At 41.9% G+C, this 71,965-nt stretch overlaps 2 protein-coding genes across 2 annotated transcripts; one reads left to right on the forward strand and one right to left on the reverse strand.

The window, feature by feature from the left end:
• Positions 1-684: 684 nt before the first annotated feature.
• Positions 685-30,708, reverse strand: LOC136019377 (ubiquitin carboxyl-terminal hydrolase 12-like). Its single transcript, XM_065689527.1, has 9 exons — positions 30,600-30,708; positions 18,474-18,554; positions 14,148-14,361; positions 12,975-13,201; positions 11,676-11,752; positions 10,691-10,774; positions 9,841-10,038; positions 8,000-8,078; positions 685-3,008 (listed from the first exon to the last, which is right to left on the reverse strand). Exons 1-9 carry the CDS (start codon positions 30,645-30,647, stop codon positions 2,907-2,909), a joined length of 1,110 nt encoding a protein of 369 aa, XP_065545599.1. The 5' UTR covers positions 30,648-30,708; the 3' UTR covers positions 685-2,906.
• Positions 30,709-36,139: 5,431 nt separating this feature from the next.
• LOC136019453 (ras-like protein family member 11A-like) lies at positions 36,140-47,491 on the forward strand. The gene is made up of 4 exons (XM_065689653.1): positions 36,140-36,932; positions 38,325-38,381; positions 40,686-40,768; positions 44,959-47,491. Exons 1-4 carry the CDS (start codon positions 36,788-36,790, stop codon positions 45,424-45,426), a joined length of 753 nt encoding a protein of 250 aa, XP_065545725.1. The 5' UTR covers positions 36,140-36,787; the 3' UTR covers positions 45,427-47,491.
• Positions 47,492-71,965: the final 24,474 nt, after the last annotated feature.

Raw genomic sequence — 71,965 nt, forward strand, 5'->3', positions numbered from 1 at the left:
CAAATTCACATTCACTGGAGTTAAAATTAGCTCCGTTTATTTATCTGTCGCTAATGTGTGACCCAGCAGGACAAAGACCAGACAGCATTCGGGATTTAAAATGTGTTTTTAAATGCTGTCATTTCCCAATCTCATTGGCTTCTCTTGCATTCTGACCTAGTCCCATGAATTCCTCCTCACAGGGGCAAGCTTTTCGTCAAATTTTCCCAATATAAAAGTGAACTCCAGTGAACCACAGCGAAACAGAGACCTGGCCTGCCATGAACTTGAAAAGCTCCAAGCATATGGTGCTATTTTTGCTTTTAAATGTCTCTGTTCCAGATCAGTCAGATAATATTTGCAACAGTCTTAGAGTGCGATGGCAAGGGGTGAAAGAGGGAGAAGGAAAAAGGAAATCCCAGTGAAGGACAATGGCAGAGCTACAGGGGATGAGGAGGTGAAAGAATTCCAGCAGTGGGATGTGCCTGGGGTGACCTCTCCTCAGTTTACCAGCACATCAATTATCTACAACACTGAATTAGTAATTTCTCTTGGTTTAAACTAGTTACACACAGGTTATGAGCACGCAAATATAACAGGGTCCACATCTCCCAGCCAGCATGGAGGGAGCTGAGAGCCAGCAGCTAACCGAGTACTTTCATTTCTGCCTCGGATGGAAATGCAAGGAAAAGCCTTTGGGCCATGTGCATTTGATCATACATGATCTTTATTGGAGACAGGTGGGGTCATTTATTATACAGAAGTAACATCACACCATTCTCTTCCAATTTAATTCCTTTTAAGTCTCCTTATAAATCTGTAGCAAAAGTGCACTTTGTTTTTAATCTATAGTATATATCTTTCAATATTCTCTCTCAGTCAGGTATTTTATCTGTAAAAATGTATCACCAGATATACAAAATACATGTCTAGTGTCCTACATTAAGGTCTGTATTTACCTTTTAGATTATTTCACTCAGTGCTCTCTTTTAGTTTCATTTTTTGCAAGACTTGGTGATGAGTCTTCTGGGAGTGGCATCGGGAGAGGACTCACAGCTTGTGAAGGGAGAAGACTCTTGGCCAGGAACAATTTTCACACAATAGGAACAAGATGACAAGAACATTCGCTGTTGGTGAACACATCTCTGACAATGACAGTACTCTGTATAATAAAAAACAATTAAAAAACCCAACATCCATATTTTAACTTCTGGAAGAGATGTGCCGGGAGAATGGAACCTGTACCCAGTTGGAATACAACAGTAATGGTTAATTTGCACTTTGAAGGCAGGAGTTACTTACTAACATTCTGGTCATGGGAAGAAGAAACAAGAAACACAGAACCACCACAAGAACCTGTTTGTGAAATGCTGGTTTCCTGAGGAGTGTTTTGGTAAAATATTTTCTATCCTGTACAAGCCACAGAATTGCATAAGTTTTATGTCCTCAAGAACAAGCAGCATTGGTACACACCATGAACGGCTGTGCTGGGAACAACCACACAGTGGACAGCTCTTATCACCTAACAAGACGGCGAAAGGAAAATACTCATGTCCACTGGTAGTTTAGAGCCAGCTGCAACAAGCTTTGGCACAGCAACAGCACTTGTCAAACAAAGTTATAGAAGATTTTCTGAGATTCGTTACAAACTTCCTCAGCCTTTTCTTTCTAGTTATCCTTGAGATTATAATATATACACACGTAACGGATAGTTACTTTTCATTTCAGTCTTCAAAAGACTGACAATTTCCCCTGTTAAGCAAGGCCTAGAGAGGTAAAACAATCAGAAGCATTTTTAGGAGAGTGTTGGGATTCCCAGATCAACACAAACATTAACAACAGACGATGAGAACACTTAGCAAGGGAAGCTCTGGGTTGGTTGGTTGGTTGGTTTTCGTTCTTACATGTTCATTACCTTGAAGACTAAGAACAACTGGATTAGTGACATAAATAATGCTTCCCTTGGTTAACCCTTCACAATTAGTGCTGTTTCTGTGTATTAGCATAGATTCAAAATGCTAGTTGCATCAGTTTACTGTGTACTGAAATGTTGAACAGATCCTGTTTCAGAATGAGGGCACTTCTGGTTTATGCAATAGCTTCAAGAAATGCTTTAACTTCAAGCTTTCTACAGCAACTGGTTGCCAGGCTTGCTCTTCAAAAGGTAACTGCTTTTCTGCTCCCCTTAAATCTGCAGCAACGTGGCTCTGAGTCAAAACCTCTGCTTCAAAAGAAAAATGCACAATATGGATAAAGTTCTATACCTTCTGAAGAAGAAGCAGAACAGTAAAAACAATACAAGAAGCAGCAGCGCTGTTAGTGTTATCTAAACCCAACATAATGCATAATGGGACAGTTTACAAGGCTGCGGAGTGAGTTTTTTGTCTGCTTTTTTATAAAAATTACAGACTTGACATTTCCAATACATCTTAGCTTTGTACTGCTTCTCAAGTCTGAGTCACCAAAAATATCCAGCAACCAGCTGCTGCTCATATCCTAAAATATGCCTTCAGCTGACACTGAATATTGAAATCATTCTGCTAAAATACAGAAAAACGACGATGGTAGAAACCAAGGTATAGCCTCAGGCCAACGTTAAATGGTAAAAATCCTATAATGCTACTTTTAAATCTCTTTTTCAGTTCATGAACAAATAAGCAGCCAGGTTTCAAGTAGAGGTAACACAGATTTTGGAAGATAGCACGTAAAAAAAAGCCCAGAAAGAAAACTGGAACAAAAGCTCTTCTTGTTACGGCAGTCAGCACTAATCCTCCATGAAATGGCAGGGAGAAACCTTTAGTCACCCCGCTGGATCTGTTCTGGTCCTACAGCAACAACGAGGAACTGCTTCTGCTGTCACAAATATGTTCCATTTGGACATATCTTGATCCCTTTTTTCTTTTCTTTGTATACAGGTATCTTTTGTCTTAGTCTCTTGACTGGTAGAAGAGAATATAGCCGGATTCTGAGTTTTTGGAAATGTCTGATGTTAACCCATAGAATTCTTCAATGGCCTGGGCATCAATTTTCTGGAAATCAATGAGAGTTAGAATTAGCCTCAGTCAAAAGATCACCCGCAGAACCCCCTTCCCAGACAAAGCCTTATTTCCAGTTCTTGGAGGTGATGCTGGAAAGCCACACACTACTAATACAGCGACATTTCAGTATCATTGAATACAACCAAGATATCTTTTCCATTTAATACCTTATTCACTATTGAAAAAAAGGAAATCAAGATGAAATAATAAACCTCTCTGAAGTGGTGCACTCTTAAGCTGGACTATAAAAAAAGGGATCCATGAAAACGTATCCTTAAAAGAGTGAATGACATTTTCGTATCTGCTTTCTCATCTGGACTGGCATTATCCTTCCTGACTCTAGGTTTGTAGTGTAAATGAAAAATGCAGTCACTGATCATCAAAGATTTTTGTACAGCTGGAAGTATTTAAGGACCATCTTGAGCAGATTCAATATTCACCTAAAGTAACTCCAGATTTTAAAGTTCTTGTGACCCTCTTACGTAGAGAGGTCCTGAAAGTGCCATTGGTAATTATACCACAATATCTGTGGATCTCATCTGATTGTGCTGATCTGGTCTTACGAGAGCTGTCCTTCCTCAGGATCTGCTGGTACAATGCCTCCTGGATATTACTACAGAGTTTGTGTTTTAAGAGAAATAAATTATTTGCCATATGAATAGAACTAAACGGTGTGTTTATATTTAAAGTTGTACACTATGTGCAAAAAAAGCACTTTTTCACTTTACACTCCTACCAGCAAGGCCTGTAGGGCATTTGAAAGGGCTTTTGATGATGCAAGGTCTACAGTCTTGATACCACTCCTGAGAAGAACTGGCTTCACATTACTAAATTTGATTTTGCAGTCGGAGGAGAGCAAGCATAGAGACCAAACCACTGAAATAATATACTCCCAATGACCTGTGTTGCTCAGCACTCCACTGTGTTTTAGCATTTCAAAATACCTTTAGGATTCTAGATCCACAGAAATGAGGGGCTGAAGTAGCCCGAATTTGTTGTGAAGGACCAAAAGAAGACAAGCCCAAAGTTTTCCTTTATTCCCCAAGGCATAAAGTTGAGGAAGCAAAGAAATGCTCAGAGAACAAGAAGCTCTGGGCTGAACACCTGCTTTGATCATGAGAGGGAACAGCAGAGACCAACTTGTGCTTCCACCTTAAAAGCAAGGGCACACGCTATGACTCCACCAAGAAGCCTCCTCAGCTACAGAGTCTATTTGGCAGTGAGCTAAATCATTGCTCACCAGACTTCAGCATCACCAGCAAACACAAAAGCCCTGGTTTCTCTACACAGCACTGCCAAATGTGCAAGTTTAGGCCATCCTTTCCCCAGCCTTTCTGAAGCACAAGAAAAAGAGATAAGAAGTTTCCAGAAGGTGCATCTAACTACAGGACAGAGCTGCAGAAATTGTCCCTTGAATAGTTTTGTTTAACACTTTCTGCTAAAATAAAACAGGGAGGGGGGGAAAGCCCCAAACAGATGTTTTGTCTTTCTGTCTTCTCCATTCAAGGACTTCAGAGAAGCTGAGGGCTTTTGCATTTTCACGCACTTTATTAACATAACGTCTACTACAAACTTAGACACACATTTTAACAGAAAAATAGCAAAAGAACATTTTTCAGCCATTGTAATATATTTAGCAGACAACTCAAACATGTTTTATTCTAAGTGCCAACTAACTTGCCATGCAATCAAGCCTATTTCTAGGACTCATTTTGAATGCAACTCAAACATTTGATGTAGATTAATTCATCACAGATATTTTTAGCTTTATCACAGCAAAACTGACTTCCTCCTTTATTTTGCTATCCACAAAAAAACACAGTGGAACTGAAAGAATGTGCATATGCACTTTATTCTTCCCATCCTTAACTGGCCACATACATTGTGGACAGCAAATTTTTAACCAGTTGTAGCTTTAAAGTAACAACCAGTTGATGGCTACTTTAAGGATTCTCTAGCCTTACCTGGCATGAAGACTATTCTTCCTGTTAACTGAGTTTAAATATCCTTTGCTCATCTTCAGACAACTATTCTGGTTCCTCAAATCAAATCCTTCTTTCCCATATGATTCGCAGCATTTGACTGGATGCTGCAGATTTCTGACCAAGTATTTAAGCAGATATATACAATCAATCTCCCTCTTTCCCCAACGTGGAGAGCTCCCTGGATGGACATTTTTCCCTGTTTCAGATAAACATTGTCACTGTGATGTATCACTTAGCTGGCTCTAATGACAACATGTCAAATTAGCCAGAGATCATTTACTCGGGTTTCTCAATTAATTTTCTTGGCACAAGATCCCATTTGGACTGATTTGCCTCCTGGATTTGATGCAGCTCCTTTCCACATATGCTGTAGTATGTTTGATTACCATCTATCTTCAATTTAATTGAAAGTTGGCTTTCCAACCAAATCCAAATAGATAAATAAACATGACTTCACTGCTTCTGACATTTACTGGGTAATAAGGATAAACTACTTCCTACTGACAGTTTAGAGCTATTAATTCACATCACTTGCCAAAAATGCACAAAGCTTTTTAACAGTATGTAAGGGGAAAAAGCTTTCTCCTGGGTTCTCTTTCTGTTGTAATATCTTTATATAGGTACAAGGGCTTTGGACTCATCTTCTGAAGTCTGCTAAGTGATACCTGGCTTGCTATGGAGCCAGTTCACACCTAGAATGTTAAAGTGTCCAAGGATTTAAAAAAAGGTAAAAAACAACCTTTCAGGTTTTGAAGAGCCTCTGAAGAGTAGAAGGCTCCTATGCTTGGCCCCAAACCCAGAAACGTATGCAGAATTCACATTTTAGGGGCTTTGGGAGGGTTTTACCACTCCATTTTTGAGGACAACCTCTGTAATGTCACACATAGCAATATATTTCCCCTAGTGTCACCTTATGACTATCACAAGCAGTGATAGTCATAGTGAAAGCAGTACTTAGTCAAGTTCAGAATAGCTATTTCAAATACCTAGGCAGCAGATGAAGTGACAAAAGTAGTTGTGGCTTGTTTTCCAGTGCACTGCCTGCAGCACTAGTAAGGAACTAACCCTCAGGAGTTGATGACTAAGTGGGATGAGAGAACAAATGAGTAAAACTGCAGCTACTTCATCCAGCAGCCTGTAGCATCAAAAGAGGAAGCGCAGTCTCTACTATCTTGTTCTCCTTGATCACTGAATCACCAGAAATTCAGGTGAGTTCTAGAAGGTGGAGGAAAGAGTGGTATTTCTTTAAGAGGAGGAAGTCAGAGGTAAGCTTCATGTTCATCACACTTAGGAGGCTCTAGCAGCTATAACACATAGTCAGCGAAAAGATCCTGTGGGAAAACCCCAGGAGGAATCCTTGAGCAGGTCAAGGAGCAGCTGGTTCATCAGAAAAGGACAATGATCTCAAACGAATCGTGCAAAACTCATATGCAATTTTTCATGCCCTCCTCTGGTAGGAAAAACAAAGCCTAAATTCCAGAAAACAAACTTATGCAAACACCAGCCAGGGAGAGAGACTCTTCCGGCAGGAAAAGGAATCTTAAGCTTCTGGATCCCACAGCCAGGGCAGAGGTAGTGCTACAGGACAGAACTATGCTGCTGATCATGATCAAGACAGTGAAACCATGGAAAGCACAAACAGAAGTTTCAGATCAAAGAGCTTTATTTTTACAGCATTTTAGATAAATTCTGTAAAAGATGAACTCAAAGAAAGCCATGATTAAAGTCAGAAAAGCAACTTAAAGGAAAAAAGAAGGCATTCCTCCAGGAGAGAGGAACTACATACTTGTGACAGCTCCTTGAATTTATGGTCCCATAACAGGCAGTGCATACTTAAATGCTATGTTTTTGCACATCTCTAAGTGACAGCAGTGTTTGCAGATAAAAAGAAACCCTGTTTTGACCTAAATACTAAGATACAACATAGAAGTGACTGATAGAAAGCAAATACAGAACAATGAGATGGTTATTTCATATCTCCTTTTAAAATGTAAAGTTTATCTCCTGGCTGGAAAAAGGCAGTCAATATTTGAATTTCAAAATATTGAGGTGAATGCTGCTTCCAAAATTAGCTGACACAATTACAGACTTTGTTCATGACAGGCACAGAGGAAAATAACCCTTAAAATATAGTAATGGGAGAAAGGCAACTGTTCATAGTCATACAAGCTGTTCGAATTATCAGGAAGTCACCTCTGATTCTCAAAGCTAAGAATGAAAAAGACAAAAAGGAGAACATACTACATCTTTATTTCAATACAAGCATGGATTTTGCTGTGCCGATTTAGATCAGGCCTTAACTTTCCCCATGAGTTCCGAGAGGCAAACAGCACATTTCCATCTCTACAAAAAGCAGTTCTACTGTGGTTTTTGTTCTACTGTTTGATATTTGCTTAATAATTACGTGAAAGACACAGATCTAGAAATAGTTTGGGTATTGGTCTTTATAGTTATGTTAGTAGAAAAGTTGAGGAAAAATCTGCTTGAGCAGACTGTTAAAACATTATTGCTAACAGTCCAAACATCTTGGTATGCTCTCAGGACCCTACTAGAGTCTCCTGCATCTTTTCCTAACAGTTTTTCTACTCTTCAATTTCTTGGGGAAAACTGCCTACAAAAAAAGATCAGAAGCTCCTAGATGAAGTAATGAAATGCAACTACCACAAAGCAAGTTAGTGGCAAAAAGGAGTCCCAAAGGTGGGTTGAAGTTACAGCATTTTTAATCTTGAATAAGACAATTTCAGCCTGACAAGGTGCATACCACCCTGTGCCTGAGGTGTCAATGCAACCCTTGTGCTTGGTTGCCCTTCTCCATACTAGTTCTACAACAAAGATGCACAAGAATGCCCGAATTTGCTTTTGAAATGTCCAGAATTACTCTGTGCACAGGTTTCACTGAAATACTTTCATAGGTGCAAAAGCTGATCCCAGACATAAAACCAGAGCTGGACACTGATGATGCCTACACTTGTTTTCACCATGTTACAGCGTACCTACCTCTACAATGTCATCATCAAACAGCAACCAAAAGCCATGGCTCTTCACAATGGTGATATAATGTCCACGGTTTGGACCACTGCCAGAGAAAAGGATTGAAGACTTATTACTCTTGTGCCTACAAAGGCAGGACCGCATGACTCCAGCTATTACTGGCAGTTAGGTTTCCCAGCTCCTTGTGTTGTCTAACATTACTCATAACATCATGTAGGTTCTTACACTTCGCCGAATTGCTTGAAATAAAATTTCTGTCTTGCCAAATGCAATATAGCCAAACTACACAATTTGTAAGTATTTCATGTAGTCATTCGTATATTAAAAAAGCAATGTTAAAGCCAGTTTTTCAGTCACTGCTTTGTTACATTCACCACTGCTGAGTACTCTGACCACTAGAAAAATCTGAGCTACCAATCTACTAACCTCAAATTCTGAGAGAACAGCCCAGGGACACAATGGAAATAAATAACTGAATGCATATAAATTCCCCACCTTCCAGCTTTACTTTTTACTTAGGTTCTACATAAGGCTTTAAAATAACCTATATTCATATCAGCCTCAGGCAGAAGAAAGTCCTTCTCTAGTCCTTCTAGAATTGTGTGTAACGTTACCTGTCACAGAATGAAACTCCTCTGTTTAGAGCAACTAAATGAAAAGTAAAACTATAAAGACAAAATATTTAAAAACAAGTTCTGAGAAGTCAAATATTTAGAAAATATAGTTTCTCTTAAGTCTTTGGTAAGTTCCTAGTAAGAACTGAAGCCCAAGGAGCCACAGGGCTCCTAAAAGATGGGTTTAAGAAGAAAAGGCAAAGCCATTTAATACATCTGAATTATTAATCACCACTGTTAAAATGTGCAAGTGTAGTTACAGGTACTGCAAATTAAGAATCTACAGAAGAAAATGAGCAAGCTGCTCTAGCGGAAGGTGTCCCTGCCCATGGCAGGGGTTGGAATTGGAGGAGCTTTAAGATCCCTTCCAACCCACACCGTTCTATGAAATTGCATAGGATGAAATCTAAAAATGATAAAAATACATAAAACCCAGCACAACTGTACCACAACAGAAATCACCCAGACTTTTATGTAGTTTATTTACACTAAAACCTGTGCAATATTAGCACCTTGATTCTATTGTCTTGCTCCTCACAAGCACAATTCAAAACATTTGGGTGCTGTAATAATTTATTACTTCAAAGCTCCCACTTCCAGAGGGCAGCTGTCTGTTTTTGCTTTCCATGACTGCTTTTTTTCCTAAAAGCGCTTAAAAATATTCTCCTCTTTGCTTTTAAAAAACAGAATTAAAGCCACAACAACAAAAGTAATAAAGAGAATATGGGTATTTTAAAACCTCCGCAGTACACAGCTTATGCCACATGGTGGCACCAGCTTCTAAAAAACCTTCAATGGTTTCCCAAGTAGCACCATGAGAACTGGAACTTCATTATTTTAGTACGTGTTTTTCCAAGATTTGTTTTTATTTCATTCAGCTTTCCTGGAAAGTAGGGCTGGGAATAGGGTGGTGTTTTTTTTTCTTGTTGTCTTTGGTTTTTTAAAGCCTGCTCTTACTTTGCTGCAGCTAAAAGGAACAACTTGTCTGAATTGCCATCATATCTGAAAGCTGATGAAAGAGCAAAGCTTAAACGGGGTACTCAGAAAGAAAAATTTAAAGCAGTAAAAAGAAAAAGACTGAAACACTGTTGGACAACTAGCTCTGATGCTGCTCAGCATGCTCCTATATTGTCAGGCACCACACTGATAATACAAAGTGGCATACAGTTAACAGACTCTTTTGAAATTCCAAGGAAATACATTTAAGGGCCAGAAAGCACAAAACCAACGTACCTGCCACAGTGAACAACTACAGCCACGAGGTCATACATTCTGTCAGGATTCGTAGCATCTCCTGAAGTGTTGAAGAGCCGGAGCTCCAAAGGGAAGACTACCCGGTAGGAGAGTTTGGTGTATCGATGCAGCTGGTCCATGTACTTGAACCTTTTTAAGTGCAGAGCTAGAATCATGGGCAACTTTTTCACTCTCATTCTGAACCACAAAAATATGTTAGACAACGAACAAAGTGTTAGCAGATCACCTAAAAAAAAGCTTTGTTCAAAATCAGTTTCAATATGAAAAAGCTTCTTAGAAGGCTTCTAAAATGTTGATGAAGATTTTCAAAATGCTGCTTTTCTCATGTATATTCCAGTGAGAAAATGCAGTATTTATTCTGAATGATTAACTACACAACTGGTATCTAAATGCAGGACAACTGTCTATGTTGAAAACATCAGGTTTTCATCACATGAGTGGGAAGAAACAGATAAATCTGTTGTGCTGCTCTGGCTGTGACCAAGTAGGAGTGAAAAGTAACATTTTTGTATGTAGTATTCATAGTGAAAGCAGATGGGCTGGTTTTCAGTGGCTTTAAGCTGATTAATGCTAACTGCGGAAAACGCGAATGTCTGGAAGCACCAGATATAAGCTCTTCTGGGAGGAATACAAAATTAATCTCTTCATTTCTCTCTGATGAGGTTGCCATAAAGTTATTTGGTGTCCCAGCTTTTCCTTACTCCTTTCCCTAACAAACACAGACCTAAACAGTCTTAATGTTTCATTTCACTGAATTCACAAGGTGTATTTTCCCAACAGCTGCCCATTTTGAAGAGCATTTACGTTAGCCTGAATATTTGAACCTTACCTCTTCTGTGCTTCCTGTTTACTGCGGCACTGCTCACAATAGTATTTATATTCACTGCAGAGAGTTTCAGTATTACTAAATCCTCTGTGGAAATGAAAGAAAAGTCAGATAAGCAGGGAGTCACTCAGACAATCCAGTTCTAAGTCACTGCTAATAATGCTGAAAATAACCAAAGTACACACAGAATATTAAATTCATCTTATTCATATCGCTCATACCCCCCAAACACATTTTAGGTGTAGCTGTCCCAGTCTTGGGATGTACTATCAGTGTTCAGCTGGAAAAATTACACCCTCAAGTACCAACTGCATACTTTCTGGGCAGGAATCAAACAATGCACATAAACAGCAATAATGTGATTGTGTGTTGTTTCCAAAGGTAGCCACTCCATGTTTTCCAGACATTAAATATTAAGACCTATAGCCATTAGCCACTGACTAGCCAAACCTGGATTATCTTTCAGCTCCTAGCAATTATACATTCATTATCAGCTATTAAAAAGCCAGATGCTTCATGCAACTTGCAGTATCCAAGCAGCTGATAAGCCTTGAAGCTAGCAGTTAAATACATAGGGCAAATTTCTATCAGGAAAAAAAAAAACCATAAATCTAACCACAAACATGAGGACCAGGCAACTGAAATGCAGTAACAATGTTAAAATAAACAGCAATTTATTATGAAACCAAACACACCATGTTTCGTTTTGATAAAACCTGACTATATGTAACTAAAATCCTCATAAAAGAAAGTGAAATCAATCTTGCATACCACTAAGAAATCACCATACTCATTAGCTACTAAAAACCACTGAGGAACCAGCAGCTTTGGAAACTCAGGATAAAAGTAAAATGAACATGGTTTAACATATGAACATGGTTTAGCGTACGTCAAAGCCTAGAGCTGTCACAGAACAGGTCAGCTACACCAGCTCTTTCCTTCTGACCATGGGTAGGTATTTTTTCCATTCCCAAATACTTTCATTTACCTTAGACAGTGTGTAATTGATGTATTTTGTTCCACATCAACCGACAGATCCAGAAAGTCCTCATCTTTGCTACTAACCTTGAAAAAAAAAGAAAATGAAGAGATATTTCATAACGGTTTAGAACTGGCAGATTTCTTTTAACCAGTTGTGGAATGGTGCAATGTCCTCGTTGCAGGCAGAGAGCTTCATGGTAAGAAGTAAATACACACACACAGAGGCCCTTTCTTGAGGTGAACTAAAACTGAAGAAATAAGCTGTGTTGTTACAATCCAGAGAGGAATATTAAGTGAAAAAAAGAAAAATCAAGAATAAAACCAAAACACAGGAAAAAAAAGCCACAAAAAACCCAAGCCCCAGACCCCTTCTTGCAAAACATCTCTCCCCCTTGAGACTCCAAGACACATCTGCTTACTTCACTGGCAAAACCAAGTTTTTAACCACTCAGAGCTGGAGAAGCTTTAAGTGTATCCCACTCTGCTCTGCAGACTGATAGAGCTTCCTGCTGCATTTCAGAGTTTAACAGTAAATAGGAAGTGGAAAATCAGGCAGATGGGGTTTCAATTAAATGAGTTAGCAGTCAGGAAAAGCAGCTTTCCATTTGTGGAACAGTCACATTTTGTTTCAAAATTCTTGAGACAATCTTAATATCATTTTTAGAGCTTTTACTCACCACATAGCCCTAACTTAGACTTTAAATGCCAAGAACAGTCATTTCAGTTGTAATCACTTCTCTCTTTTTTCTCTCCCCATCTGGGTTTTCATTTTTTTTTTTTTAGAAATATTAAATCAGAGAACATGACTAACTACAATTTCCTGATCTGAAGGTGGTGTGGTTCTTCTAATTCTAGATGCTGCAGCACTTCATCTGCTCTCAAATAAGAGTGGTGATGGACCAGCACCAAGAAACACAGATTTCCAGTTTAAGAAATTCAGTTTAACCCAGAATTAAATAAATAGTGAGCAGCTCTGATGTAGAAACACAACATAAACTATCAATCACTGACACAGGAAATAACATGAAGACAAAAAGGCAGCTTATATCAGTCAGGGGCAGACTGCCTTGATGGAAACAGGGAGGAGGAACAGAAAAAACACTACGCTTTTTCTGAGAAACATACCTTAATGAGTATTGGTTTGAACATAGAGGTGATACAGTCATAAAATAGGCTATGCTCCATATTTTAATAGAGAGAGTGCAATCTCATCTATCCTAATAAATGAAAAAGTGTGCTTAGTATTAGGGAAAATGATCCAGAGCCTGTCAAAAATCTAAGAGGTTTGGGTTTGTTTTAAACGTACAGCCTCACAGTTAAGACATCTGGTTTCATTGGTTAGTGTTCCTTGGAAGATTTCATGGACCCACGTCAGATCAGTCTTGTCTCCTTCTTCACTCTCAATGCTGCCATTCTGCAGTTTGCCATTCTGCTTCTCCTGCTTTTTCTCTTCTTGCAGTAAGTCAGCAATAGTGTTAAGTAGGTAGTTTAGGAATTCATGTGCATCCTGCTGCATATAATTATCAAATAATTCTGGAAAGAAAGAGATCAAAAAGAATGAAAATACACAGATACTTCATAATATCAAGTTACTGTGCTTTTAGCAATCAGTGCCTGCCTCTTCCCCTTCTCTACTGCATCATACAACTGTGGGTTACACACTCAAGAGTCTTTGAAGACTTGCACTTTGTTCTTCTCGCAACAGACATTAGGTTACCCCCACCTATTCCTCAGCTGGCAAGAAATAGGCAGATGAAAAATAACATAGAGGAAACTGAGTTTGGGCATTTCTTGGAACTGAAGCAAACCACAAGTGGTTTGAGGGGGTTGTTGAGGTTTTTTTCCTTTGGGGAGGGAGAGAACTAAAGACATTCAGATGTGTTGCCATGGGCTATTAGTTCATTAAGTCCAGTATCAAGGGGCAAAAATCCCCTACTCTGAGTTTACTATCTTTCAAGTTCAAGCAGGGATGATAAATCAACCCACAGAACTCCTCCTCACAAAGCAGCCCTGGGAAATAACCACTAGTTCTCATCATTGGGAATTTATCCCACCACAAATGTAAGAGAGCAAGCTAACAGTGGCTGAGTCTCTTTGGAGAGTTCAACTCTGCCGAACTCCACAACATCTGTGTAACCCATGACAATTTCTAGCAATGGCTGAAGCGTGCTGACTTGCAGCAGACCTGCACAGAGCACCATACCAATGGGGAGTAACTGGAGCACAGAGACTTGTGTACATGCTCTGTACTTGGTCTGTTCTAGTAGAGAAACAAAGATACCCAGATAATCCTCTTTGACACAGCACAGTTCTGATACAATCTCTGTTCCTATGCTACAGAGGTGGTGAAAAATCATACCGCAAACAGGAGTTCAAAAATCTTCCAGAAATCTGTTAAAACCTGACAATTTGGACTCATTAAGAAGGAAACTGGTTTTATATGCTAAAATCTACATAAAAACTTCATTTATTCATTTACCATTTTCTTTCCTCAATCGGGAAATAAATTTCTTGGGTGGGATGACTCCCACCTTCTTCTTTTGCGTAGCAATACTGTTGAAGAGATCAGAGAGGCACGTCAGGAGGCTTTCCTTCTTTCGAGGCTGCACTTTGTATGCCAAAACTTTTTCCCGAAATGGACGACAGAAATAAAGTGCCTGTAAGACTGAGTTGCAGTAGCAGGTATTGCCGAACTGGTTGAAACAGAACAGAAAGGAAAACAAACGTTCTCAGATTAGGTTTGTTAAAAAGTAGTAACAGAAAGAGGTTGCTCTTTAAGAAGGTCACATACTGAAAATGGAAAAGTTGTCTGTCACAGTTCATTTACTGGTGAAATACTAGGAGGCATGGTGTAAAAGACTCATCCTTGTATTATCCCAGCTGGTAACAGCAAGAAAAGGAAGAGAAGACACAGTCACAGTGATACTGGGTACACAAAAAAAGCAGGAAACCAATAACAAAGTAAATTCCAATTGAGGGCTCATCACAAAAATCAGAACTTCTGGAGACACAGAATGCTGCTGATGCTGCCTGGGGAAATGCGGCCGATACTGCTGTGAGGGGTGCCAATGGTACAGCAGAACAGAGGGACAAGAGAGAAAGAAGAGACAGCATCAGTCAGCTTCAGTGTGTCTCAACTGTATTACAGCTATCAGAGGTCAGTGCATGACCTCCTATGTTAGATTTGCCTGTGTCAGATACACAAAGTACTTTATAGAGATAGTTAGCAAGGTACATGTTAAATATTTCCTGTTTATAAGGAAATATGATGGGGAGTACATGATGCAGGCAAATTCAAAGAGCAGCTGGTTTACATCTGCCATATCTGAAGGTAGTGTCATTTCAGAGAAAGGAGGACAGTGATAACTTCCAGAGGCAGTGTTCCACATTGCTCAACAAGAAACACTCAGAGCACGGAGATACATCACCCACAAGAAATATGCCACGGGTTTTCCAGTTGTTTCGTTGCAATTTATTGGGCAATTATATTGTACAATGCTGCTGCTTTAAACATTTGAAACAGATTCTGGGTTTGTCAGTCTCCAGATATTCTGGTGATGAGATTCTGCATCTCAATAGCACTGAGAGCTAAATACTCTGAATAAACAAATTGATCTTAGAAACCTGACTGCAGAACATAGTCTATGTTTTTAAGTGGTGCTCAGAGAATATCACCGCTACTGCCGACCAAAATTTGGGGTGATCACTGTAGCAGACTGATTTCAAGTTAATAATTAGAATATTAACAGTTTAATTCATACAGCTAAAAAGGTCACAGCATTACAGTTACATTAACATTAATTTACACCGTATGCAGACAACATGGAACAAGACTTAAAACTGACATGAGGAAAACAAGTATGCAAGCTGAACACATACGTGAATCAGGATAGAACCTAACTCATATGCTTGTTAGAGACCTAGGAAACAAACTAAACCTCAACTACACAAATTAACTAAAACTAAATGCTAACTAAACTTGCACACAAAACAAAATAGGCAGGAGAGCTACCACAAGTCAGATCAACTGTTGTTTTCAATGAGGTATCTAATGAAATTGTCTGTAATAATCCCAGGAAACTAAGAGAAAAGAAACTAGAAATTAGCCACCTTAATAATAATAGAAAAGAAGGTCACTGTACATCTTAAGCCAAAAAAGTTTACAAAGCAAGTAGTTAATGAGATTTCAGGACTGTATTAATGGAGAAATCATGTCAAAAAGCATGAAGTCAACTGGTTATACATGTCATGCTGTGATACCCAAACAAAGAGATATTATTAAAACCAAACTGAACAGAAGACCCAAAGGAGATAAAGATTCTAGCCAAACAGCTTTGAAAATTCCTGACAGTAAGATGCAAGATGCTTTGCAGTAAAGTGATAAGGTGAAAATTCACTTCATGGCATGCCTTAGGTTTTACAAACATCCTTCTTTCAATTCTCTTTATTTGCTACTACCCTTACATAAAGTAATGTGGAAGACCTTTTATTCCTGAAATCAGTATCTTGCATGTTAACATTTTAGCTATTGCACTGCACGCCAAATACTCTACAAAAAGACCGTGATGCATTTTATTTCAACAATTCTGACCTTTTTCTCATGCTATATCAAAATCCTTCCAACTTTGAGCAATTTAGGGCGTTGGGAAATTTCTGAATCTCTTGGTTATTGATCTACACTTCTCACTATTAGAGTTCTCCACAAACAAACTGTGTTACATAGTGTCATGTTTTTAAACTGCAATCAGTTTGCAATTAGAAGTACAAAGCAGTCAGCTCTTTCCAATCATGACTTTTAACTTCTCTAGAAATTCTGCCTGGAAAAAAAAAACAGGGTTCTAATAACCCCCAAAACCAGCTTGGCAAGGCACTTCTCATAGGCTGATAAGAATTTCCAAATCTGAAGCTATTTGCACAGATCAAATACACAAATAATGTACAAAGTCCTTAAACACAAATGAAATACAGGTACAAACATGAAGGTTTTAAAGTCTTTTTCTCCTGGTTTCTCTGGTATAAATGTTTTAATTAGATGCCAAAACACAGTGGGCTTTTGCTTCAAAGAGACTGTATTTAGAGTCAACATTATCTGACTCTGTGAGAATTTGTAAAATTGCACTCTGTCAATGTAAAAATAAAGTCTGAAAAGCTCATTTTAAGATAGAAGCCTCCTGAAATGAAAACTGAGATGAAACTTGGGAATGAAACCATTGTTCCTTCCCTCTTGTGCTTCAGTTCAAAATCACACATACCTATTTTAACAGGCTGTCACAGAAGGAACAACCAGACCCTTCTACCAGATTGCAGTGGCTATAGCAGTAGTCTGACTGTGGGAAAAACTGGTTCAGCTCACTGATCCAAAGACAAAATAACTGTTAAAGAAGAGAGCCTATGCTGTCCATGGGTTCAACACCTGATTCTATTTGCAGTGCAACCACACGTACTAGTATTGATGCTGAAACCATGACACTGCCCTTTTAAAAGTTGTATTGATTATGAAAGAACTCGAGGTAACTTAGGACAAACCTCTGCAGAACAACAATGTGAAAACAGTCATCCTGAAGAAATCAGTTGCAAGGAATAAGGCACAACAGTATTAGTCATATTTTCTTCTTCAAACCAGAGAATGGATGTGGTTATAATAATTTTGGTTATTTTTAGAATGCTATTTCTCCTCTTCACACTATTCATCACTCTGCTATTTCTGTTACAGTTGGAGATGCCTTCCATTTTTTCTCATTATGGTGCAAACCTCAGCAGCTTTGGAATGGCCATTAACACCATACTTAAAGAACATAACTCAATGTGTTTAGATAGCCTGGTGTTTGAGAACACAAAGTGCTAGAAACCCACACAGAAGTCAATTAAATGAGTTGGTAATGAGCTGCAATATGTAACACATTAGTAGCTATGTTAACCTTATTTGGTGTCAAAAGATAGGTCATCTGTCAGCTCTCAATGAAGTGTACCTGGATGACCAGCAAACAGAAGTATACTTCTTTGTTTCTAGTGAGTTTCCCTGTATTTTCACACCATAATCATGATGCCACAGAACCACTGTCACTGTCCTATTAACTGACTTCCTATATTAATTGGTAAAAGATGTCACAGCACCAGCTGCTTTTTCCTCCAGAAGCACTGACAACATCAACGCTCCATTCTCTCCAGAGTTAATGTGGGTAGACAACTGTTATTGCCCAACAGATCCCAGACAAGTCAGATCTATGCAAACTGACAGATACAAAAACTGTATCTTTTTAGAAGCTTTGTTACACAAGGCTGTCCAAACATACGAACAGGAGTATTACTACATGTAAGAAAATTATTGACCAAGTCCATGTCCTTCATTTCCTGGCTATGTCCTCACATACAGAAACTTCCACTAATCCCAGGAATAACATGTCTTTAGGGAAGTAACACATTTTCATTTTACAGCCTCAAGGCTCCCATACACTGCAGCATCAGTGTAAAATTAAATCTCGCTTCTCTTGAAGAGCCTATGAACAATCTACACACTTTTTTAATGTCTTCTCCAGCTAAATATTAAAATCCTGTAACTGGAAATGTACCTGAGTAGGAAGGTTTCTCTCAAAGACTTTAAATACAGCAAAAATAAGCATATTTATTGTACGATTAAATTGATATCTGGGTTAATAACAAGGCACAGCACCATACTGCAGGGTGTGGTGCTCATGCAGTCCCACTTTAAGTTAGAAATACTCATAAAGTTCTAATAGAGAATCTTCTTCAATTCAAAATTAGGATGTGAATTTAAAAACATGTCAACTATGGAAAATTCACTTACATTGACCAAGCCAAAATAATGCTCATTCACAGGGAACTGTTCAGGACCAATCTCTTTCTCCAAAGCAGAGGCATTGGCGCCCTAAAAAGAAACAGAACATTAATGTCAAAAAAAAAAAAAAATCCAACAGAATTCATATTATCCCTATAAAACCAAGGAAACTGAGAAAATAAGTTACCTCCATTGAGAATCAGCATCTCGTGTTTCTTATGTTCTTCAACATGAAAGCAATATGATGCTTTATTATAAAAGATAACATAGTTCTACTTCAAAGCTCAACTTCAGCTGGAATTAGAGCTGTCTGATCCAACAGATGGGGGGTTGCATTTGAATTTATTTGACATTTGACAAGAAATTTGTCCTCACTGAAGACTCCAGGTTAGTCACAGTGACCTAAAAACACCCACTGAAATTTAGCCAAGAATGCATTGTAAAAATAAAAGAGACTAACACACAGAAAGAACTTCTAAACCTAGAGGACAGAAACCATGGGCTATAAAACCCATGAAAGAAAAGATGTCTTTTTGTCCTACGGACTGCACAAAAGCTTTCATGTGGCTGTTTATTACTTGCATCTCATATAAAGAATTCTTGAATAAATCTTGCCTTCACTGACACTTAACATTAGAAATACTGTAATTTTTCTAACTTCATTTCTGGAAAGGTCTATGGACAAGTGAAACATGATTACAAACCCCAGAAGAATAGAAATAATTTTGTCAGACATTCCTCAAACTCAGATCACCTACAAGTGCTTTGGCTTTGCTACCCTTAATTTAAAGAGTACGTATTAAGCTTAGAGTATATTTTGATACATCCTTGAATCTCCAGCAATACGAGGAATGCACTATTTTAGATACAACTAAAACATAGCACTACATATTGCTACGGTCTTACCTGTCACATGAAACAAGAACTAAAGCATAGCAACATTCTAGTTTCGATTTTAACTTTGTCCACTCCAAATTCAAAGCAGTTTATGCATCTCTTTCCATTCGTTGCCTTCTTTAAATCTACCAATACCCTATGGCTGAGCTCCCACTTGGGATCTGGTATCTTCCCTCATACCACTCCATCTTGTCCTCTAAATTTATCTTCCAACAGTCCATAGCTGCATCTGTGCTGTTATCTATGGAGTTACCATCATTCAAGATGGAATCCAAGCACTTTGCATTCTTCACTTCTGTTTTAAACATCCAAGTCACTCCACCTATAACCTCCTGCAAACAATAAGCAGAAATCCTTCTGCAGAGGTAAGCCCTCTTAAAACACCTCAGAAAAGCACTAAACAAAAATCACAGCCCAGAAAAATTCATCTGTTTCCCTGAAGCTCATAACGTTTTTTAATTGCTGAGCAAATATTTTAATCATTTCCCTTAGCATTCTGCTATTGAGATAAACCACAGACAAGCAGAGACTACAGACAGTTCATTTGGACTGTCTTTAAGAAAGAAATAACTAAAAATGTTCTAAAAAACAGGAAAGCCAGCAAGAAACAGTTCAGTTTATCAGAAGGAATGGAAACTCTGTAGTTGGATCTCCCACACTGGATTTACAGTGCATTGCATATATCAAAACAAGACAGAAAATGAGGATGGTTCAAAATTGGGTACTATAAAAAACACAAAAACATTCACTAGGTGCTGACAGATTTACAAGCAAGACTCTCTGCAAGCAGCAATTACAGAGATATTTTTCGAGGCAGCAGTGCCAGCTCAAGCAGCTCCTCTCATTCGTTTTCCTACAGCTATTCCCTGCTTCCAAGTACCTCTTTTTCTCCCTACTGTCTGCCTACAAAAAAACCCAAAGCAAATCTAGACATAGGTATAGACCTATGAGGAACAACGGCTGATACAGGTCTCTTCACTTACATTGCTCTGAGCTACACTGACTTCGGCTAACACCACAGCAAGCAACTACAACGTAAATGCGTTGGTAAAAGCCACAGGTTTTGAAAAGCTTTTGGTCTTGAAATCAGAGCCGAGTGCTAAATGAGGTTCCTTTGCTCTGACATTCCGCACGCTTTGAGATTAAGGAAGGGATACATGTAAAATCTGCAGGCTTATGAAGCTCAGATTAAATTTCTCTGGACTCTTCTCACCTCCTCCCTGATATCTAACACTGTATTACAGAAACACCAGAGAAACAGACAACTAAGGAAGGCACCACAACTTACAGAACTAGTGAAACTAGACAACCCTAATGCTCCATTCTGCAAGGCAACATACGGAATAAATACCTGAACAAAGAAATAAAGGCATAAGAGTTTTCATTTTTAATCAAACTACGCTACAAAGAAATTAATAATCTCCCACAAACCAGTGCTGTAACTCAGCTAAACCACCAGCCTGTACTCCTCATGTATCTAACCATTAAGATCACAGCCTACATCAGTCTTTCCAGGGCTTCCTTGCATCTACTGCCCAGACTTCGTAAATTTGGGAACTTAACTGCAGGGGCAGATAAAAATATGAAGGCTTCTTTTATAAATTAAATGCTAAAGTTCAAGTCAACCTGCCCCAGAAGCTGCATTAACCTGACATTTACTCGCAATGGTTCTGAAGTTTCTTGTCAGAGAACATTTGAAATTAGCATCCCAAAATCATAAAAACCAAAACAAGACTCAAAGTGATTGCGGGAGGAATCAAAACTCACAAGCTACTCAAACAGTTGTGAAGATGCAAACTTGCAAATTAAATAACACATAACATACTGAAGAAGCTCTGGAATATGCGCATGCCTGGCATACCACGATAAAGTAACTACACTGCAAACAGTATAGAGTGATTTATCATGGACTGAACGTCCAGGAGAACCACACTACACCAGGCAACAAGGACGGAAGGGAAAAAAAAGGGTGACAGCACAAACTGGTCGTGTTTCAGGATGGAAATACATGATGAGCTTGTGAGTAAGGCTGCAGAACTGGAGTCAAATTCAGCTATTCACAATCCACAATCTTTGCAACTAAATTTGCAAATAAGAAGGAAATGTTCTCAAGAAACTGCCTTGCTGCTCTGGCTCAGGAAGAGATGGTAAAACCTTCTGTCTGCAGCAATGTGAGCAGGAACAAACCACCAATTTATACAGGCAACACAACTACCCATGGAGGAAACATCCCCCTGCTTTAACTACAGTGGTAATACTGGTTTACTTATATAATTAGACTTGGAGAGAGGAGAATTTATCACTTCCCCAGTGGTGGGGGAGGTAACAACTCAAGTTTCAGCAACTGGTAATGAGGATTTCTAATCTTGTAGAAATTACTGGGACTTAAAACGTTGTTGTGGAGGTTGGCTGCACTTCCCAAGAGCTTCCCTGTTCTGCTCACACCCCCGCCAGCAGAATGGATGCTGAATCCAGGGCCAGCATGCTCAGCTCGGTGGGTTTCTGCAGCTCTGGCACTAGCAGTCAGATAGACAAATGGAAAGCTGCATGGCCTACGTGAGTTGCCACCAAAAAGACCCCAAAAGACAACAGTATTTCCTGATAGCTGCAGTGATTTTCTTTATGCATATAACTAATTAAAAAGGGACCTATTCAGGAACACTTGTGCTCACTGATTCCCATCAAAACTGACAAAGAAAACCATATTCAAACAAAAGCACAGGGAATTGTTAATACTCAAACTTAAGGTTGGGCCAGATGGTCACTGAGGTCCCTTTCCAAATCCTATGAAGTTTTCCTCCATTTTGCACACCAACTCGGTGAGGTACCAACATTACACACAGGGAAGTTAAGGTAAATACTGTTTTTACTCAATCCTAACACCAACAAAACATCTCTAAGACAAGTTTTGTTGAGTTTGGTAAAGCAAAAAGGGATGCTAAAATAAAAAGGAATGCAAAAAGACCAAACTCCTTCCTGGGGAGTAGGAAGGGCCATTTCAAACTCCTTCCGGGGGTAGCTGCCTAGCCAAGTCATCACAGATGAAGTGATCCCACAGTACAGCTGAAGTTTTAACTGAGGAACCCATGAAAACCAGGGTTGAGATATATCAAGTCTTCCAACTTGTAAGCTAGAAGTCTTTTTTGCTCAATAGAAAAGTCCTAAAGATTTATTTCCATTTTGATACACTATGCAAGTGAAAAAAACAGCAGTAGACTTCTGTTTCTTAGCCAGATTACACTGCTAATTCATTGTATCACCAGAATGAGATAAAGAAATATGCTTCAGCATTATGGTCTCTTACAAATTCTACAGTTTGTGACTATTTCTGCAAAGATTATGAGTATTTTCCTGGTCTAAATTTAATTGATTTCAGAAACTGGAAACGTATCAACAGCTTCCAGGGTTCAAATACTTCTATGCCCTTGAAAGCATCTGAATTTGTGATTATTCTCACAGAAAAATAGCTTATAGATTGTGTTCACTTATCCGACAAGAGTCATAAGAAGAAATTACTGTTGGAAGATGAAGTTATCACTTCTCACTGTACATAAGTAGCTTTACAGATGAAATTCTATTAAAGCTTAAAGCTAAAGAGCTCTTCTGAAGCTGTCGATAAACAGAAGAAGAGCTAGGAGTTATTAATGACAACTACATAGCTCAGAGCACGAACTACAGTCAGCTAATGAGAGCAATCCACATGTCTGGCATCCACATGGATCTTGCTTCAACTTACAACTTTTCCCTTTTTAGTACTATGAATTTTACCAAGTCCCAGTGAAATCCTGATCCTCTGCAAAACTTGGCTGAGAATAAGTGGGATATTATTACAGACTAACTAACTTTATCGATTTTTTTACCCTGAACTAACACTTTCACACTTTGGAGGAATTCACACTTCCATTTATAAGGATCTACTTTTTGCTGTTACAAAGGTAACTTTGCAGACATTGGAATGGTTTTAAAAGCAATGTCATACTATCTTGATAAGCATGTGAGCAGACCTTATGAGCATGGAGCTGCTACAGCTTCAGTAAGAAAAGGACCAAAATTAGCACGACACTGGGTCAGTATTCTTGCTGTTATTGGGAGCTCCTGTCAAAAAGAATCAGGTCAATGCTGTACTGCTGCCTGAGCAAAAAGGGAGCAGAGAGGCACTGAAGCTGTAAAATGAGGGAAAAAAACCCCCCACAAGGTGGATGATAGGGAAAGGGTTACAGGTGGGAAGATCCCACTGTCCTGTCTGCAACAGCCTTGAAATCTGGTGAGGGGAAGCCAAGTCGTTCATGGCATTTACCACAGGGAAGCTGCAAGTCTCTCAAGGATTAGAGAGCACATGAGGAGGTCACAGGCAGCTGTCCCACAGCATTTGCAGGGTGCTAGTCTCATCTGCTTTCACTGATGGTGGAGTATCTCACATTAGCACAGTCACTACCTGTTAGCAACTGGGTGTACTTTCTAAGCTGTAGAGGTGGATGTGTGACAGTTATGGGACAAGCTGAAGACAAAAAGTAGTACAGTAAGAAAGCAAGAAGAAACTATGATGAAAGAAGAGGGATAGTAAGTGAAGATACAAAAAAATATTACCATTAAAATAGTCATTAAAGAAGGCTACAACACAAGCAGCATTTCTGATGTGCTCTCATCACATAGTGTTTTTGAAATTACACAGGAGCATCCATGCAACGGTAGATTGTCAGTGGATTTCTAACCATTCATGCCTAGCTCAACATCATGAGACAAAACACTAGAGATTGGTTTGATTTCTTAGGACATGGAAATTCAGACACACCTAGGCAGACAGTGCACTCCTCAGACAAATGCTACGGAGTTTTTTCAATGCCAAGAGGATGAAGCAGTTGCTTGAAGTACAAGAGGAGGAAATAACTAGAACTACGAAGCTCCCCTCAGCTTTTCAAAATACACAACCCACAAGCTTGCACTTTCTTTTTTTAATACTAATGTTCCTGACAAAATCTACAAGAAGTCTGAGTAAGTCCTTGCTGTGCTTATTTTGGGATGCTCCAAGATGCGAGATGCTCTATTTACAGTTCATTTGTAGACAGCAGATTTTCAGAAGAGAATGCTTAAAATCTGGATGTGTATTACTGCTCTAGGAAAAATCCTATCTGTTCATTTATAATGTTTAAGCTGTGGTTTCCTATGCTTATATCTATATACTTCAGCTGCTTTAGCCCAAACTAAAATACACGCAAGACTAATCTCATCAGCAGATTACTCTTAACAAGCTAGAGAGAATCAGTTAACGTAAAACACTCTCCATACAATCCACAGAAATCTGAAGATACAGTAATTTCTCCTTGAAGAAAGGCTGCGTTTTTTTAGCTCAGTGCAAAATATTAATTTCCCCATTACATGCTTTTTACACAAGTCTTTTATCCTTCTGCCATTGCAATTAATACCATTCAGTTCAAACGCAGTAATTAAAGCATTGCAACTTAGGATCTCTCTCAACTTCCATTACAGCTGCAAGCTCAGAAGCTGCAGAGCATGTTGAGAGAACAGCCTGTTGAAATCAAAATCCCTTATGATATACTAGCTTGGGCTCAACACTAACTCAGCCTTTGGATTGGAACCAGCTTCTTCTCACTGAGCACACACATGTACCTGCCTGCAAAAGACATTTCCCTTAAAGAAAGGCAAAAAAGGGAAAGATATCTAGGAGATATATCAGCGCCCAGAACATATCTGGTATATGAAGTCTCTAATTATTCACTCAACTCTTTCTTTTTAACAAGTTAGAGAAGGATAAGATCTAGCATTCAAAAAAGAGCTGGGAAGCAGCTTTCAAGTGGCACAGAAAGGCCCCAGAGGACACCACCATACAGCCTTCAAGATGAGAAGAGCTGGTTAAACATACTGCATAACTGAAAACTGGTATTTAAAGAGTGAGCAAACAAACTAAACCAAAAACACCCAAGATGGGGGAAAAAAGAACAAGCTGGCCAAGCCAGACCTACTTAAAACCTTTCAGGAAAGAGATCTGAATGAGATGATACATTTCATAAAGCCTGCCTGCACTTACTTTGCTGTATTAGCAGTGATAATAGTTCCAGCCTCAGGACTGTGAAAATCATGATGTGCAGGAGCGCAGAAAGGAGCAGAGCTGGGGTTGTACTTCTGGAAGTTTACAGAACATACCGTCATGGTTTCCTAAACACAGGATAAGATGTTGCTTCCCCGCCTTTGAAAATGCCTTGTTGTGTAGCACTGAAGTGAGATACAGATTGCTGGCAGCTCAGCTACCACTCACTCTGATTTAGGGTATGAAATGATCCTTTTCACGCACCCAGGAAGGCTGCCATTCCAGGCATAACAAATTATGGTAAATTGAACTTTGGATTCTAGCACTTCGCATGCTTATGTAGGCAAAACAAACTGATAATCTTGAAAGGAACAGGTATAACAGTGTCACAGGCTTCTCAAGACTCCACACTTCCAAATCAGAACTTTCTTTATCTGCACAGTCATTCCGTGCACACAGGAAAGGCTGGTGTTGCCTGCTCTGCAACAGGGAGTAAAGCTTCCAGAGCACTCCAGCTCCTGCCAGTATCAGGGAGACCACAGTGAAAGTAGGAAATGCAGTATTTCACAATCAGTTTACTACCATGAAGTGTGTAAAATCTGAAGCCTTAATTAGAGTGGTTTTAAATAAATTAATACAGAATGCTTTGTAAACTGTTTCACTAAATGTTTATTCAGTCAGGAGCTGGTCTTGCAAGGTCCACAGGATCTGTGCCTCACAAAGGCAACGCAGGTCATACACTTGTGAAATTCTGGAATTTTATGCCCTATAAAATTAGATAGTAAAACTAGGCTCCAGTAAAGAGCGCAGACGCAAAAGATGCTGGATTAAAGGAAGTACAGGCACTACCTGCTCCTGTAAGCAACCTATTTCCCACTTCTTAGCCACTGTCTCAGTGATCACCAACATGATCACAGCTGGTTCATCCACTTGAGAAGAGCTCCACGAGATTTCTCCTGACCTTGGGTTTCTCTCAGGTGACCTAGTAACACACATAAGAGTGGAGGTCTTCCTAGTATAGCTCTCAGGTTATTTTATACAGGTTATCCTGTAAAACATCCAAAATACCCATGATTTTATCCTGAACTTCACACATCAAGTAGTGGAGGAACAATACTGTAAAAAGTGAGGAAGTGGATGCTGTAAAATCCTAAGCACCATTCAAAGGAAACCTGTGCAACCTCCACATGCAGCGGCAGTTAAGTGCAGGCTGGCTGCACTGCCCAGGCTTACATCTCTAAATCGCTACAAGTCCAAAATCAGGAGAACACATCAGTAACTACCCATCACACACAAGTACTAAACTAGAGCACGAACAGCACGTGGAAGAACCTTGCATGAAGTAACCTACTCAACTGTTTGCAAAGGGTTAGGCATATTTTTCCCCCTAAAACAAAGCAGGTTATGCTCCAGCTGGGTTTTAAGTGCAAAGGTGAATATTTGTTTCCCTCAGCTTTACAAAACAACCAAGAAGCAGAGCTGGAAACAGAAGTCTGCTTAGCTAGCTCTACCTTTATCTACCTTTCCACTTCCTCAGTGATATCTTCCCAGCTATAAGTGTTACTTCTCAAAAAAAAAAAAACCAACCTAAAACAAAGTTCTACAAACACAGGTGAAGCAGCAGTAAACCAAACACCATACCTCTCTGACAGGAAAGCTCTGTTTGGACTCAATAGTGTAAGTTATTCAAGTGGCAAATGGAAATGTATTACTTACAAATGATTCAGTCATCTCTAGCACTGAAGTTAGTAATTATATCCAGGCTGTTCTGATTCAGAGAGGTAGAGTAAGACTGCCACCAATTTGTATCCTGGATTTGAGCTCTTTGGGCATGTCTTACTGGTTTAGCAAACAATGAGACATGAATCTAGGGGAAGTGTCCCTAATTAGCCTACCAAGGAACACCAATGTTTCTGCTAGCAGCTTACTACAGACATTTCACAAAATAAGCTGTCAGAGAGGAAACAGATCCATGCTTCACACCCTGCTCCATTCTAGTGCTCTGCTTTGCTTCTGCAACCACAAAAAGAAGTTTTTGTTAAAGCGACAAAAAACCTGACTCCTGACTCAAAACCCAGTTCTACAACCGACTGCCTCAGCAGGCACATCCTGCATTAGATGATACAGTCAGACCATGGAAATTCTGCCCTCCTCGCTCCCTCTCCTCAGTCAAGACAGGATTTGCACCTGTCTGTGACCATGCGTATTCCACAGAACTACAAAGATATCACTTCCAAATATTTCTGGAACAGAAGCTATGCATTTTTCATCAAGGGGAACAAAGTGCCTCAAGAGTGGTTTCTGTTTCAGTCCCCCAGTTAATTCTGCAGTTGCTTGCAAAAAGAAAACAAGAAAATCCTAGAGTCCACAATACAGGTAAGACCTGCGAAACACAATTAAGTCAAAGGACAGAGCAGAGAACCAGAGCTCTGGTTGGCAGCTCTTGGCTATGGATGTGTCCTGCCATATGGTGCAAGCAGCCTTACCAAGCAATGACTCACATGCAAGTGTACAAGCATTTTCCTGTGAGTTTCCACCCTTTGCAAGGCTGTAGTTGCCACATGAACGTTACACAATCGCTGAAAAGGGGATGGTGCTCACACCAAGGAAACAAAAGGATCATGAGGCACAGAGAACTGATCCACCCTACAAAACCCTGGAAGTTACTTCAAGGAGGGGGATATCATTGAAATTATTATTCCATGAGTATCTACTAATGAGTCCAGGCAGTGAATTTCATTTTTAAAGAGATACTACAGAAGAGTGGAATGTCAGAAACAGAGAAACACCCCCCGATGGTGCTGCTGTTTGACTGAAGGGTTTGAGGATGTCAAACCTGTGCTTCCATTTCCAGCCTGAAGCATAGATGATGACTTGAATTGCTGGTAAAAACTGTGTATTTTACTAAAAAAAAATAAAATAAAATTAAAGTGCTCTACAATCGCTACATATTAACATAATCCTGAAGAAAGTAGTTTCCCAGAGGGAATTTTTTAACGTAATTTAATGCTTTCATAAAGAAGGTTTAGGTTTTTCATGGTTGCATTATGACAAAGCAAACAGTACTTTGATTTACTGGGTATTAACTGAAGTAGATGCAAATAACTGATTCAGTTTTACACTGTAACACCCAGACCTTAATTCTCCACAGTCAGCTGGAGAAAAAAATGGTAATTTTAGCTCAGCTATACACACACCTAAAACACTGATGCTGAAAAACTCCACAGCATTTGATTAAATGGCTATAGAAGAAATTTAGAGGCAAGTTGCCTAAAAGTTAGTGCTAGCAGGACTCTATTTTCTGCAGAGAAGTGAAGCAGTAAGTTCTCCACTTGAAACAAAGAGTCAGGAGAGCCTGCTCCCCGAAAGCTGCAGCACTGTGGAAAGACTCCTCTTGAAAAGAACACTGTACTACAGAAGGGACATGAGTAGGGTGCAAGTGTCTGATTAGCTTTCATCTATCACACCAACCAAAACTAAGGTAAACACAGGACCAAAACTGAATCCAAGATTGAGTATGTACAGCTAAGGCTCTAAAATCATATCACAAGCAGCAGGATGGCTGCACTCAGGTTTGGCTATATGCTCAGAGGAAAATGCATTGCCTTACGTTTGCCCTGTTAATCTGAGGCTCAGTCAGCTGATCTCAGGAACGCTTCCAAAACATCATATGTGATGGAGTCAATGACTTGCCTCTGGGGTGCAGAACTCCGCAACAAAGTCATGATTCAGCCACCTTCTCATGACATAAATTTCACCTGTGCTTGTGATAGGCAACGAAAAAATACAGATTATGTTGGAAAAGAGAAAATCTACGGAGATTCATGAAGTGTGGAGTTTGGGAAGTCTTCTGCAACACCAAGAGCTCAAAGACCGGGTGCCTACTGCCACACATTAAAAGATAAAACAAAATTAACCTCTCTTGTTAAGAGTATTACTGTGAAACTCCAAACACGCAGCTTTGTACAGCACCACGGTGGTTCACTTCAGCCGGACCTCAAGTTAATCAAACCCAGCCCCGAATGTGGGACAGAAACAGAAAACCCCTGTGCTCTTTACACACAATGAAGCCAGTTTCAGCATGCTGGTACACAAGGGCTCCTCTGACACTGCAGCCTGCTCTTTGCCTGTTTCAGATGAGATCTGAAACTGAAGTTTGAGCACTGGGAGCAACTGAGATGTGGGACTGTGAAAACCAACTACCAAAACTGAATTTTATCCTGAATTGGCGTTGGATTTCAGCAATTCAAACCCCTGTTACAGCCCGCACTGACTGAACTCCTTACAGTAAGAATCCCCGTGAAATGTTTGGATGGCACATTGTTAACAAGATGCCGTATTTTACTATGAGTCAGTGTTTCAGTGCCAGACAAACCACTCACCAGCCTCTACACAGCAACATACCTTCATTACAGATTCTGCATAATCATGCAATTATCAGTCTCCCTCTCACTACATTTCCACTGCCAACATGGATAATACCCTGTTATACGCATCCACACAAGATGATTGCAGAGCTTTTATAGACTAGTATAACCCCCTCTAAACAGAGCCTGGTTATCACAACTAACCACTGTGAGCTGAGCCAGGAAAAGAGAGACCGTTCGACAACTCCCTCAGCCCCTCTCGCTCTGGAGGAAGGCACCCACCTGCCCCAGACACGCTCCTGCATGAGGCGGGCAGCTCACACACCACGAGCGGGCACTTCTTCCCGCAGAGCCCCACGTACCCCCAGTCGCCCTTCCCCACCCGGGACTGGGCCCTCCTGACTCCCAGCCCCTTCTGACCCCGAACGCCCTCTGACTCCGCACCTCTCAGCCCGAGCAGGCGCTCCCTGCTCCAGCTACCACCCAGCACCTCCCTCCCGCTGCCCGGCACAGTCCCGCCGAGGCCGTCCCGCTCCCGGCTGCGGCCCGGCCGCGCCTTCCCGGAGAGGAGGCGGGGTGCGGGTAGCGGGGCGCCCCGCCAGCTCCCGCAGCCCCCGGTCCGCGGCCGGGCAGCGACGCCGCCCGTAAACCCGCTTTGGAACCACTTTTACAGGCTCCTCCTGCGCCCGGCCGTGCCGGGCCCTTCCCAGCGCCTCAGCGGGGGGCCGGGACAGCTGCGTCCGGCGGCGGAGCCCCTCGCCCGCTGCCCCCGGCGCTCCCCCGGGCCCGGCGCGGTGGCGGCGGCCGTGCGGCCGCGGGGCTCACCATGGTACAGATGGAGGCGAGTCTCCGGACCGTCATCAGTATTTCCATCCGCCCGACGCCGCCGGCGCCATGTTGGGACGCGGCCGCCCAACTGACAGCGGCAGGTGGCGCAACCTCCAAATGGGGCCGGGCGCCGCCGGTGCGGCCCGCAAATGGCGCGGCGTGCGCGCTGCGCCGCGCTACGAAGGTTCCGCGGGCATTTCGTTCCCCCAGCGCGGTGCTGCGCCTTCCCGGCGCGTCTCTCCTCAGCCCCGGACAGTCGGACCCTGCGAAGGGCCCTCGCCCCGGAGGCCTACGTGGCGTTGTGCTGTCAGGCCTCCCGCAGGGTTACTGCTGCTTTCCGGGACCCTGGTCCATGCTGCTGTGGGGATGGTGGGGCCAGGTGTACTCTGACTCGTGCTTCAATTCCCTTGGCCCATGCAGGTGGGATAGGTGAATCTGGAGGAAGGCATCACCCTCACGGGCATGGAGCTGGGGGACATCACTAAACTATCCAGCAGCCAAACTATGGCCACCCCGGAGCACTGAAACACCTCCAAGTGAATGCTGGAGCTCTGCGTGTCCTGAGAGTCTTCTCAGTGGTTGTGAGCACCCACAAAAGGGTTATGATGACACCGAGGGCGATGATGGAGTGGGATAGTGGTTTGGCACCAAGTAATCCTTTGTTTTTCTGCACCACGCATCCCTGTTTCAGCAGAATCACAAAAAAGGCTCTTTCAGAGCACAGCGCTACAAATGACAAGAGCATCTATTGTAAACACAGAGGAAAAGGGGTGAGAAATGTTGCTGAGTTGCCATATAGCACTTCACACAGTGCATACCAAAACCAAAAGCATAGGAAAATACCCCTTTGGAAGGGAGGGATGGGTAGAAATGTGTCGTCAGGATGATCAGAGCTACTGAATAGTGTCAAACCTGGAAGGAGGGTTTTCATGTTAATTATAAATGGAACAGTGCTGATGGAGGTGGCTGGACACCCTCGACTCATGCTGTGCACACAGTCAGCAGCAGCGGGACTGTTTCCACATGCTGCCCCTTACTCCAGCCCTGACCTTGTGGGAATATCTGTCGGGAAGGGATGATAGTTCAGTTTCCAAAGCACAAACTCTCTTTATGAGGCCAAGATGTTTCCATTCTATTTGAGTTGCTCGCCTGCAGCGATGTTCTCTTACACACATTGTACTTTCCACGTCATCTACTACAGACTCCCGAGGGAGAGGATTCAGCAACCTCAAAAAGAAATCCTTACAGGGTTTCCATGAAGAGCAATGTGACAAAATTAGGGACAGGAAATCCAGAAATAGAGGAATTTGTGCCGTGTTTAACCAAACTGAACTATGTATTTAGACAGTTGTCTCCCTTACATCCCAAAATAGGATCAAATATGATTTATCATAGCTGTCGCAATAGCATCTGGGGACACTTCCTTTCCCTTTGGCCTCAGGAGCAGAACAACTTTGTGCTGGGTACAATTATGGTGCTAAAACAGCAGTCTTGCCCCCAGGCAATATCTTCTGAGGCTGCTGCTGAAGCATTTTTCACACATTATCCCCATGGTCAAGCTCCACACAAGGTGAAATCCCAAGCCCACAGAGAAAGGCTGGCTCCATGAGCACATCCCATTCCAGTCTGTTCCTTTATCTCCTGGGAAAAAAATGCTTTTTATTTGCCTTTCCCACCTATTTAGTTACTGGGAGCAAAAGGGTGGTTAAACCACTACTTTTATTTACAAGGAGAACTGGCCTTTGGGCCCCAAGTTTGCAATGAGGAACAAAGATGGTCAGACAAAGCCTCAAAGATCAGTCTGGTGGTGCTGGGGAGATGATCAGGAGCAGGGATGTGTACATGAGCCATCGAGTATGGGTTTAATCACAGCATCTGCCAAAGCAACCGGCGTTTCCCCAGCACCACATTTAGTGTTTCTGCTCAGAAAGGAGCCGTAGTGCTCCAGCCATGGCACCACAACCTCACTTTGCTCTACAGAAACACCTGAGAGATACTCAAGGCAAATGTCACTGGTACAAATAGGCTTTTAGAGGAAAGATCACTTTTACCAGTGAGAAGTGGGAGTTTTGCCATCACTCTTTCCCCTAGGCAGAAGGGAATCACCATTTCCCAACACACTGGTGTCTTATCAAGGTTGCTCATCTGTTACTCCTTGTGTAAAGTGGATGAGGAAAAATTACATCCAGTTTTAAAGGCAATTTGACGTCCTTATATGAAAACCACTATGGTAATGGCAAATATTTTTATTTTTAGAAAGCTCCATCTCTGAAGATGTGCAGGGCAGCCAACAACAACAAAAATAGCAAATCTTATCCAAGCCATAGCCAAAAGCAACACAGGCCAGTAAAGAAATCTGTGCAAAATTTGGTGTGGAAATAGCATCATCTCTGTGCAACACGCAAAGGGGCAGATCTGTGCATGGAGCAACCCAAGGAGTGGGCAGTGAAATGTCCAGAATCTGCCAAATGTTTTCAAAGTTGCTCAGAGTTTTGCAAACACGGTCCCTCTAATTTAAGCTATTGTTTCTCCAAGAGAATTTGAATTTTAAACATGGGTTTCTTAGCTAAATATAAGTCCATTGTGCACAAACAATGAAAATCTCATCTCAAAACAGCTCTTTCTCTACATGCCAAGGGTTATACAATCTCAAATAGGGTGAATCCTTCTGAGTGGTTTCACTCAGTGCAAAGCCTGTTTTGACAACAAAGAGAATAAAATAAGGAAAACCTCTGGCTTTGATTCTGTATCTTCCTATAACTCTTTCAGGATCAGAGACTAAAAGTTATGATTTGGTATGGAAGAGCTTGAGAATAGATTTAAGATTTTGGAGAATATGCTGCTTTTTTTTAGTGTCACTAAACCCCATTCTTCCTGGACAGAGACTGCTGCTCACAGTAGGAACAAGCTAACCCTGGGTTAGGGCATAAGGAATTTAGATTGAACCATATTAGTAAAAGAACTAGAAATGGATTGGTCTGCATCCAGGGTGAGGTCTAAAACTGCTTTCCCATTTGTTTTAAGCAACCAGAAGCCATCACAGCTGCCAAAAGAAGCAGTTCAACATTTCCTCCACCATTGGTCTTTCATTCCTGCCCCCACACATCTCCCTTCTTGTGTCAGCACCAGCATCCACCCATACAGGCACATGGTCAACAGCTTCTCCAGCCTCTCCTCATGCAGCAGCTGCTCCACAGCCATGATCTGTTCTGGTGCCCTACCATGCACCTTCACAGCATCCACCATGGTTCTGAGATGCAGAGAGCTGGAGGCCATGCTACGAGAGTTCATTTAAGCAGCAAAATCCTAGCCTACATCACCTCCATTCACCTCCCAAGGATACCAAACAGTTTGTTGGCTCTTTTTGCCACTGTTTCGCACAGCGTGAACTGCCAGTGATGACTCTAAGAACTCTTGCTCACCTGCTGACTTTATGTGCACTCACTTTTGTGAGATCCTTCTGGAGTTCCTTGGCACTGGCACAATATCTGGTTACCCAAAAGGACTTTAACTTCTGTTTCTGTTGATTTTGTTGCTTCTCTTTTGGAGCCAGCCAGCAGATCTGTATTCCTCTAGGAATCATAGAATCATAGGATGGTTTGGGTTGAAGGGACCATAAAGCTCATCCAGTTCCAACCCCCTGCCACAGGCAGGGACACCTTCCACTAGACCAGGTTGCTCCAAGCCTCTGTGTCCAACCTGGCCTTGAACACTGCCAGGGATGGGGCAGCCACAGCTTCTCTGGGCACCCTGTGCCAGCGCCTCAGCACCCTCACAGGGAAGAACTCCCTCCTGATGTCTAATCCAAACCTACTGTCTATGTCTTTGCTTATATAGAATATTCTCCATGATCTTGTTTAACTTATCTGGCTTTTTTCCCTGGGCTGAAACTCTTCTGGCCACCTAGAAGCTGATGGATATTTTCCTGTTTGTTTTTACGGGACGACTATTGTGATGAATGCTTTTATATTAATAACATATGCTTTTAATAGCAAGTGGTAACACAGGTTCCAACATCCTACACTGAGGTGGACAGTTACTGCTGCTAGCTAATCCCAAAATTTATGATGTGTCCAGCTCACAAAGTGCCCTGTTAACTGACCGCAAGTTCTTGAGCATTTTCCCATTCCTCCTCTCATTTTGCCTGTTCTTACAAAACTCATGTGAGATTAAAGCATCCTGGTAATGACATTTCCTGGAAAAGGCTTTTCAGTGTTTGGGCATTTGACAAAATTGGGCAGCAAATTCACACTGGAAGATCTGAAAACCATTCACATAGAAGCCATGTCCCAAAAGACACATGATCTGGTGGCTCCCCCCCCCCCGCCCAGTACTATGAGCTGCGGTGCCCTCCAGACATTTTGTTTCACCTCTTCATCAGCTGATTATCATGGTGGTCAAAGGAATAACACTTCTTGCTTACACAGCAACTCCGCACAAGTACTGCTTCAGAAGTAGTTTTTGGAGGGGAAACAGAGCCTTAGAAAAATGACATGTCCATAAATCTTCTGACTTTGTGCTTATTTCACTGGGCTGCTGTGCACCAAAGCTGGATTTTTCTAAAGCCAGTTCACACTCAACACATCCTCTGTAATGCTGGCGTGGAAATTGAGTCTATTTGAGGACCTGGCCCCCGGTGCTTTTGGAAGGGGCAGTGATCCAGAGACCTGACCTGATTTCCCCTCCTCTTGTGCTAGCTCAGAACCGTACCCCTGGCCACTAAAACCTGCTGGGGAGAACTCGTGTGGATGCTGTGATTGAAAGCAGTGGTGTGAAAGCAGCTGGGCAGAAAAGACCCTTTTGATGGCTTCAGCCTCTATGCAATGAGCCATGCCTATCTTCTGCCTAGCAGAAGCATCCAGAAGACAGGAAAATATGCATCCTCAGGTCTTTATGTTTTGTGGGTGGATTAGCTTGTGGTGCCACTTCCCATTAACACCAGGGCTCCCACACAGCGCGACAGAGTCCACGTCTCAGAAGTTGCTGCCTGCTCCACACTTACCTCTTGCCACTGCTGCCTAAAGTTGCTCCTGCCCCTCACAAGCCTCTTTAGAGACATTTGTCAGATGAATGCTGCAACTACATTTTCTGTAGTTGAATTTACATCTGGTTTATATTATCTGCAGTTTTGCTTTATCTGGGTCATTCCCTCCCCACTGCTCTTCCCTTTTTCTTCCCTTCCCATTATCCTTGAGAACTGAGAGCTGATTGTAGCTAGTGTATGGTTACACACTGTCATCCCAACAGACCTTGCAGCCGCCAGCTGTCTTCAAACAACGAGGAGTTTTCCTATAGAAGTCATTCTTTCTTCATTCCCTCTGTCTGGCTCACCCCTCTGAAGGATATTGAGTCCTTCCCAAGCCTGTCGCTAGCTCTAAATTCACTTTTCCATGTTTGGAGAAACTGCAATGTCCCAACCCAATGCTAACCCACATTCCAGCAGGCCATTAAGACCAACGATGTGTATAAACCAGCAGATCAAATGTATCCTGGAGGATACATATGTGAGCTGGTATTCTGGGATAACCTACAGCTGCCTGAAAACTCTGTGTGTGTGTTGGGGGAGGAAATGTGTTTGTTTTCCTGGAGTGTCCCATCAGCTTCAGCACTCTGAAGGGGCCCAACTGCAGGACACAATAGGAAAGGGAGAACAACAGAGCATGGAGTTGGAGCCAATTGAAAATGCAAAGATAGTAGACAGGCAGAACGGGATTATTCAGAGTGGAATTAGAGCAGGGCAGGAGGGTGCCTGTATCCCGCTGAAAACACCACCGTGGTGACTGTGAAACACAAGAATCTCGTGTTAGCAAAGAGCCAAGGGACAGCACAGCAAACAAGCAGTGCCGAGAGACAAAGCAGGGAGCAGGGAGGTGGTGGATGGAGGCACACGCTGGTGCCCGGCTGGAGGAATGTCATGGCTTCACTTGTGATTGGCTGGGGAATGGAGGAGTCAGTTTTCACGGGGGCTGATCAAAAAGTTCCCTTTTGCTTTCCCAAGTTGCTGTCTGAGCGGAGGCATCGGGAAGAGAAGCCCAGTGGCGCTAACATTCCTCAGGAGCACTGCTGATGTGAAATGAGAAGGCTTCTCCGTCCAAGGATATACAGCCAAGAACAGACGCCGGGAAGCTCTTTTCCTTCTTTCTTCCCCCAAGTCCTGCAGGAGTCGAGCAGCTCTCCTTCCTGGCATGCGTCTCATCTCTCAGGATACTATGTCACAGTATTCTACTAACTTTCTCTTGCTCCCCATACCCGAGTATCCCGTGTTAGACTGCGTGCCCAACAAAATCATCAAGCTCGTGGTGCTGGGTGGCAGTAGCGTTGGCAAGACAGGTAAGTCCACAGGTGTAGCACTGTGCTTCTCTTGCTGCTGTACTTACAAGCTCATTTGCAGCTCAGATAGACCCAAGGCTGTGAATTAACTGTTGCAGCTTGAACACTGTAAGTGATTTGGGTTTTTTCTGCACTGAATGATAATGGGTGAAGCAGATGTGCTGTAGGTCTGTGCGAGCAGCCAACATGAGGTGGCAGTTAGGAGGAGAGAGCACTGTTGGGAGCTCTGTGCTTACAAATGATTCCTACCTGATCCTGTGCAAATTATTTAGCCATGTCTAAATTTATACACCCCCAAAAAGCGGTCTTTATTCTCCTGTTGTAAATGTTTTATGCTCTGCAGACAAATAACAGCATACAAGATGTGTCTCCCTTATTATTCTCCAGAGGAGAGGAGAAGAAAAGAGGGTAATGTGAGAATTATTGCTTTGGATATATGGTTCCTGATTTCAGATGTTATTAAGGCTAATTCTGTTTTACTACATCTGAGGTTCCTCAGGACTCAGTAAAATGTTCGGTTGCTTTGGATTTGAAGCCACATTTTGATCTCATGTTTAAGTAGTGTGTTGAAGAGAGCTGTGAAGTCAATTTGATTTAAGGGTACTAAAGAGGTGACCCGGTATCCACTGTGAGAAAAGTATTATTTTAAATTAAATCTGTGATAGAGTTGTTTGCAGAACAACTGCTTTTATTTAGCTATTAACTAAATGGTTTTGCAAATGATTAGGAATAGGAATCCGCTGAGATGAAGCACTACAGGAATAAAAGTTACTGTTTCCACAACAGGATCTGAAGTGTTATAAATTGAGCAAGAAAAAGGAAACTCTTCCAATCCAACAGTGTAAGGAGGGTGAATAGGAAGGCCCAGGGCGCTGCCGCACAACCCATGTGTGCAGAGCACATGCAGTTGGTTTGCTGGATGTGATTAGGTTGCGCTAATGGGTTTCATGAGGAGGAGTGAGCAGTTTTAAGGCTGGGAAGAACCATTACATGCATCAGCCTCACTCTGTGTATGACAGAGGTCTCAAGTGTGGTATTTGGATTAGTTTCAGTTTCCTGGCTTGTTACTCTTTTTCCAAATCATGTCAAAACAGAGGTCAGGCTCATACCTGCAGTCACAACAAAGCAACCTCCCAGTCCTACACTGAACAGTGACAGTCTAAGGAGTCATTTACAGTACAAGCTGTGAAAAACTGCATTAGGTATCACAGCCTGGCCCCAAATACTCTTCTGTGAGTGTTGAGAGAAGCATTTGCCAAGTAATATGTGAGCAATTCAAAGATTAACGTCGTTTCATATTATCCTAACTCTTCCAGTAAGATGTGACACATGTTCTGCAAAGATTGATTTTGGTTCACATTAAAGACCCATCTTTTCTGCGTTGTTTTACAGCCCTGGTTGTGCGCTTTCTCACAAAGAGATTTATTGGAGACTATGAGGCCAACACTGGTGAGTCTGCTTTGCACTGCAGCACTGAAATCTGCTCTATTGTGTGACTGGTGCATATTACAGGAAAGCCAAGCAGTGTTATATGTCCATAAGATGCATATTTTCAGTTAATAGCCTCAAGCTATGAAAGCAATAAATCAAAGGCTCATTATTTATGATCCTGTTAGCTGGGTTTCTTCCAGCTTGGTGGAAAAGGATCAGAGTAAAAGATTTGCTTGGGGACATACCTATACTAAAATGCAGGCTCAAGGAACAACTTGCATATGGACGAAACCATGGAATCCCAACGCAGCTCTCTTTGAAACCCCAGGGAAGCCAGAGGAATTCTGAAGTGCATAAAAGGCACTTCAGATGTTTTTTCTGTGTACTCCCTTTCTCTTTTGGTGGCTTTTATGACAAGGGAGACTTCCAAACTGAAGTTTTTCTATGAGATAAGTAGACTGATTCACTGCATTTTTTATTTAATCCACCTCTGAGGAGGAGTAAATGTGAACTGTTTAATTAACAGCCTCTCTTCTAAGCAAGTGCCAAGTGTACTGGCCATGTTGTATGTACCCCGTACTCATACCTACTGGCACATCCCACACGTAGACCACCTCACATTTTTGGGGTTAAGGAGGACAGGAAACAAAGTGGTGATTGCTTCACTTTGGAGATATGTGCTGAACTTAGAATGATGAGTTAGGAAAGGAGATGCCAGTGAAAGACCCTTTGATCTCTGCCTATCTGATTAAATACAACCTGAAAGCTCCTCCTTCCAGCTCGCTCTCACTGACCCTATGTAACCTTGATGGTTGGCTGCACTATTGCTCTTTCTTCTCCTTCATCTCTTCTATGGGAGATTGTACATCAAGTTAGAATTCTGAGCTTTACAATGGATTGCTGCCAGAAACATTGCTGGGAACCACATGCTTTTCTCATTAAGCTACCAGCCCAACAGCCATGCTGTAGAAGAAATAAATATGCCAGAAATAGGAAGCAGGTGGCAGTGTATTTGTGATCATTCAACCATGCTTCTCCTTCACTTGGCTATCAGGCGGAGCACACTCGGTGTCTGGAAGTACCTGCTCTGTTTGCTGCTATGCATTACAGAGTAGGAATAGTATGTTGTCTGGTCTTGGTTCAGGAGTGCAGCATCTTCCCATAGATCAGTACCATCTTTTCAGCTGAAAATAGGATTTGAAAACTATCCCAGAAGGGTTAGATCACCTCACAGAGTCAGTGTTAAACCATAATGTGGTAATGTTGGATTCAGATGCAGCCATTTAGACTTCCTCATATTGCAAATGTTTCTCTGAGCTCGGACTCCTTTCCACTGGAATAAACCCACCTTTTTACTTGAGCAAAATATGATTTTCAGAGGTGATGCATTATCATCACTAACTGACCTCCCTGTTACTCTGAATTTCCTACTCTTCAAGAGATGGGATTTCTCTATACAATGTTTTAGATGCAGCAGTTACAATTGCACTTGAACCAGGCTGAAAGGCTGCACACAGCAGCTGTGGCTGTAGCATTTCTTCACATATCCATGTGACTTGTATCAAGTTCTAAAGAAAATTGATGCTGACATCAATCTCTGAAGCTGTCCTTATCACAACCACAGATAGTTCATGAAGTTTTAATTTTCACTTAACCCACACTCCAGCAACAAACTAAAGTTCATTCCCAGAACAGTGATGGTTTTATTAGAGCTGGGTCAGTCCTGGATGGTTTGAACTAACACTTGGCTCTGAATATGTGTCATGCAGATTAATAAGATTCAAAGTGTCCAGTCTTTGGGGATTTTAACCAAACTCTGACTGCTAAGGTTACGTATACCCCAAAGAGCATCTTTGTGATTTGTGTAGAGTCACTTATCCTGTGTCTGTAACTAGAATGCTTCTCTTTCTTAAAAGCTTCCTGAAAAATGCCCTGGGACACAGCTCGCCCCTTTTACAGACAACCCCTGGATGTCTTGGTTTGAGATTAGAAATACAGGAAGTCAAGATTTCAATAGCTAACAATATGGACTGAAAACCTGGCTGGGATTTACACACCCACTTTTACTATTTGACTCTACACAAACTGCCACCTTTCCCAGCTACCCTCCTAGGTATGCATTCAAAACATCCACACAGCAAATACAAACCCACTTCACATAAGCAAACAGCCACACAACCACTCTGGTGCCATTCACTTTTCCATAAGCACCTACAAATCATAAGCCTCAAATATGTGTGTTTCAACAGTTCTATTTTGCCTTTTTGTACTCTTTCTTCTTTGCTACAGCCACTGACTCTAATGATGTTACTTTTCCACCAGGTGCTTTGTATTCAAGAAAGTTCACCATAGATGGGGAACAGATCTCTCTACAGGTGCAGGATACTCCCTTTGTTTCATTGGAGGTAAAACATCTGCTCAGTGCATTGTACTTCACAACACAGTATTTGCCTCTTGCTTATTGCCAGCACTTCCATCTGTAAGTAGTTCAATTTAGCAGCAGAAAAATACCAGGGCTGAAACCCAAATGAAGAAATGAAGAGTAATGAACGTCCCTTAAACCCACCAAAAAAAAACCACAAAAGCCCTTGAAGAGGTTTAATCAGGCTCCTTTAAGTAAGTCAAAATTAAACCAAATCTATTTCAAACACATCACTGCATCCCAAGCCTAAAGAGCAGTAAAATCATAACCTGGCTCCCTTCTGTCAACTTCTTGGTTGTTTTATTTCCTGTCAAATGGGTTCTAGCCCTGCATGGCAGAAAACTCACCTGCTTAGAGGCCCAGCTGGGGCCAGAATCTCTCTTCTCTAGAAAGGTGTTTCTGCCAGGGGGACAGGCCTCACAGCAGCTGTCATTTCCAGCTAGGGTGGCTTTTCAGTGCGTTCCTTAGTCTTTCTTAAAAGCATTACTTATTTTTAAGGTGTTAGCATTGACCTACAACCCTCTTTCTGTCAGTGTTTTACATATTCTAGATTTAATATTTGACTAGGAACCTGCTTCTAGAAATATTTTTCCAAGCAGGGTTTAAGATTAAGATGTCTTTTCTGGAAGATTTGCTTCAAATGCAGAATAAGAGGATGAAAATAGTGTCAAAGCAGCAGGAAATAATGAAATCTGGGTTTACGTGAATGGTGGAAATCTCATGAGACTAATAATTCTTCTAGAATAGCTGGGATTTTATGATAAAATTAGATATCCCCTTGTCACCATCAAATCTGAACTTGCAGGTTTGGCCTTAACCTCAGTTTAAGCTCAGACTTGGCCAAATATATGCCTGGATGGGAACACCAGCTTCTCTCATGTTCTTTCAGGCTAGCCCTAGGCAACTTTATCCACCCTGTTTTGTCCACACAGATGCATGCGTGGATGGCTTCATTTCTGTGCTCTACAACTGTTCCACCCTGAGTTTACAGAACAGGATAAGCAAAGCTCCCACAGCCTGTTTCCATTTCCATTTTCTCTGATGACTGGAAGTAGATTCAAGTGGGAAGCTTTGACTAAGAGCAGAGGAGAGGACCCCTCCTTTACTCTGGACACTAAAAGCTGCTATGGAAGTCCTCCAAATATTCAAGTGGGACTTAACAGTACAAAGGCCCTATGCCAGCTTGCTTAGGGAGGACCTGCAAAGAGGAGCTGTGGGTGGTGATTAGGCACAATTGGGACTGCCTGATAAACACTTTGCAAAGGGAATCTCCTCTCTGGTCTATCCCATAGAGAAAGGAGGGAGTGAAAGAATTTAATTCCCTCTTTCACACTGGATACATGTTTATTTTCCTGTTTTAATTAAGACTGTACCCTATAATTGTGTGACTGTAGCCAGAGCTCCACAGTATTTAGTGATGCCAACAGCTGAGGTTGCTCAGTCAGAAACACTTTCAGTTTAGTTAGGAAGGAGTTTCATTTTCTTTGTCCCAGTCAAAGGTCTGCACTGTTTCACCAGTTCCCAGACACACTTATCTTAGCCTGTATCTCCGTTTGCATCAAATGATGTATCTGAAACATTTTGAAGGGGCTGTTCCTGAGCAGGGCTTGTTAAAGCTGGGAATAGTTTGGATTTTCTATTAAAATCCTTAAGAGAGTGTCTTGCACTTTGCAGCCTGAACACAGTGTTTTGGGAGGAAGTCATGCGGAATCACTCAGGATTGTGGCCACACCGGAAATGTTAATGTTAAAGACAGAAACAGAAGCAACCAGATCACTGGTTTTGTTCAGTGAATCATTGCTGCTTGCTCTATACATTGCAAATGACTGTGTGTTTCAAAATTCATTCTGGAGCAGAGATTTCCATTTAAAAAGTAGCCCATTAGCCTTTGATTGTCCTGAATAAAGCATTCCATTTGGGATTATCCATCCATCTCACTCCTGGGTGGGCCTAGCTGGTAACTGAGAATTCCAGCTCATTAGGGCTCTCTGAATGTACACCTTCTCCAAACCTATTTTCCAGCGCTTGCCAGAGCAATTAGTTCTTTTTACCCATGAAAGGATTTGCTGGTGAAAAGAGGCTTGAAGGACATGGAGGGTGGCTCCTTATCCACAGCTTGGATACAGCCCAGACACCACCAGTGCAAATTGCCCTTCTTCCCACAGCCTGCCCTGCCCTGGCTTGAGTTCACTCTTAGTAACCTTTTAAACAAGGCTGCTAGTGAGGAGCTCTCTTCACTCCATGTGCAAACCTGCTGGGGTTTGGGATTTGAGGGTTTTGGAGGGAGAGGAGTGATAAGAGCATCTGTTAAACAATTTACTGCTAACAGGATTTACTGTTACTGTGAGCTGGCAAGGGCATAGAGCTACCAGGTAGTGTCTTTACAGGCAATACTAAAATATTTACAAAGGTCAGATAGATAAGGGGGGCAGTTAGTTAAGGGGCCTGACAAGAAACCTGGACAGGGACTTTGGACAAGGGCCTGTAGGGACAGGACAAGGGGAATGGCTTTAACCTGCCGGAGGGGAGACTGAGGTGAGCTCTTAGGCAGAAGCTCTTCCCTGTGAGGGTGCTGAGGCGCTGGCACAGGGTGCCCAGAGAAGCTGTGGCTGCCCCATCCCTGGCAGTGCTCAAGGCCAGGTTGGATGGGGCTTGGAGCAACCTGCTCTGGTGGAAGGTGTCCCTGCCCATGGCAGGGGGTTGGAACTTGATGAGCTTTAAGGTCCCTTCAACCCAAGCCAGCCTATGCTTCTATGATTCATTCCAATTAGCAGAATGCCTGTTGAAAGCTGTAACTCTAATTTATAATCTGAACCTTCAGAAGTTCTGCTTCCTTCTTCTCACAGAAGAGCCTTGTCACTAGCCTTTTTTTTAAGTTTGATCTACCATAAAAGGACTGATCAGTTTTACTCATTCTTTTCCACCTCTGCTTCCTGAAGTCAGGTTTTATAATTCATATTTAGTGCCTAAATAAAATTACCTGTTTCGAGAGGTTGCTGAACACACACAGGTTCTGTTCAAAATAATGTGAATGGCAGATATATATTCTATAGATAACTGGATAATGGAACTTATGTTCTAGTAGTCTTACTGAACTTGATGAAGATTTATTGAATAGAGTTTAGCTGTAATGATAACAGTTTGGGCTCTGTATTAATGATGTTAAACTCCCCCTAAAATACTCATAAGGCTCTAATTTCTAGCAACTTCATCCAGAGCTGAATACTGAAGACGCTTATTGCCTTGTTGGATATAAAGGAAATGACAAAGTTCCAGAAAGCTGTAATATGAAAGTCAGTTCTCACAAAGCAAGCACACAGGCAATAACTGCAGCAGGGATCTCCGTATCTGCTTGGGTTACACACCAGCATGGATAATAAAGAGCAAAGGATTAGCTGAAAATAGCTTCATCTTGAAAAGTGAGCTGATCTCTTTGCAAGCCCCAACAGTATTATGTTCACTTTTATATCCCCAAGGCTGGTGATTGTTATGGCTGTCTGAGTAGGAGCGGTGATGGACCGAACAAACATGTGGCCAGCAAAACATAATATAAACCCATTGCTGCTCTGTAAATGAGCAGTGCGGTTTCACAGCATTTTCAGTCCCAGCAGCTGGTTACTTGTGACAAATTGCTTTTTAGAAGTTACTTTGTCTTTGAATATCTGGTAGAAAAACCTGTTAGGCCTCATCAGCATCAGTGAGAACCTCTGTCTATGGAGACATTGAATACAGACTTGGAAAAAGCCCCAAAACCCCATTTGGGGGACATCCATTCACTTGCAGTAGTTTTACTGGCCTGCTGAATTTAATAATGCTCTTATTGTGCCCATCACAATTTTATCCACAAGAAAAATGTGGGTTTCTATTACACTGGTTTAGTGCAATAGAACAGAGAACAGACTTTTCAGTATCAGTATTTTGGCTGTTCTCTTCTTTCCAACCGATTTTTCTGACAGCTCTCCATTGCTTACTTTGTGATGTGTTACTGGCACAGTGGAAACTTCTCCTGTCCCTGGTACATTCCCTGGCAGTCAGAGAGGTTTCTGCCCATACATTTAGAAACAGCCACGCTTTGAAACACAGCTCTGACTAGCTATAGCAGTGCTGTAGGACTGATTGCTCTGCTCCCTATTCCCAGTTTCCTAACCTCACACCTCTTGGTTTTGATGGCAGGATGACACTGACAGCATATGTTGCCAAGAGCAGATAAACAGATCAATCTACTGGGCAGATGGCTTCGTTTTTGTTTACTCCATCACAGACTATGAGAGCTACAGAGTGATCCGTCCCCTGCACCAGCACATCCGCAAGATCCACCCAAATGCCAACATCCCCCTGCTTCTGATGGCGAACAAAGGAGACCTCCTGCGAGCCAGGCAGGTGTCCTCCAAAGAAGGGCTCCAGCTGGCCAGTGAACTGGGAGGCACTTACTACGAAGTCTCAGCCCGAGAGAACTGTGAGGGAGTGCATGAAGCCTTCCAGCAGCTCTGCCAGGAGGTCAGTAGGATGATTGGGAGCTGCAATGGAGAGAAGCGAAGAGGCCTCCACCTTGTGCGACCCAAGTCACCAAATATGCAGGACTTGAAGAGACGTTTGAAACAGGCTCTGACTTCCAAAGGGAAATCTGCCACTACTCTTTGATGTAGCCAACAGGAATTCCTTTTTACAGCCCTGAAAAACAGGCAAGAAAATAAGCTGGTAATAAGGGGCATTGCTGCAATTCAGCAGTCAGGTTGTGTGAGGAGCTCTTCCAGTTTGTCTTTACGTTTTCTATACAAACCCCGCACACATTCAGCAAAGGAACTTACAGAATTTGCTCTTTGGGGCAAGAAACTGTGATTTAAAAACCAGATTGTCCCACATTATTTCCTTTTTGAAAGGGACACAGTCAAATAGTTTAGGCTTAAAATGTGGATTTTATTAATAGAAACAATTAAATCCTACTTTTAAGAAAAGTGACTACTCTGGGGGATGGTTGTATTCCCATAGGCAAGAAGCTAAAGCAAGACAAGAGGAGAGTGATGTGATCTACACTGAGCAAGCAAAATTGACCAGATTTGCTTAAGTCACAAGACTGGAAAACAAAGGCAAAAAGTAAATGAAGAGCATAAATAGTGAAAAGTAGTAACTGAAAGCTTTAAATTGCAGTTTAGAAGGTTTTGTTAGCAAGGTGGGGAGAGGTTTGTGCAGATGCAAGTTTCAGCCTCACAGTGTCTCTCTAAAGGGAGATGTTTAAAAATCACTATGTTTTTCAGATTATTTTTCTTTAAGCACACATTGACTGTTTCTGAAAGGGATATGACTGTATTAATCAAGAGCAAGGAGGTGATCTAAAACTGTTGAACTTTTTTCTTTCCAAACTAGGCAGATTTCAAGCTCAAGATGCTGTTTTAGAGAAAGAAAACCTTCACGTAAAGTATATTTAATTCACTAGATTCTTCTTTTTTGAAGGAAAAGAAGAAAAGGATTTGTGATGCCTAAAATCTCTGGCTTCAGGAATTCGTCATCTTGTTATTTGCCTTAAGACCAGACTTTACTCAATACCTCACAGTGCATCCAAATAACTGGTCTATCCATACATACTTCACTGGCAGCATCCCACTGCATTGTATCTCAGCATGTATAAAGGGATTTCAAGCTGCATCCTGTGAGCTGGCTGGTTTTATGGTAGCAATAACAACAACATGAAACATCCGTCATTCTGTGCTTGATGAGAATAGAAAGCAACTGGGTTGGACCATGATGCAACAACCTTTGCTTTAAACACAGCATATGAGCAATTCACAGGCCCATGAAATGAAGTAAAGCGCCATGATTTACACTCAGGAACAGAGGGAAAACCCTTGTTTGATGGATACAGAAAGATCCTCGCAGCTGCAGTTGCAGCTGGCAATACTGAGCTAAATCAACCTTTTACTCATTACAAGCAGTGAAAATGTAAATTGAGTCTGATGAGTATTTACACAGCTCAGGGCTTGAAAATGGGGTTTACATTTTTCTTGTCCCTATATTAGACAGCTGTCATCATGATTTCCCTCATCACCTGGATTTGCTCTATCTACAACTCACTTTGTGGTTTATTTATTGTTTTCCACAGCTGGTCAGCTGGGAATGGCTTGTGTTCTCATTGATGCAAACTGCTTTTCTTCACACAACAGGACTGCACGTTTTTCAGCAGTTAGTTTCATTTGGTAGTAGGAGGGGAAAAGGAAAGTCAGATCATCCAAAGAAGGACTCAAACATATCAGAGGATTTCTACTTTAGCTTAAGGCTATTTAACAGTTCCATGTTGGAAGAGTGCCATTATTCAGTGCAGGCACTTTGGGATGGTGTTTATTAGCACTGAATTTCAATATTTGCAATGACTAATAGCAAATATTAAATCTGAAGATTGAGTAGCATGAAATAGAGCAGTTTGTGAGCCACACACAAACTGCAAATGGTTTACATTGGGAAAATGATCCATATTTTGAATAGCAATTTAAAGTTTTACCATCCCAGCCTGTGTGTCAAGGGCTAAATTTGCCAAAGACAATTTGCTTTCTCATGAGAGCTTAAGACAATTCAGTGCTCTTGCTGTTCAGTTTGGTTGTAACTTACTCTTGCAGCTCTAATCCTTTCTTATTTGGGGAAAAAGGTTCAACAGATTTCAAACCTTTCAATGTTTTATTTTCAATAGTGATTAATAAAAACATTCAAAGCCTTTCCTGAGAGTGTACAAAATGCCTCACATCTTCAAATGTTCCTTGCTTAAACTACATTAACAATGTATTTTTTTTTCCCTTCTACAATCTAATGCACCCTACATGTATTCCTGCATTTGTATTCCTACAGAAGTAAGTATTCCCACATTCCTGTGGCACTGGTGGGGAAAAAAAACCCCACATTTTAGCTAAGGCCAAGAAACACTGAAACATTTAAGTCTTCTCCTAACTACTAACATGTGGCAAACATTTCTTCTGCTACAGAAACGTTAGTATTTCCTTTGTTCATTGACCAGCAATACAAATCCTGTAAGAGCTCTGATACTGGGTTTAAGCCAGGACATGCCATCTACAAAAGACAATAGAGCTCAGGCTTTTCATTAGCAGGGCAGTATCCGAGCACTAGAACACATTATTGGGCCACGGAAGCTAAGCAAGGCTGACGAAGGAGAATGGTAGCATGAAAAGCAGGGAGAAGAGAAGGCTATAGAATTAAGTGCCTAAAAATAATCATATAAAATATCAAAGATTAGTCATGTAGAACCTGATCCTGAATTAGAATCTTGAGGCTGCCAAGGAAAAAAACATGTATTCTACTGAAGGTTTAAAATTAAGCCTCTAGAGGAAAGGTACTTAGCATAAAGTCAAGAGAGTGGAGGAAAAAAAGATTGGAGAGTGGGTTTTTGGTGGGATATCAGTGCAAATTCTCTTCTCTGTTATATTAAGTCCAGATTAACTCGACTGGAAGCAATACCATCAGCAATAAGATACAACACTCACTTTTCTCTTACTCCCATCTCTTTTCATTCTCCTGAGCCATTTAAATCTTGTGCACCATCTGGTTTTCAAGATGGTTTACAGCTGGGTTTACTTGGGCACAAAACACTTGAGTGATTTGCCCCAAGGTTACACAGCTGAGCAAGTGCTTGAGAGGAACTCACAAACTGTGTCCTTTGTAATTAATTCCCAATGCTTCACAATAGCTACCAGACCGTACCACCTCCCCCAAGGTATGCAAAAAGCAGTGAGTTGTGTTACAGAAGAATGTAATTAAAAGTTGGGAAAAGTTACTTAAATTATAAGCTATGTTAGGAACTGCCTGAGCAAAGCATTGCTGACATCCTGGAACTGGGTGCAATTACAGTAATAGCAAGCCTGGCTTTGAGTTATTGAATTTATTTGTAAATGGCTATTTTCTGCAGTATTCCTGTCAGATGCATTTCTCACACGTTTCCAGTGGTTCCCAATGGAAATACAGTGTGACCTGGTAAAATCAGGCTCCATTTTTAACTTTTCCTGTGACTTGATGATCTTGGCCAGGTCTCTTAATCAAAGTTATGTATCCATAAGGATGAGGAAAGATATTAACACATATTTGCTATGCAATTTAGCATCCACAAGAGAGACTCACCAATGAGAAACAAAGGACTTGCCTGCATTGGCAGTAGGGATGGCTTAAATCTTAACATCTGAATTCAGATCTTGATTCTGGACTCCTTAAATTCAGAGTTGTTTGGATCCCATGTTTACACTCAAAACATAGGAACAAATGGAAAATTCAGATCTTGATTTCAAGAAAGAGCTCAGACAGAAATATTTGTATCCAGGGTCCCTGCCTACACACAGGTTTTATGCCAGGTGCACAGATGAAGAGGAAAGAGTAAGCTTCTGAGACATCAAAGAAACTTAGGCTGTACCAGAAAATGGTTGTCTGATTGTTTTACAAGGCAAACTGGAAGGCTGCCAGCTCATTGTTCCTGCTTGATTTGCCTCTGCCCATTACAGGCTAGAAGACTTTGGGTCAGAATCACACTGACGCTGCTGGAGCAGCAGTTCTGTCTGAAGAGCCAGCACATGACCCCGGAGCGGCAGAACACAATGACATATTTGCCAGGATTCAATGGTTCACGTATTTTCAGAGCTCTTATGAGCTGAACCCCTCTCCTCTGGGGCTACCACAGGAAAGCCATGCAATTGAAAGTGATAAAGCTCTCCAGTTTCACGCTAAAAACCCCCAAAACAGGAGCAATGGTGCTAGAAAAGATCTATCACCTCTGGAGACAAAGCGAGACTCTTCCTTTGATCATTTTTCACCCCTGTTCTCACTGGCTGTGCCCTTCCTCATCTCTCTCTGTTCATGCCTTTGTTCTCATTCAGCAAGCAAAACCTCCTGCAATTGTTCTTCCTTTGGCTTAGAAATATAATTTTTGCTGTTTAGTTTAAAATATATTTCCAAGTATTTTAACTCCAAACATGATTCATAGCAAAAGGAGTGTGTCTACTCAGCCTTTTGACCTTATTTACCTAAAACATTTTAAAGCACATCTAAATGAAGTCAGTCCAACTGTGTATTTAGACAACCCTTTGAATTCCTGCCATTTCTCCCCAAGTGCTCTCACTGCCTTAGCCCGATATTTCCTTCCCTTGTTTTCTGCTCACAATGTTGAGCTCATTTGCATTGTGCAGTCACTGCTTACCGAAACCTTTTCAGGTCTTACAAAGTTCTGCTGCTCTTCTCTGAAGTCTCTTTGGTTGAATTAAGCAAGTCCTCTTCTCTAAGCAGTGGTGCAAGTTGCACCTGAGCTCAGAGCAGCTGCTGATTTTCTGCTCTGTCAGGTTTTTCCCATTATTGAAGGTTTTGGAATAAACAGGAGAACGGAAAATGATGCAGCAAACCTAGTTCTAGTCTCCATCTGTCAGCCTCCTCTGGTGACAATAATTTGATCCATCACAAAGTGAGCAAAGTTTATCCTAAATAACAGTGTTTCAGCACGGGTTCCTACGGATGGAAAAACACCAAATATGAAGCAGAGTTGGTAGGCTCTGCAAACCCAAGGATCTAATTCATTCAGGAGCTGTCAAACCAACCTTCTTTTCCTTAGAAGATACATTTCTTACATTTTCCTTTTTATCCAAATGGGTTTCAAGACCCAGGCTCTGGATCTCATCACACAGACACTCTCTGCTCTGCAGCAGGACAAGGGGAAGCTGCACACTCTCTAAATGTGATGGGTGAAAATATGTGAGCCTCGTGTTGTTATTATGGATCATTGTGGAGACTGTTCCTAAGGAAAGCAGTTTTCCTTTTCCTGGGTATTAATGCAGAACACAAGCAACCAGTAACTGGCCATTTTGAAAAGGTATTAGTTCTGTTTGCTGAACCTGGAGACACACCATACCTCCTCCTGGTTAGAAAGCTCCCCAGATAAGCAGGGTTGGGCTTTTTCTGAGGTAGCCTTTGAACTCTCATGAAAAGAGTTGAATTATGTCACTTGCTGACTGTGATCCAGGTTTCCAGATGTTCACAGGAGCCACCACTCTCAGTGTTCTGCACTGTGTTTCACTTCAGAACGCAGTATTTTCCTATGCTATGATGAAAAAGCAAAACGATTTTGGAATATCACACCACAGTGCAACAGCCTATTCTGTTGCCTGCCTGGTTTTGATGAAGATCATGGGTGTCTGAGCTGCTTTTACATGTGTTGGGAACTGGAACTCATAGTCATGCTCTACAAGAAAAGGTGTTTATTATTTCAAATGAACAAGACTCTTCATTATTTAACCTGCAGAACAAGGTAACTGTCAGACACCTCAGCAGTTCTGTGACTGTCCTTAAAGAGCAGCAGGATAGAGGAAGGAAAGAGAAGCATAAAATCTCAAAATGATGCTCCTATGTGCATTTGATTTCCAGTAAGAGAGACTGACTCTCCCTCAAGCACTGGGGATGTAATGGACTGTTGGCAGTGCTGAATATAGAGAAAGCAGTGATGGCAATTCTGGCTCAACAGCCTGTGCTCTCATCCCTTCATCTGGGATGGTCAACATTTGTAAGAAGAACGTCTCAAGGGGCACAAAACCATCACCAAGGCAGAACCTACATGATGTTTTTGTGGGCTACAGATCTGGAGGTGCTCTGCTGAAATAGAAACCAGAAGCCAGACCTTGGAGACCATCAGCGTTTCCCATCTAAGTCCCTTCAGAGCAGTGCTGAAACCACCATGTCTTTGTCACAGTCCAACCCATGTGGTTCTATTATGCCTATGTCTAAGTCACTTCTTCTCCTAAGGGACTATAGCAGTACTGTTGGTCTCAGTGTAGACCATTCTTATCCACCCTTTTAACTGCCAAGACCACCTATGGAGTCCAGAGTCCAAGAGCTAGTACAAAATACCAAATATATCTGACTAGTGTTCATCAATCTGTGCTGGAGAGCAGTAACTGGCTTTCAGAAGAGCCAGAATCTGCCAAAATTGCAGCTTTTAAAACTCACAATACATATTTGTGTCAGGGCTGTGAAATGATCCATTTCTCTTCTGCTGGCATTATTTATTAGTCAGCTTTAAAGAAAGCAAGAAGTTTTGTTTCTAAATCCTGAGTACTAATCATTGAGATTCCTTTCTTTATCTATTTTTGTGTTCTTAATTTTAGCCATTTGCACTTCTGAACCTCGCACTGGGGAATGAAGAGAAACAAATGGAGCCAAATGTTCATCTCTTATTATATGTTTGGCAATGCACATTTCCCCACACTTGCAAACACATCCCAACACTGGAAGAACCAAGAATCATGAACAGGGCTGAGAGAATACACTCAGTTTGCAAATCCCTCAACCCCTGTGCTGTGGCTACTGGTAAAAGCCACTAGTAAGACATGAATATACCTCTAAAAATCATCAGTGCTCATCACTACCTATTTACACGTGATTTGCAAGGAGCTTCAAACCTGAGGCTTCCCAGAATGAGGGGAGAAGGCTGTCAAGGGGTTAAACATTTCCTGCCTTTAATCTAGAATCACGTAATGTGGAATGAATGTTTCAGCTCAAACTGCTTCCTTGCTCTGACAGTTTCATGGTGTGAGGTCAAAGAGTGGGAGAGTTGGGGAGAAAAGAGGGGAAGTATGGGGCAGTGAGCTAGTAAACCCAGAGAAACACATAGACACCCAGAGAAAGGAAGAGGATGGTTTCTCAAGCAGCTCCAAGCCAGCTGGAATGGCTGTGGTCGAGCCATAGGCAAAGTGTGTATGACTTTAAGGGCTTCCTGCTCCAGGCTGCCTCTGCTTCTCCCATGTGTTCGTGCTTCTGCTCTGGGCACAGTTCCCACGCTACATTGCAAAATGTGCCTTGAGTTTCTCACAGTGTCTCTGCCCAGACACAAACTGCAGCTTCAGTCCTTCTTCACCCTGCAAATGCAGGAGGTGGGACTCCTCTGGGGGTACTGCTGGCTATAGTTATCATTCCTACCTGTGAGGATCTTTTCCTGTGCTACCAGATCTGTTTCATACACCAAAGGGCTCCACCCAATATGTCAAACTTCACTGTAAAAACTCATCAGGTTGCAAATTAATTTGTTTTTTTGGACCAAACTGATGTCAGATCACTTCTTAAAGAAGGAGAGACTGGTCTGGTTTGAGTTCATTTGCAGGGCTTCCTACAAGGACAAAGCAATCACCTATCCATGACTATCACCGTGGCAAAATATGTTTCTACAGATCAGTTCATCACATATTTGTCTGTTATCACCTCCTCTTCTGTGGGCAAAAGTTTCCATTTGGGAATTTTTACTTATTTAGTGTCTGTCAATTGACATAAACTTCTAATCACTGATACAGGGATTGGGGAAAAGGAAACATAAATAATTACACAAACACTGAAGTAAGCACATTTCGTTACCCCTCGTGCTTGAGCCAAACACAACAGTCTCAACCTCCCTTGGTTACACTCAGTCCACCCCAATTCCTTGCTTCTCTAAAACACATCTGAGGAAGGGCACCACATGTTCCTTTGGTGGGCTGATGTTTTGTCATTTAAGGGGGTGTTGTGTGGGTGTGAGAGCTGCTGGTGACAGGCACATGGCACTTCATGGCCATCTCCCCCATGGGTCAGCTCTGCAGCCCTGTGTGCTTACACATCAGTGTAGTAAACCCTACAGTTTATGCCCAATACACAACTCCAAGTAGCAAAGTTAAGGACAACCCCCTCCCCAAATGATGTCAGTAACACAAAGCGATTTGGTAGATCAGCCCACTGCTGAGAAGAGTAAATTCTGCATCTTCCCACCAAATGATAACAAACGTCTGAAGGGAATCAGCTGACAAATCCTCTTGCTCAACACCACTCACCCCTAAGCTGCACGAGGAAAACAAACTCCTTTCATGGCAGGAAATCCTCAGGCCAGTTTGTCACCAGGGTTCAGAAAGATTTAAATAACAGAGCTGCTAACAGTAGATTTGGAGTAGTGAATGATACAGCCAGCAAAGCTGGTCAGTGAGCATTTCTGTGGGCTGAGGTACAAATCCTGTCTCAAGACTATCAGGCAAACGTAGGTTCTAATGCTTTCAGGATAAAGATGCAGGCTGCTGCAAGGAGGAGGACTCCAGAACTGCTTTTAAGAGTTCAGCATGGAAACAATTTATGATTTAGGAAAAGGTCAAACTCTTGCCTGCAGCTCCAAACATTTTATTTCTAAACTGGGCCACAAGAAAATTCCCTAGGTCAGAGCTACTGGTTCTCGGCATCCAGTTTCAGCTTTCAAGCTGAGCTGAAAGATCCTAATTTAAGTGTCTTCTTTAATGCTACTATATGTATTTTGGAACATCTTTTGTGGGACACTACCAGTTCCTCTAGTCCCATACCTTCTCACTCCCTGTCTCAGGGGCATCTTTTCCTGCTAATGCAAGCCATGGTGTAATCTAAGGGACCAGGAATACTGCACGGCGTTGCTCAGGTTGTCCCACTCCTGTGCTTCGGTTCCCGTGAAATGAAAATGCTACTTCCTTCCTTTGTAATGTGGTTTGAGCTCTATTGGTCAAAAGCCAGGTGTCACCCTGCTTTCAATATTCTATTGCTGAGTCCTTGTGTGGAGAAAAGCTGATGGTTTGTTATTAATAGAGCAGGAAGTGGGGATTGAACTTTGCTCTCTAATTACAAACAACAGCTACAAGAGCTCTGTAGCTTCTGGGTAAACCTAAGAATGAACTACTGTTTCTAAGGCAAGCGAATCCCAGAAGTAGAAACCCAGATTGATGTCTCACAGGGAGCTGAATTAAAGCAAGGTCAGGCTTGGCAGACTGCCTCCTCTTCACCTTGTGAGTATTCTCCAAGGGATGGATCTGGAACATAACTGTTTTGACACAGGGCTTCCTGTTGCAAATGCTCTGTGCAGGCTCCACATCAAGCAGCTGGGATGTTTTTTTATATGTGCGCCAAAGCCACATTTTCAAGTGGTGTAAATTGCCACAGCACCCTGAGAGTTGTATAGATCAAGAGAAATCCAGCTGCCTGGTTTTATTAGCTGAGGATTCAGCCCAGCCTCGAAATCACCCACAGCAAAACCATCTCTGAGCCTAGGAAGGTAGTTTCACACATGCAGACCAAGTAGGACAACCATCATTTCAAAGCCCAACTTACCTCTGCAAGTGCAGAGAAAGCTTTGCAAGAGGCAACCTTTGTGTCTACTGGTTGTCTCCATTAAGTCACACGGAAAACGTCTGGAGAGCTGTGTAAACAGAAGCTCTGCATGTTTAGCAGCCCTCTGATTTGCTTTAAAATCCTCATGCATATTTTGAATTCACTTTCCAGGAATAGCCCACTGAGATTCATCCTGGCACAGAGTTCCTACCTACCAGAATTGATGTCTCTGGGATATCAAGTACCCTGTTGTGCAGCATCAGACTATCATGATGCATGAGAGAGTGCTGTGGGCTCTCAGACAATTATAAAACAAGTATCATATTTGCAAAAAGCAAACTGATTACTTATAGATGCCCCAGTACCTTCTAGCATGGTACAGGAGGTTGTGAGCTATCACTGGTCATGCTGGTACATCTAAACAGCACAGCAATTGCCTCTGCAGCCATGCCAGACCCAGAGCTGAAAGCAGCATAGCTCTGCTAGCACAAAGCTGCATTCTAGCTCATAATCCCTGCTTAGCTGCAAAAATGTAGCACTAACACAGCCCCACTGCTTCCAGTTTGGGAGCTGGTTTGGTCAGCATTAACTGAGGACTCACTGCCCCACACTCTATTGTGTGATGGGGACATGCCCTTAGTGTTATACAGCTGGGTATTTGTTCTGGAAATGCTTGTATGGCACTGGAACAATGCAGTGTGATGTTCTTCTAAGTGGTCATAATGAATAAAGCACAACCCATATAATCATAGAGCACTGCTCAACATCATGGGAGAAATACAGAGAAGAATTACTGCCCCATTGCTCTTGAACAGCACAAGAAAGTAAATAATCTTACCACAAGTATTCAGTGAGCAAAACAAAGCCTAAATGCATCAGCAGTGTCATCTCCCTGCCTTTAAAGTTCAAGCAGTGTTTAATAAATGCTCTATGGTATGAGCAGCCTTTCCAATAGCTGCACACTTACTGTGCTGTGAATTGGAGATGTGACAGACGTTCTTCTCTAAATATCTAAGCTCACCAAAGCATGTTCATGGATTATAACATCAGTGGTGGCAGTAGCATGCCCAGAACTCCAGGTCTAAGAAAGCTATCACATAAAAATAAACAGGACTCTTTGGTCTGGTTATTTAGTAGGGCATAAAAGCAATTAAAGAGATACTGAGGAAACCAGTCATGGAAAATTGAGGTCATACTATTTAAATTCAGTTTATGGTTATGTTCCTTCTTTGGTGTGTTTCCTTCCCTCTGCTCTACTGTTGTTTCTAATGATGATGGCAGCTCCACAAGCATCAAAATCTTTGTGTGCTTGCCTGGCTATGCCCAATCTACCTTTCAATGCTCCAGTAAATCCAGTTGTCCCATTCCCAATGCTACCTGTAAAGTCAGGAGCAGGAAATTAAATGAGCTATAAGGAGCTACTCAGTCTAGGCCCATCATGTGAGTCTTATGTAGTCCAAATATTTCAAAAACAAACCATCATTTTAACACCAGCGTATTTCAAGCAAATATAGAGCAAAAAAAGAGCCTTGTCACTGTAAACCTGCTTTTCTGTTACTAACAGTTCTGTGTGCATGAGATTTTTCATTTGATTTCAGAGGAGCAGCTTGTTGAACAACTTTTTTTCCTTGAAATTCCAGCCTCTTTTAAGGAAGGTATTTTAACCTCAGTTCTAGGAAGCAGGGAAAAGGAGCTTGAACACTGCCCAGTGCTGCAGGTGTGGTTCCCAGATCACATCCCTTGGTTTACAAGGCCATGATAAAAGACCTGCAGTTGCTCTGCAGAACCACACTGCCTTTTCCAACAGAAAAATGCTGGCAGGTGCATGGCAATGTGCAGTCATTTCCTTATGGATAAGAGCACTTTGTAGCCCCAAAAGTCTGGGAATTGGTAGTCTTGGCTAGATAAAACGTTAAAGGAAGAATAACAGCAAGTTATTTGTGCATTCTATTACAGCAGTTAGTATATTATATACTAAATGGTTATTCTCAGTTCTTCATTTGTAGTTCATTTCTTCAACATCCTCCCTATGTACTCTGTGGGGGCAGTTATGTGTCATTGACACTTCTGAGTGACAGAAGGGCTGTGTGGAGGGGTATACTTTATACCAGGCTTCAAGGGCAACATTTTCCACTACCAAAGTCCCAAACTATGTGCTTTAGCAGCCCCCACTCAGGCATCCAAATAGGCATCTGGGGATTTAATGAAAGAGGATGGCTCTTCACCAGATGTCTGTGGACATATAATTGATCTATATGGGCATCAGTATAGAATCTGGCAGTTCAGCTGGGAAATTGGTAGTTAAACCACAGAAAACAATGAATGGTATAAGGACTTTGCATAGACAGAAAACTATTTAAAAGAATGGACCAAAAAGGATCAGGCTGGTATGGACCAAACACCAGAATTCCTGAGGAATCATACGTGGAGTCAATCTTGTTAAATATTTTTATGAATGACCCTGGCACAAACTGTCAGAACACACAAATAAGACTTGCTGATGATGGAAAGCTGGGAGGTACCATCAGTATATAGGAGGGTCAGAGTGCCCTACAGGAAGAATGGCATTCCTCTGGGGAATTACAGCATAGTAATAGGAGCTGAGAACAAGAATTTCTCTTCTAATTATGCAGAAGCAACACAGGAAGAGAAAGGGGGAAGTACATTACAGTAGCATGTATGGATATCAATGTGCTGCAGCTATCAAACAGGAAATGTGATCTGAGGATGTGTTGGGCTAAATAATTGCAGCAAAGGCTGAGCACAAGTGGCTCTGTACACACCTTCCTGAGGCTGTCCCCTCAGTACTGTCCACAGTCCTGGTCACCCATATTCCTTATAGGACAGGAACAGGCAGAGGAATTACTGAGGGTAGGAAAACTATCATATCAGGAGAGACTGAAGCCGTAATTATAGTTTTATATCTCTGACCTACAAAGATCCTGGAGCAGGCTACAAATGTGGTTTTATGTCCACATTGCAGAGCACATTGCACAAAGAAATACTAGCTCAGATGTGACTGAACATTCTTTCTTGGAAGGACAAGTCCTAAAGTAAGTGGGAGAAGGGCATACTCTAATCTATGCTGAGCTGTTGCACCACATTCATTCCTATAGCATTCTTCACTTCAGTATTAAAGTTTTTCATCCTGGTCAAATTGACTGTAAGGGGTTTAGATACACAGAAAAGAGCGGCTATTATGGCTAAAAAGAAGTGGCTGTAATAAAGATGACTGATCCTAAACAGAGAAAAATTCAACTCAAAATGATAGATGGGGGATTAAACAGGATTTCCTTCTGCACCACCCTAAAGCTTGAAGTTGGGACGATGTGGAGGCTTCCATAGCGCATGCATCCAAGAAGCATGGCCATGGCCATGGCCTGGTACTGGGGCCCCACTAAATTCTCCCTGTCCGCAAACCTACAATGACACCTACTGGTAACCGAGGATGTTCCTGCTGACAAGCTATGAGCCTGCTTGCTTCCAAACTTAGAGAGGTTTAGGTTTTTTCCATTATCAAGGCTCCCCACAGTGGTTTTGTACATCCCAGTTTGGGAAGCTGGGCTCTGTTTAGCCTGGCTTATTTGCAAACCACTCGTGTATGATTTTGGTCTTCTGTTCCAAGCTGGAATACAGCAGTGTGTGTGCCTAATGTGTGTGGGCACTGGGACCTCTTTACTCCTGTCACCTCGGGCCATGTCAATCAGGTGTGTACGGCATGGAGCTTTCATGGAGCACTCTGATACTTCCACACTAACAGCTAACAGTTCTGTATTGCTGCAGGATAGCTGAACTTAAACCCAGCTCATAATTACCTGCTCTCTGCAGGCCTTGGAAGGTGACCCTCTTTATCTGTGGTTGTCAGGAATAACACCCAGATGACACCTGTGAACTGGTGAAATGAAGTGTCACTTCAGATAAAATAGTCCCAGTGCAGACAACAATGGAAACCAACAGTGTTTGATAGAAGTCTTGGTTTAGAACCTAACACTGGAAAGTTTCAGAGCCAGTGATTGTACATTTCCTTCTAAACCTTTGCTTCCTTACCTGGAAATGAAGATTTGACAAAATATATCCACAAAATCTGTGGGGGCTGATGGTGTGCTAAGCACTTCCCAAAGCAGAGGAAGGCAGGAGATGTGACCAAACTGTGAAAAGGCTCGATCCTCAGCTCAGAGTTACATTGGGCTTTCTAGTTTTGAAGAACTAACATAGAAAGAAAGGGAGGAATGGAGAGTGAGAAATCACATATATTATGGAAGCTGATAGGGTTTAATATGTATTCTGTCACTGCAGCATGATTAATGCTTGTACAGGCTGCTATAAATTACAGGAAAATGCAATCAAAGTGGTTAGACTCAGGAATCCCACATGAGATTTTCCTGACTGAATTCCTCGGATTTGTCCCAGCTTTTAACTTGTCTCTTTTGTCTTTTTCTAACATATTTCTGGATGGCACCACGGCCATGCACAAATCATGACAGGTCCCTAAATTATTCCTGAGACTGTAACAACTGAACTGAAATTGTTCATTTGCATGAAAGCAAATCTGCAGTGAGAATGTTCTGTATGTCTAAATAGGTGAAGAGTTGGACACACAGATCGTCTGTTGGCATCCCTGAAGAGCACACAGCCTAGATTATCCTCAGTAGCTTTGGATATCTACAGCGTAGACATAAATATCTGAGGGCAAGTTTTCCAACTTCTCCCTATAACTAAGAGAAATGAGTATTTGAAGGGCACACTTTGTCTTATCCTAGACATCTGGGAATATCTCTGCCAGGGTGAGATGAATTGTGCTTCAAAGAACCTATTTTTCCCTTATATGGAGACATCATATTGTATGGAGACATCATATATATATCAACCTTCTACAATAAAGACCTTGTTTAAAAGATCCTATAAGGAGAGTCTAGACAACTATCTGGTGTGGCAAATATCTAGTGTGGAGACACGAACTCTTTCCCCTCATGTTAAGAGAAAGACCTTCTTACAACAGCTTTTGCTGCACATAGCATGAGCTTCTACTGCAAAGGCATAATTGTTAACTCCTTTCATGAAGGGATTGCAGTTTTGTAATTAAATATTCAACTAAAGTAGGTGTTATGTACAGATATCTTATGACCACATTAGCCCACATATATTAAAGCTTATCTTTACCTCTTTAATGGGACAAAGAACACCCTTAACAACGTATGGTCCAAGACCGGGCACCCAAAGCCCCAAGCGTCTCCCATACTGCCATAAATCCACTTAATCAAGGGTGTACCAATGAGTTGTCCCAATGGCAGCACCAGTGCCTGATGGGGGGTACAACTATGGGAGGCCATTCTGGTTACACCAGATTTGTCTTTTTTTTTTTCCTCTCAAATCACCTCATGGTTAAGGGTTTCTCTTGTTTGAGACATGAGGAGCAAAGTCAGCCGCAGGTTTCACTTCATACAGCAGATCCTGTGAGTTTTCCCTTGCATTGAGCACAGTCCTTTTGGGAACTATATAACTACAGTCACTGAGGGATGCAGGAAGTCATCACAGACTGCAGAGCATCATTTGAGCCCTTAATTTGGGCATAAGTATCATTTTGCTCATCCAAAACTTTCTGTGGTAAAATAACATATAGAGCACAGTATCTTTTTATGTGTCTCCAGGAAGCAGTTTAGCTTTCAAATGGACTAATTTGTCCATGGCTGTAACAGGCAGAGAGCTAATACAGTATTTACTTAATTTGGCAGATTTTGAAAGCTTCCTTTAATTAGAGCTAAATACAGTCTGTTCTTGAAGTTCCTTTATTTATACCACTCGGTGTCCCCACTGATAGAATCGATGAGAACTCTGCCTGCAAATATGTTTTCCCTCCTGCATTTAGAGCTCAGGGCATTCCACAACACTTTGAGGCCAAAGTCTGTGACTTAAGAGAACCAGTTCTTTGACTGCAGTCACTTCTTGTGAAAGTGTTTCTGGCCCAGAATGACAAGGCCTGCGCAGCTCCCTATCACTAAAATACCACAAGCTATTCTGGAATGAAAAGGAGTCACGAGACTAAGCCAATGTCCTCTGGATCACTAAAATTCCAAGAGGCTGATCCAATTTAAGTCTGTCCTAAGAAAAGATGGATTTCTTTGTTCCACAAAATCCTAGTATCATTAAAACTTCTGTAATCACATAAGACAGTTAACATCTTGAAGAGTGGGAGAATAACACTGCCTGTTACCTCACCTGCATGAACTGCCAGAATTCAAATGCTTGTTTTCCCAGCAACAGTTAGCATCAAAATGAGCAGTCCCTACCCAAACCCACTCCAGTCCACAGCATGATTTGATTAGCTGCACGTAAGTACTGGATTAGCAGTTGATGAGCTATTACAACTTGAGCTGCTTCATCCCCACTGTGTGCAGACTTGGGTTTGAATTCCCCTCTCCAATAGCCTGGCTGGTGCAAGCTTAAAGGACCAACTAGTTTGGATTACAGCTTAATGTAGGGACAGGGTAAGGGTTGGTACTACAGCCAGCTCAGGTACCTGCACAAGCCACCACTGCCAGGGATTGCTGAATAAATGTGAATGACAAGAGTGTGACAGTGATTCGGGTGCGTCAGGGGGCTGGAAAGGAAGTGGTTTTAGTCCTAAGTGACTCAGTGAGAGCTGAAGATCTTGGAAAGTTTTTTCCAGGGATCTACTAGATGTGAATTGAGTGTTCTTAGGGTTTAGGAGACACATCTCCTTCACAGTAACCTCAGCAGGACAAATGCTGTCAAAGAGTAAAAGCACCTGGACGAGGGGGAAAAATTAGTTCTTTATAAAGCTGCTGTAGAGGTGTTTGTGTCTGGATCAGTTCCTGATGCACCTAAGCAGAGGAATGTCCAGCTACCGTCCCTGATCATGACTGGGATAACCGGAAGATACTAGTCTCGTGGATTGACACATGGTACTAGCATTCCTACACATACACAGACTGCATAGAAAACAAGGATGTTTCTTATTGCACAATGCCCTAGAATGTGGTAGACACCTGCAAAGAAACTATGTGACAAGTCTTATTAGAGGTAATACAGCAATTCATCCTGAGGCACACTATGGAAACAAACAAGGAAAGGCCTGGAACTGATTCAGGAAAACTGGACTTTATTTGGCAAAGCACAGAGTGCAGCACATGCCTCCAACCCTTTCCAGGTATTTCTTCCCCTCAGGCCCCAAGCCTGAGCATTATTCTTTTGCTTTGTTGTAGACAGAAGGATGGTGTCCCTGGATGCTGCCATATATAAGCAGTTTCTGGACTTCCTCAGGGTGCAAGACTGAACACAGAAAAACCTAACACACAAAAGTGCCTTTTCCTCCACCTTTCATAATGATTTATACCTCTATAAAGAAAGGTGAAACAAATGAAATTTCACCAATCCAGCACTGCAGCATTTACAACCTTTTAGTGATGTTAAGTAGCAGCAGAAAGTTTTGGAAAACAAAGACTCAAAGCTGCTGGATGCCAACATGCAATTAATCTGTTTTCATTTGCTACTTCAGGTTTTATTAATATAACAGAAGAAGAGTCAGGGGACCAGAGCTGAATCAAACCCTTCGCACCAAGAAGATTCAGGGGGTTATTTCTACAGTCTTTTAATTTTCAAGCACACAATAAACCCCAAATGTCTCCACCAGGATTAGGCCAGAAGCCACCCCCAAAAAATAAACATTGCAAATATAAACTGTCCCAATTCTTTTTTCTTCCTGTCAGCAAACAAAACACCATCAGCCTGTTTACACAGAACCAGCTTTGCAATTAAATAAGGCAAAAACTCAACAACTGATTTGCATTATTTTCCATGCAAATGGAGCATTTATCAAGGCAGCAGAAAGGTAGGAACAGCCAGTTCTCTCCAAGAAGCAAGGCACAGCAGGGTAAATTGCATTGCTTGTTGATATATATATAAAGAGGAACCACAATAAAAGAGCAATGCAGTATGAAGAGCCAACCATTTCCATTTTACTCTAAGAAGCTATTAGTATGAATTAGAAGCTGTTAGTCACTGCCATGTGTGGGTGCAGGACAGAGAAGAACTAAGATCACTCGCAGTGAGAGCTTTCCTAAGTCCATAAATAGCTTTATTAAAAAGTTACCTCCCTGCCCAGCACTGGAGCTACAGAGCAAATACCAACTGCTTTGCATGTGACTGACCCTGATACTACCCTGGGCAAGGCACAGGCACAGGGACTTGTTCTCTTTTTAAGCTGGTAGCTGCTGAAGCCAGGGTTTGTTCCCATCTCAGGACACATCAAGCACAGTGTTGGTGTCATATAATAATGATGATTAAAATCAAAAAAACCCTACTATAAGAGAAACCCCATCTTATATAAGGACAACTGTGTACTCATAGAATCCCAGACTGGTTTGGGCTGGAAGGGACCTCAAAGCTCACCCAGTCCCAACCCCCTGCCACGGGCAAGGACACCTTCCACTAGAACAGCTTGCTCCAAGCCCCGTCCAACCTGGCCTTGAGCACTGCCAGGGATGGGGCAGCCACAGCTTCTCTGGGCACCCTGTGCCAGCGCCTCAGCACCCTCACAGGGAAGAGCTTCTGCCTAAGAGCTCACCTCAGTCTCCCCTCGGGCAGGTTAAAGCCATTCCCCTTGGCCTGTCCCTACAGGCCCTTGTCCAAAGCCCCCCTCCAGGTTTCCTGCAGCCCCTTTAGGCACTGGAGCTGCTCTAAGGTCTCCCCTTAAGGAGCCTTCTCTTCTCCAGGCTGAACCAGCCCAACTCCCTCAGCCTGGCTCCAGAGCAAACTGCTCCAGCCCTCACAGCGTCTCCATGGCCTCTATGAGACTCGCTTGAGCAGGTCCAAGTCCTGTCTTTGACTCCCTCAAACACAGATCAGCCAATATGGGAAATGACAGCTCAGGGTCAAAGTCTCTTTATTTTTGAACATTTCCAAATGTGATGCATTAGGACTTGGCTTATTATGGAGAGGTTTAAACTGCAGACTAAGACCAAAGCACAGTTTCATATTTGGATCAATCTGTTGGTTTAGAAATGTTTCCATTATTTCCAGACACCTTTTCATGAAGCCTCAGCTCTGTGCGTGTTTGCTCTGTATTTTTAGGTGCATTCAGGACCAATTTAAGATTATGATACATAGGTGGCTTTGTGAAGCCGCATATTAAGGACATATTGCTTTTGTTTGTAGAAAAGCTTATTCACCCTATTTACAATAATCCAGCAAGAAGTAAATCAACATGGTGTTAAGAAATTTTCCGTTTCAAAAGATGAGATCATGTAACCTTAACTTTCCTGCCTGTTATTCACAGTGGGTAGGCAGAATTATTGCACTTGTGCTTTTGACAACCTTCATATATTTAGTCAGAAATCTCTGTTTCTGGAATCTTTCTGTGTTGTCATGGAAATTATCACCATGTCCCTAAGATTAGGATAACAATTTTATGACAAATTACAGGAGATAGGGAAAGAGAACGTTTTGGCAGAAGACAATACTTACAAGGAAACATCACATGACAGTTTTGCACCCTTAAAAGGCCTCCAATCAAAGACTGGTTTCTAATCTCTGCCCAGTCTTTACAACTGGGCAAGGACAAAACCTATCAATCTGCTGAAGCTATTTTTTGATAGGATTCAATATAGAGCAGCCCATGCAGTCCCATAGCCAGGCCATCTCAGGCTGCTTCCAACCATTAGTCTTTAGCGTCATACACCAAACTCTAAGAACAAAGCACACCAGAACATAAAGATCTCATTAGGATTTCTGACCACTTTAGTACCTGAATCATGCAGACTGTCGTAGACACCCTGTGCAATCGCCAGGTTCCTAAACCTTTATAAGACTGTTCCTACAGGAAAACCATCTGAATGGCACCCAACATAGATTTGTGACAACAGGGGAAACTCTTACTACATACACAAAGGGATGGGAAAACTGATTTTAGCAGAGGAGAGAAAGATGCTTTCTCCCATATTGCTGTCCTATCAAGTTTGCAGAGGTGCCCAAGGCATCTGGCAAGTAAAGAAGAAAGATCTTCTAGAAGGCAGAGACCTGTTGTTCCAGGCTCTATTCTAGGCCATATATGCTGCCCTGCTAGCTCTGAAGAGCCAAATGCAGGAGGATTCATCAAAGGGGCATTTACTCAAGGAGGGTGATTCCCCTGTAAGAAGGAACCACATGGACATGCAGCTTCCAAAGCAGAGGGATTTGGCCAGGTTTTCAGGGGGTCAATTTGAGCTGCCAGATCTAAAGCAGGTTTCTGCTACTCCACAAATGAAGCAAGCTCTGTAAGTCAAAGCTGAAAACAAGCTTTGCCTTCACTAGACCTATGGGCTGTGAAAACCAAAAGATTGATCACAATAAGATTAAAGCCCAGATACTAAACAATCACTTTCTAAAACATCAATCCTGCTGCCTTTCACAGTTACCTGCACTCACTCACTAGAATACTAAAGAATGCAAAATCTCGGCTACTTTCCATTTAGGGCATAACTAACTGACCTACAAACAAGAATAGCACTTTTTCTGTGCAGCTGTCTAGAACATAGAAATACCCAAGGCAATTCCTCTAAACAGAATTGATATTGCTGATAATTTTTAAGTAAAAAACAAATGAGGGAAAATGGAACTTAGAAAAATGACCAGAATGTTTTTTTCTTTCTTTTTTTCTTTTCCCACCTTTTCCTGGTTGCATTTAGCCAGAGCACAGCTTTGTGTTGGATGCATTGGAATGGGCTGCCAAGGGAAGTGGTGGAATCACCATGCCTCAAGGTATTAAAGAGACAGTAGCTGTCGTACTTAGGAGCATGGTTTAGTGGTGGCCTTGCAGTGCCTTGGTTGGACTCGATCTTAAGGGTCTTTTCCAACCTAAATGATTCAATGATTCTATGTCTGAGCTGCGGTTAGTGCAGTTCTTGCAAAACCTATAAGAAGACTCGATTAATAAGATCCTGGATAAAAAAAAAGCACTTAGCAATGAATTAAAAATATTTTCTTGTTGTTTTTTTCTAATATTGATATTCAAAACTGCAACTACATCAAGAATTTGGAGTTTCAACATTTGATTTTCCTCCCTAATTTCTCATTAGCAAAATCACGTCTTTTATTTATAATATAAAAGATTATTCACATTAAGAGATTTGGCAAAGCGGGATGGTCCTAAAATAAGCCATAAAATATCCCGAGTGCTTTAGTTTTGCCTTTCCACACCATTTAGTGTCCAAGTAGCAATTTCAATCGTTTACCAGTAGAGGACAGACGCTGACAAGAATTTGAGGCTGAAGCCCTAAAGCCACAGCAAGATTTTGGTTAATTAAAGTGCTAAAGTTGAGAAAAGGAGTAGGATGCAACATAAATCCATCACTTACTAATGTGTAAGTCTGCTAAAAGCTCTCCAAATGGCAATCATTGCAGCTGACATAAAAGAAAGAAGCTCACTGCTGAGGGACGAAACCTCCTGCTTGAAAAACAAACTAATTCCCTTGTGTTCTTCCTGTTGGACAGTAACTAATTTCAGTCCAATTATTTATTTCAAAAGAATAAAGAAACTTCCACGTCTGTAAACCACACAGAAAAGTGGTTTAACACAAAACATCCTAGTCCTGGTAATGGTGCCAGCTCCAAAGAAGCTGCACTGTTGGGGTTACGGCAGCTTTGAAGATTCGAATGGCTGGTTAAAGGCCTGCACAGAAGGACCAGGGAAAGACAAACAAGCCTCAAAGGCCCAACACCCCCTCCCCAGACCTGATAGCATCCTTTAGCCACTTCAAAAGAGCACAGGTCTGTTTGATATTCACTTTTCCTCCTTGAATTTGGAAACATGTAAACAGAGCACTGGGCCAGCAGCCTTGAGCTGAAAGCAGGATCCAAGGAGGGAAGTAGGAGGGGTCCATGGCACAGCTGGCTGGGCCTGGCTGTTGTCAAACGGGAAGGTCTATCTGGTGTTGGCCGCTGCAGATCAAACACAAGATACAGCCCCTTTGAGAGTATAGGACCAGATACATTTGGGAACTTCCTGGCCTGGCACAAGGTTACTATGTAGGATTTCATGGTAGAGCTACTGTACTTCATTGCAGTTCTTGAGAGCTGTCCCCCTTCTCTGAATGACCACACTCCTGGGATTTGCTGTGCATGTGTACAGTCTGCAGCCTTTGGAATAAGGAGTAGATGCAACCATGAAGGATGCAAATCCAGGAAGAAAGCAAAAATAACCCAGTGTTTATTATTTTTAGGTTAGTGAGAATTTTATGAACCATCTCATACTTGGGTGACTGACTCATGATACTTTAAAGCCTGAGGATGTCAAACCTATAATTATTTACTACTGGAAAATCAAAGAGAAACACCAATTTTCATAAACCTCAAGCTTCAGAACAGAAGCCAATCTCTGCTTGCACCAAGGGCCTCTTTTTGAAGTAGGCTATTTTAGAAAGGTTCTTTATGGCAATTCCTCTGAAACACCCTGTCCTGGTGTCTGCTGGAGATGGCAAACAAGGGCAAATGAGCCACTGATCAGATGGATTAGCAGTTCCTAGAGCAGTGAGGTGCCTGCTGACCAAAATATGTGGTCAGCAAAGCATGTGAGTAATTCCTACACAGGCTCACTGAAGCCCTGTCAGTTCTGTGGTGTCACCACTTTTGTTGCTACTCTGTTAAAATACACGGGTTGGGGAAAAACACTGTGCTTGAGCTTCTGGGAGTTGGTATTTCCCCCCCAGAGCCCTTCACCAGCCTGCCTTGCAAGTCCGCTTATACAGGTCCCACACAACTTTTGCCACAGTTCTTGCGGTGCAAAACAAACTCCTGTTGCCCTCCCGCCCTTGCTCTGCTCTCCAATCAAATCCCACTTCCTGCTTTCTTACTTAAAATTGGGGTCACTTTGCCCATTTCCCAGTACTGACACTGCAGAGGGGAGTTTGTAAATCCCATCACTGCCACCAAAATTATTCCAAAAAGCCAAGGAGAAAGGATCTTCGGTTTGTGATTTTCCCTTCAGAAATTCAGGTGGGATCAGCTGCCAGGCTCATCTCTGAATGCAGCACTTGTGCCAACAGGGCTCTACTGAAGGGCAAAGAAGGACAGAAACAAGAGATCTAAAGGCTCGAGTCTATATGCACTCAGGCTCCTTCCCTTTACTATATCAGGGTGCCTTGCATTAAAAGGAACCTCACGGTTTAAAGGTCATGTCAGTCTGCAGCTGGCTATGAAAGGCTCACCATGAAAATGCTTCACCAGTGAGTGAGTGGCTGGGTGGAGATGGCCTATGCACAGCCCCTGTGCTCCTATTGTCTGGCATTTTGTCTGAATGGGTTTGGAAGCCTCTTCCATGAAGAGCTGATCTTTTCTCCTCCTCTGCTACTTACTTCTCCCACTTTCATGTTTTGTACTTCGAAACTGTGCTGCTCTTCTAGCCAGGGTCAGCACAAGGTCATGACTTGTGACATGAGGTTAATGTAGTTGTTAAGTAACAACATGAGTCTTTTCAACGGCATGAATATTCCACCCCACCCTCTCCCAGACACACACACGTTTTCTGTCTCCCAGCTGAAGCCTCAGTTGAATATAAAGGGGATCATGAGAGGCTCTTGGACAATATTCAGAGCAGTTACACATATTTCAATTAACAGCAGCAAAATAAGCTATTTAATACATAGCACTGAAAGGCTTCCAATCACTTTAAAAAGTTGGGCAAATACTGGGACTGCATTTTGATAGCTGGAAATGAATGATAAACATTGATGTAGTGTTGACACTGCATTGTGCACAAGAACAGAAAAGAGCAGGTTGATCCAAAGCTCTACATGTGCTGAGCAGCTGCAGTCTTCATTTACTTTAAGGGTGGCTGCAGATGCTGAGGAAACAGTTTAGGTGATCTGGATGAGATTTTTGGAGATGGAAATGGGAAAATCGTGGAATTGTATTTCAAGTTTGCAAATCTTTGCAGTCAGGCACTTTGAAGTGAGGGCTGTCTTTGGGAGGATGGGAAGGAAGAGGAAGATGAAAGAAGGTTTTAAAAAGTGTCAAGCCAAGATGCACCAAATTTTCTTCCTACCCTCTCCTGACAAACCACTAACAAAGGCATTACTGGACCAATATCTTAACAGACATTTCCCATGTCTGTTTTCTGTACTTCACATGAACATACTCCATGTAGTCTGTAATTGTCCAACATAAATGACAGCAGGATACTGGGTCAGATATTAGCATCATAATGTGGTACAAGGCCCCTGTTTGATAACCACATGCAAGTGTGAAAGGGGCCATAGTTAGGGCTGGAGAAGAGAAATCCTACCAACTGTCTGCTTTGCTAATGACACAGCTTTGTCTGTGTCTCTGAATTCTGAGGGGGTCTCAGAATAGTTATTTACCTACCTCCCTTAATCTGATGGCAACCTTTTGATCTCAGCTGGATCTGACCACTCAGTTTACAAAGTACAATTAAAGACAGATAAAACCTCTTGAAAACAAATCTTTCAAATCAGAAGACCCTAGTAAAGAAGCTCAACGATCTTAAAGTCAAAACTCTGCAACTTCAATGACTAAAAGTTTGAATCTAAGATAGCTCCAGAAAGAAGAAAGGGGCTGAGGCTAGCTATGCCTCATGGCTGTAAGTATGAATCAGAGCAGCAAGGCAAAGCAAACCAACAGTACAGGTTCCTTTCAAGAAAGAGAAACAAAAATCCAAATATCTTAATTTAACAGACTTTATCTGCAGTAGTCACACAGCTTCAGACTTGCAATCTCTCATTGCTCTGTCTGATTTGTAAACCACCAGGTATTTCACAGCTACTTTTCAGTTTGACAGAGCTATCAGGAAAACAGATCTCATTTCTTCAGAGAAGTAGATGTCAAAGCATTTTGAAATGGTTACTATAATCAGAATTGGGAATACAATGCAATTTTGGGCTGCAGTATAAACTGCAAAGCGATGGCTTCATGTTCATAGCAAATACTACTCAGCAGAAGCACAGACATGACGCAAGTCCCTCTGGAGGGTGCTGTACTCAAGAACTGCTGTTTCACAAGGTGCCACATCTAAGGAGGGCCATGTTAGTTACCAGAGATTCCCTAGGTGTCAAAGACAGGAAAAGAAATCAAGCTGTTGCCTTTCTCTTCAGTTCAGTTGCCACCCAACTGGTGGGTGCAGTGGTGAAGCTATGGAATGAGTTGCAAAGGACCAGCACCTACCAGGCACTGCCTTCTTTTTGTCTCAGAACTCTAAAGGACTATTTGAAACACAGAAAATAATTACATTAATTTACTCTTTTGTGTACAGCCCAAAGTGTTATTTCAGAATCTCTGCTGTGTTGCTTGCTCAGTGATAGCTTTATTGTTCTAGACGTGTGTGATGTTTTACAGAAACCAGAGGTACCAGACTTTGCTTCAGGCAATTGTCACTAAAGTAGCTTTAAAAGCAACTGTCATGGTTTTATGTGGGTTTCTATGAACTTACAACAGCTGTCCAGTTATAAAGCAGCCTACAAAACATCTGCTAGAGGCCCCAGAGGGGGCAGTTGGTTCCTATATGCCAGAGATGCATAGACAGCAGGAGTTAAATACAGCAGGACAATTAGGGCTCGAGGGAACTTGGGCTTTTCTTCCATAAAGATGTAGTGAATTGTTTATGAGAGGGAATGGTCAGAACCAGATATGGGGCAAACTGCAGCCAGCACCATCTCTGCTTCCTCCCTTGCCCAGCAGGGGATTTCTAATCTTGAGTCACAGCTACTCCATGCTTCCAGCCATGCTATCTTGCCATCATATTCAATACCAAAGGGCTCAGATCCCATTGTCTCCTTTCTGAATTCCAGCTAAGAGTGGCTGAACAGGGCCTGCATCCACCAGCCAAATAGTACCTCCAGCCCATGGGAAGTTTTTCTTCCAGTCTTTTCACCAGAAGAACATTTCTTTTTTGCTATTTACTTCCTTGGTAGAAAATAAGACAATGATGACACAGCCCCTTCTATTTCTGTTGCCAGATTCCTCCTTGAGGCTCCCACCACTGATCTGTGATTCCTGCAGACTGTCAGCATCGCATGTAACATGCATCAAGTGTATCAGCACTTACAACCAAGTGATAACATGTTTAGTCTAAATGCTGACTGTTGGGGAAAATATTTATGTCAAGGATCTAAAGACCAAGCAGGGAAAGAAATTACTTACAATGACCTGTGTGTGTCACACTGTGATGGAAAAAATGCATATTTAAAATAGTAAAACTTAAGTAAATTTTGAATAGGAAACTTACTAAAGTACAAATCTGCCTCTGATGGAATACCTACCCCTAACAGTGTTCTGCTGGTATTTTAAAAGGCATCTTTTCTAATGTAGTAAGGTACCACCAGACTTTGAACTAATGCAATAAAATACTTTATAAATATCTAATGAGGAGAAATGAAGAAAGAAAATAGATTTCAATCACGAATACTTTAAGTAAAGACAAAATTTTGTCACTGAAATGAATTCCCAAAATTAATATGTGGGGATAAGGGTAAGTGGGTCATGTGCTGTGCATTGATACAGCCACAGTGGAGAGTTAGAGGACAGAGCCTACTACAGAAACATGCCAGCAGAGGGTACTCATACTCTGAACATCCCAGCGCTGGGGTGCACTGCAATGTTCTTGAGGGCTGGAGGACAGTAGGGGACCTACAGGAGTAAGCAAAGTACCAAAGTGAATGAAAAAATGTCCCTAGCTGCTCACCACTCACCTCTCACTAAAGACTTCATAGGAGCAGCTGTGAGTAACGTAGCAAGAAATAGAACATAAATCAAACTTTGAAACTGTTGCTGAAGACAATGATTTATAGGTAGTTTCCAAAAGCTGAGAAGCAGAAGGTCAGAACTATTACAAAACAGCTAGATGGATGAAACTATCATAAACGTATTTGTCATACCTTTGCAGGCAAAATGTTATACCTAAGGGAATACAACTCCAAATGTAATTAATATAATCAGTATGTACATACTCATACCAATACCGGATTCGAAAATAACAGAACAAAAGCATGTTTTACCTCTTCATGCCTTAACTGATACAAAAAACTCCCACAAATCCCTTTGCTGAAGCAGTGACACCACTACAAAA

The sequence above is a fragment of the Lathamus discolor genome, chromosome 9 (genome assembly GCF_037157495.1).
Source record: "Lathamus discolor isolate bLatDis1 chromosome 9, bLatDis1.hap1, whole genome shotgun sequence".
NCBI lineage: Eukaryota > Metazoa > Chordata > Aves > Psittaciformes > Psittacidae > Lathamus > Lathamus discolor.

Excerpts from the sequence above, each read along its gene's own strand:
- LOC136019453 (XM_065689653.1), top strand. The coding sequence starts at position 36,788 with ATGCGTCTCATCTCTCAGGATACTATGTCACAGTATTCTACTAACTTT. Across the intron at positions 36,933-38,324 it reads CAGTAGCGTTGGCAAGACAG|CCCTGGTTGTGCGCTTTCTC; the intron begins GTAAGTCCACAG and ends GTTGTTTTACAG. Across the intron at positions 38,382-40,685 it reads AGACTATGAGGCCAACACTG|GTGCTTTGTATTCAAGAAAG; the intron begins GTGAGTCTGCTT and ends CTTTTCCACCAG.
- LOC136019377 (XM_065689527.1), bottom strand. The coding sequence starts at position 30,647 with ATGGAAATACTGATGACGGTCCGGAGACTCGCCTCCATCTGTACCATG. Across the intron at positions 14,362-18,473 it reads ATTATTTTGGCTTGGTCAAT|TTCGGCAATACCTGCTACTG; the intron begins GTAAGTGAATTT and ends TGTTTCAACCAG. Across the intron at positions 10,775-11,675 it reads TCAATTACACACTGTCTAAG|AGGATTTAGTAATACTGAAA; the intron begins GTAAATGAAAGT and ends TCATTTCCACAG.